Genomic DNA, 72,089 nt, shown 5'->3' on the forward strand with positions numbered 1-72,089 from the left:
TCGATATGGATACAATTAATTAAATATCAAAACAGCCGGACCATTCTCAATAATATTTTCTTCATACACGTGAAATAGAGGTCAAAATATATCACCAATTACAATATTCACATGCTATACTTGCATATATACAGAATACATATGGTCCTAAATTAAATTAAATTAAATTAGATGCGCTAAGCTATAGATTGTTTCAACAAAGTGCTATTATGGTGGTTGATATTCAAATTTCAAGATGTACATGTTTTTTTAGGGTCAAGATTCAAAATGTATATGTACTGCCACAGAATATTAATAGACCAAGCTCATCGTGATCTCTTACGGTCCAAATCATGTTGACCTGTCTTGGTGGCTTTATAACTTCATTTTGAGAGTCAGCGGAGACTTTTGATGCATGTTCAACTTCACCTGATGAAGATACTAATTTTTCTGTTTTTAGTAAAACATATTGTTCATCCATGTGAAATTTGATATATATACTTTCATGTTTGACTAGTTTCTATAAAAAAATGTTTCATGTCCTACAAAAAAAGCAAAATCCACATGTTCTTAGTCACTCGTATATAACTTAATAGCTGGTAATTTCCTATTTTCATATGTTTTTTGTTCTTGACTTGGTCTATATATAGGATTTAGTACCATTTCTTGTATTTTATTTTTGGAGAACCATTTCTTATATTTTAAGTTTGGTTTGTTTTTGTACCACTTAGATTTAGGTTTGGGCTTTAATATTGGGCCTACAGAGAATTAGAACTGGGCTTGGTGAATGTTGCCAACCAATCGGTTTGTTTGGACTTGTATAGAGTACAAATGAATTTCACACAAAAAAAAAAAGAGTACAAATGAAAGCTTTTGACCAAAAGTAAATGAAAGCTCAAAAACCTCTAATACCATATAAAAGAAACTATTGACCAATTTTTTTTTAAAGAAACTAAGACCGAAGAAGCAATTAAGAGAAGAAAAGAAAACTGAATTTCATTCATTGAAGAGAAGTGAATACAACAGAGTACATCAATGCTTATATATATGATCATAAGGCTATTAGTCCGGGTCTCTTAACGAGTGATAACCAATTCCTAACAACTCATTCACGAGTGATTATAAGGGTTGAGAAGGGGAAGGTCCAGAGTTCGAATCCTGAAAGGGAAATTTAAAGGGAGTTTCTAACTTACTAACAACTAACCATTAACATTTGCCTATAAAAAAACGATTTTGTTATTATTGCAAAGAAATTGCCACTTCTGTGTATGGGAAAGTTGGTTTATCAGTTCTCAACAAATTCAACTGATAAACTAACTAGCTAGCTACTTATTGAAATCTGATAAATGACTATGCACCCTTCACATCATTCGATATACAAGTTAAATCCAAATATCTTTAAAAAAAGTATTCTATGAATTACACTAGCTATTTATTGAAATCTGATAAATGACTCTGTACCCTTCACATCATTCGATATATAAGTTAAATCCAAATATCTTTAAAAAAAGTATTCTATGAATTACACAACATTTTAGCTTAATATTTGTAGTTCCAGATTAAAATGATTCATACACTGCTCAAGTTTTCTCTTGACTTTCAAGTCTAATTTCATGATCGTGTTGATGCAGCCTGGTGATAAATTAGTAATGAAAAAAGAAGAGTAGCAGTACTATAAGAATGTTATGGACATAATTGTGAGAAATACTATGAACAATGGGAACATACAAATATCAGAAGCACAGTTATTATGAAGCCTAATGGAAGCCTCATTAGGTTTTGGACTAACATTGGAATTTGCAATTGGAATTGAAGGTGTAGCTGGTACGAACTGAAGGAATGCATTAGCCATCATATGTCCAAGATTAACTTGGGCCGGGCTCGAAAGGTGGAGCCCATCAGGCTGAAGGCCCAATCCCAGAGCGTCCACAGTTCTCAGGTTCAAGAGGTCAATGTCCAGCTGAGCTTGTCTTACTATATCTACGTATGGGCCTACTCCTGATGCCAAAGCCACCTGCAATTAGTAACAATAATATAAAAAGTAATTAGACATGCACCATCTTAAATCATCAATTGAATGTGCCTTAATGATGAAGACCTTTATAGCTTAACTGTGAGTTTCAATTGTCAATGTAAAGTGACCAATAAATCATTTGTGAAGCTATGAGAAGTGTAGTGTATTGCACATATAACACTATAAGAAGATTATTACCTATTTTTATAGATTAGTAGTAGTTGATTGCATTAATTGATAAGGAACCCCTGGCCCCTGGCAGGTAACCTGAACAATAGTGCCTAACACTTGTTCCAGTATCAAAATAACAATATTTCTAGTGAATTGGCATTACCCTTTTGGGGAACAATATATCGATCTCATATTTCACCATCTTACATTTTTTATATTTTCAAATTTTAATTTAATTATAATGCGCCAATGCAGTGAAATCTAATTAGATATCTATGTAAAAAAGTACAGTGAGTACACTATATCTATATTGTTTTTCTTTTCCCTCTTCTTTCATCTTGTGTTCTTTAGTGACATAGATAAGCTAGTTTTGATCAGTCAATGCAAAGTGCTTAATAATTAGCTGCCAACTTGTTTGGAGTACGTCAATATCATAGATGTTGAATCAATTAATGACTATGTACTTAGTTTACTTTAATGTGCAAATTGAAAACTCTTCCATTCCAATCACTTCCTGATAAATCAATTGGTCCTGACCTATGTAAACGAACATAGATATTGCTTTGCTCTGAAATAATCAAATAAGTAAGCTAATAGATACTAGTACTCCTACCCCAAGTTCTCAACCCAACTACTTTTTTTCTTGAAAATATACTTGAACCACTAGCTAACAGAAGGTGAAAACCACACCGAACCTAACAGTTTATTGAGTAACTTATAATTGAAAAAAAATATTGAATTTTTTTTTACCTGGATTATGGGAAGCAATGGAGATTGAAGATCATCACGAACATCAGAGAAAAATTTAGTAACTCTTCTCTGATACGATTGGGCATCGTTTAAATTCTCTGTATCAGATTCCCCTTGAAACCAGAGCAGTGCTCGAATGGAACCACCATCACGCAAGGAAGCCTGGACCCTCTTCATCATGTGGCTGTAAAGCACTTTCCCCCGCTCCCACTCACTAATATTGGTGCCACCAATCGCACAAGGGACCAAACCCACAACACCGAAACCCGGGTTTTTTTCCACCACCGAGTTAGCGAAAGCCAAACCCGGTCCAACCCCATTTGTCTTCTCCCGGTCGATGTCTGCGTGGAGCGGTTCGCGTGCCTCCACCCACCTCAGCTGCGCGTCGAGTTTCAGAATTGAGGGGTTGGGGCGGCTCTGGAGAGGAACGATGCCGTCCCAGGTGGTGGCTCCCGTGGCGGTGTCGTTCGTCACGCCGCCCCTTCCTGCCATGTTGCTCTGTCCGGCCAATATGAATATGTTTGTGTCATCAGCTTGTAGCCTCATTGGCCATGCTTGAATCAGGAATATCAACAGTAACAAGGAAGGCATGTTCTTGGATTCTCAGGATAGATGGGAACGCTTTGTTCCACACACACTAGAATATTTATATATGCGCCTTGTCACATAGTACAAAGAATAATAAATTATGAGATGCTTCCATGTTATTCTATGTCATAAAATATTTGCCCATTGCTTTTCATACACTTACAGTCTGTCTTTAGTTTATCAAAGTTTCAGTCATAGAATACAAATAATTCAATTATTTAATCAAGTCAACAAAAGTCTTTTATAGATGACGCTCTACTTTTTGTACAAAAAAAGTAACATTTTTTTAAAAATTATTGAGAAGACGGAGTCGGAGGGGGACTGGTCTTTTTGGGGACTGGTCTTTTTTTATGTTGAAAAAAACTGGACTGGTCAAAAGAAGAAGATGCTTGAGTTAAACGTGGACAAAACGTCTGTATAGTATGTACATATTTTCCGTGTGGAAGTCCGGCCCAAACTCATCCTAAGGCCTACTCTATCCTTTTTTGCTTTTAGATTTAGGGTTTTTGAATAAGTGAATAAGTCAAATCCTTATAGCTTGGTGGAAAAAGAGCTGGGAAGCCACTGGCAAGTCCCGGATTCGAAACCGTCGGTGGAAAAACCACCAATCTCCCTCCCCCTGACCAAAAAAAAAAGAATAAGTGAAAAACTTAACCAAATGTGAGTCACTTGTTTAACACAGTCCTTTCAATGTGACTTATTGTTGCCCTCTTTTCAGCAACCTCTCATCGCCTCTACGGTGTCTTTTAAAACTAATCGTTGAACAAGCTGAAATTGTAAAATGACATAAAAAGACATACTTGTATAATTTTTTTTATATTTAACATTACTTTATTTTCACATTAATACCTATATGATATTAATATTAAAATTATTATAAATATTTTAATTTCACTCAAATTATTTATCATCTTAAAAATATAATATTAATTTTTACTTATTTAATTTTCTATATTTTTATTAAATTAAATAGAATAAAATAAATAATTTGTAATATAAAATTATTTATTTTATTCTAAAGTAGTAATTATTTCTGTGCGGGAACGATGTACATATGAGACAAGTGTGATAACTGATAAATAAATAAGTTTTTTTCTTGGTACATCGGAAAATGAGTAGGTAAATAGGTTTAGTAAAAAACATAAAAGGCTAAAGGTGAAATTTTGATAAAATAATAAGGATAAAAATGAGAATATACTTAATAAGCTATAAGCTTTAAGCTACCTGAGATAGCTTATAGCTTAAAGCTTTAAGCTACTGAAATAGCTTATAGCTTAAACTCATTCACCAAACATTTTTATAGAGCTTTTAAGCTAGTCAAATAAGCTTTAAGCTAGTCAAATAAGCTATAAGCTAGCTGAAATGACATGCCAAACATAGCCATAGTCTATTCCACTCAATTCCAACGTATGACAACATGGCTCTCTTCACCCCCGTCCTCATGATTTTGTCATCCTCCTCGAAGGGCTCTACATGAGGGGAAGTTTGGGAATTGGATTATCAACAAGCGACGTAGACTATGGCGATGGGGTGGCGACAATAAAGGTGGAAATAGTACCTGTGTAAATGCAGTAAGCATGGGTTATAGATGGCTTTCCCACTGTCAGGTTTAGCTCCTCCGCCTGTCCCCAACCACCATCTTCTGCCATGAAATTGCCATCTATGAGGAGACACTAACATCGCATCCCTCAACACCATGGAGCTCGCACCATAAGGCATACACACTTTCTATTGTGAAAATCTATTCAATTTAGGGTGGGGGTTGAATATATTGAATTTAGAGTTTTAAAATTTTGGCTTATCAAAACACTTAGTATGTGCTATTGGATATGATATGATGGACTGATGAAGCATGTCCCATGATGTAGCACGTACTAAGAAGATCCAACAATTGAAGGCAACTTTAGAAGTTCTAAAGCGGAAACGACTTATTTAAAATCAATGTGCTATTTTATACACTTACCTCAATTCTCCTTAGGTTAGTTTAAATTGGATGGAAAAAAATAAGAGATATAAGATTACAAACAATGTTTACCCTGGTTCACCTTAACTACACACGCTACGTCTAATCCCCTTACTCACTTTTTTTCACTAACTCATCACAAATTAAAATTACAAGTATATGACTGCCTCTTCAGGCTTGCAGAATAGTCTTTCAATAACCTCTTCAAGCTATATTTTGATCAGCGGAGAGTATAGATACAAACTTCTAGCAAGTTTAGCAACTAATATTTATAACTATGTGATCTTACCAATTTTTTACAGAAATTTAATTTTCCGCGACTAACATTTCCTCAAGAGAATATGAAACTTGTAGATGAAAGCAAAGTTCAACTCTTATAAAAAATAACGGCAAAGTCTTACAGGAGTACCAGATTCTTTAGCATAACAATCCGAGGGGCATAAAAATTATCTGACCAAACAGACAATATCTGCAAATCTATAGTTTCAATAGAACTTAGCAGTTTTCCTCATTTAAAGAAGGCTTAATAGCTCTTTTGGTCTCTCACTTATTATGATTTGACACTTTTGGTCCCAATAAAAAAATTAGCACTTTTGGTCCTCCACAGACCACATTGCTTATGTTATTGCAAATATGATCCCTATTAAGTTCTACATTACTAGCTAGATTAATTAATTTTTATTTTCATTTTCATTTCAATTAATTATCAACCTAAGGTTGAAAAAAATTAAAAGACACAAAGATAGCATAAACTAATATCTTTTAAATAAAATAAACATGTTAGATGTTGAAATTAGTTAATGGTTGAATATGCTTTTTGTAAATATATATTTTAAATTTACTTTTAAAATATGAAATTATTTTGTATGTTGTTTAAATTAACTATAATGTAGTTACGTGTTATTTTAAAAAATAATTTTAAATTTACTTGTGATTTATCTTAAAATGACAATAATAAATTATTTATGAATATTTTATGTTATTAACTTTATTAACTATTAATTGTCAACTTTTCAGTTTCTTATACAAAAGAATAATTTATTAAGTAGTTTTTAACAATAGTTAGAATATTAACTATCAATCATAAATTGAGCGGAAAATAAAAAAATATATTGATATGTAGAAAATATTAGCTATTTAAATTCAATAATATTATAGATAAATGTTTTTAATGAACACTATAGAAAAATAGTTTAAAAATTAAATAAATGCCTCTATAAGATATTTACTATTAAATATATCGCATGCGTGTATTATTTGAAAAATACTTTCAAATGTGTTTTTTGACCTATTATATAGTAGTAAAAATATTTTCTCAAGTTTTCTTATGTTATTAAAAATATTTTCCTTTTCAAAAAAATTTAGGGTTAATGGTCAAATTAGTCTCTGTGTTTGTAAGCGTGTTTGATTTTAGTCCCTCTAAGGATAAATGACGCTCAGTGGCAGTCAAAAACTGTCAGTGATTGTAAAAATGACTACCACCAACCGTAATTTTTCCTCAAAGGGACTAAAATCAAACTCGCTTAAAAACTCATGGACTAATTTGATCATTAACCAAAAAATTTATTAAATTTGAGTAATATCATTTATTTACATAAAGATAACTCTAATACAAGTAATTTAATGCATAAAAAAACCCTAATACTCTCTATTTAGATGTCTAAACACGAAATTTTTTCTATTATTATTATATTGAAAAAATATTTTAATATTTATTATTTATATAATTACTCTATAGTAATTTTTATATAATATTAAAAAATATTGTAAATAAACCCGTTATTACTATGGGACATAATAAATCCAATTCTGAAACAGCTAAGCAAATTACGGAGAAGAGAAGCATAGATAAATTTCCAATAGCTGTCAGCTGCAAAATGAAATAACAAGAATCAAACACCTAACCAGTAACAAATCACAGAGTATCAAAATTCAAAACAATGAAGAATTAAACCAGGACCGCAATAGTAGTACCTAATATACTCATCTCTGCAATTGCCCTGCTTACAACTATGTCAAATTGCTCTCTGAAGCAATGATTCTTCCATAAACGTTGTCCTATGCACAAAACAAGACACATTTTCAATGAGGAGAAGGTACACAGGGGTTGGCAAAAGTTAATGGTGCCAAAAAAAATTAAAATATAACAGCAATTCAAGGGTCCTTGGCTTGAAATGAAATTGATGTGTTTTACTTCTTCTCTTCCTCTTACAATGTGAATGTTGGAGGAACCTAAAATGCTGACAATGTACTCCAAGAAAATGGATCCCTTGTTTATAGACTCAAGCAGCTTGACATCCCATACTGTTCCATTGAATCAAATGTCACAAGGGGAACTCCGCCGCAATTAATGGTTTACATCATTTTGGCATTCCCAAAAAACACTTAATTGCTTATCTAGTTCTGATTAAAATCCAATCCAAAAATCTTTTCCATTCTAATTCAAAATTTAATTGGTCTTGCCTAACTTAATTTCCAATCCAAACAATTCATAACACGACAATTATTTGTAGTTCTAGTTTTTGCAGCATACTCATATTTAAACTATGAAATTATATTCAATGAACAACCACTAACAGTGTTGCATTACGCTCCATATGGCTAATAGTCATGCAATCAACAGAAAAATTAGAAAATTGGTTACTTGATTATTAGAAATTAGGAGGTTTATATGCAATCACAAAAAGCTAGCTCAAGAGTTGAGGTTTACACTACCCTTATAAAGTTTATCTACGCTCTATCTCTAGCCAATGTGAGACTTCTAACACACCCCCTCACGTCCAAGATTGAACAGACTGGAATGTGGAATCAACAACAACGGGTGTCCCAAATATGAGAGGTCTCCACAACAAACAAATGGATATAGGATAGACTCCGATACCATATTAGAAATTAGGACGCCTATACTCAACCACAAAAACTAGCTCAAGAGTTGAAGTTTGCACTACACCACTACCCTTATAAAGCTGATCTATGCTCTATCTCTAGCCAATGTGAGACTTCTAACATTGATATAGATTTTGTTGGCTACTGCGACGGTCAAGGAGGAAGAAATTGAAGAAGTGTTCGAAGAACTCATCAGAAGTAGAAGCATGGCGAGGGTTTCAAACACGATGAAGGAAGAGATGAAGCAGATGATGCAATTGGTGGACGAGAGGCACCTGCAGAAGTCTAAGAGGGGAATTAGGATTCGAACACAAAGAGGAACTACAGTTAGAGAGCGAGAGGGGAAAACGAGAGCAGTGATAGAGATGAAAAATAAGTGCGCGAATGAGGACAGAAAAATAAAACACTCGTGCGGCAATGGAAATAATGGAGAAAAAAAAATTGATTGCCTGCGGTTCAAACCACACCTAACAATTTTTATTTTCTTAATTTTAAACGATTTATTGATTACAATGTACTAATGTCCTTCTAAATGATAACTCACATGATAAGAGTTATATAATATATGACCATGTGGATTGGGTGGAGGTTAAGGAGGTCCCACAGATTAATTTCTGAAGTATGCAATTTATGTTTTCGATTACCAATAAATTAAAAGGTACTAATAACATTTGGCAGTTAGAACTGCTACAATATGAGAAGAAAAGATCTACTTAGCATCAGCTAGAGATGTTAATATTAGCTATCAATTCAAAACTTATCATAGGGTATATTATTTACTCACACTTTATCAGTCTTTAAATTGGAGTTGTTATGCACAATGTCTCAAAATTAGGGTACAACATGACCTGCACGATATCGTCAATTTAGGAACCTTCGAGCTATTAGTAATTTATGCAAGTCATAATCAAAAAAAAATTTACATCGGAAAGAAAAATTTCACCCGCTATGAGTCGATCTTTAAATCTTCCCCAACCCAACTTATATGTCTCCAACTCATACCACTTGATCTATCATACGGTGACAATTATAACCAAATTTGCGATGATATGTTAAATTTATGGCGCCCAAGGTAGTCATAAAAACTTTTAATATAATATTATACAATTAATTTGTCTTATTACAAAAATTACATTGGCCCTTTGAAAGATTTTTCTAAAAGTTTGCCACTAAATCGAACACTTTTAACCTTTTATCCACTTAAAGCTTATCAACTACTGTTTTCAAGCTTCGAAAGCCGTTTTGCAGGACCATATCCAATGCCTATTGTTTGTCTCTTTCCATCATTGTTGTCTCTGATTACTCCCCCAACAGTTTAGTTTTCAACATCTTTCATAACTCTACAATTAAAGAATATACTTGATGCACAAGCACAATACAAAGACAAAGCTCTATCAAAGATCGCCACATTGTAGCTGGTATACAAGGGAAATATCTTTTTTCATTCCCTAAAATACAGGGTGCGTTTAATGTGCACCATGCAATTAGGTGGTGTATTCATACACCACAAAAATTAACCACAGGATATAATATTACAAAAATTAACGGCAGAGATTGAAGATAGATAGGTGGTTTAAATTACATTCATAACCCTATTATAATAAAATGAAAAAAATAGTCATGAAGAAGTTCATCAGCGCTCCTGCGGAGGAGGTGAGCGGAGAATCAGAGTGGCTGGCGGTGGCTGTGTCGCGACATTGGGAGAATAAGAGTGGTCCGTTTCAGGGCAGATCCTGCAAGAACCGTGCTTCATTCAAGGGATTTGCGGTCCAAACAGTATTTGGCTATTTGCAGTTACGATACCAGATCTGAGAGAAAATGCTCTTGCATTCCAGGATATAGCTGGATCAACAATCAAGATTGGACACAAGGTTGCAAACCGAATTTCCAACGCTCTTGTAACAAATCTGATCCAGTTCATACCTCATGTTTATTTCTACGGTTACGATTTCGGATCGTATCCCAATCACACGTATCAACAATTTGTGGATCTGTGTTTGGGATTGTGCGAGTGCATTGGGTTTTCAGGTTTTGTATGCGTCACTTGGGCACATGTACTATGAGGGGCATCAACCGATTGTTTATGAGGTGAAACTTGACGAGGACTGCCAACTTGAGCTAGACATTTAGTCCATGAACTCTACATAAAATAGGAGCCTTACTGTGATTTTTGGGCATTTACATAAATAAATAAATATGGGCAGTAACAATTTCAGAATTCCTACAAACAATATTATAGTTCATTTTTTCGGAGTAATAACAGAGACCAGTGTTAATCACTTGATTTTTTATTGTTGTCAACTGCAGTCCAAATAGTTTACTTTTTTTGGTAACATTATTCATTGGTCTGTTCCAGTACCTAGAACACGCTTTCAAAATCCATATGACTCTTCCAGAAATTTAGATCTTGCACTGAAATTCAATCTAAACAACCATATCAAATTGCTTCGGAGAATTGGGTTTCAGCACAGGTTTGCGATTGAAAATGGTTTGTTTTGGTGTTTCCCCAAGACGCAGTTGCTGAACGGTCATCGATCGGAGAGTTTCATTGGTTCGTTCTATGTGTCGTTGCCGAGAGGTTCTGGTAACAACCTCAACGAATGTAACAGCTTGGTTTGTTCGAGAAATGTGGCGGCGGAGCAGCTTGAGAGAGCGTATGTGAAAGGGAAGGACAGGATCAGTGAAATTTGTGCTTTGGTTTGCGAGAAATTCAGCTTGTGTGCTTCCTTCTGGTGTGGTGTTTCTTGTTTAGAGATAGCAGTGAAGATGAGATTTGGGATGACAGGGACAATCTGGTATTTTCCCCGCAGAAATTCGGTGGTGTATGAGTACACCACCTAATTGACTGGTGCACATTAAACGCACCCTAAAATACATATCATATAATGGTTTAAATCAAAGCATCTTGCACGAAGACGGGTCAAGTTTGGTTCAAATAGGCAAGCAAAAGTTTCTGTTTGCTATCTCATGGGTGGCTCTGATCGTGGTCAATTCTATTGGTCACAAAGAACTTTAGTACACAGTGAAGGGTTAAGAGTTCAAGATTCAAATCTTGATGAAGAAACTTTTTTTTTTTAAACTAATTTATTAACATTATTAACAACTAATATTTATCTATAAAAAAATGTACTCAGGGCTGTGCAAACAGTAAAGCAAATAAGGCACATGCTTAAGGCCCCCAAATTCTTTAGGCCCCATTTTTTTTTTTTAAAAACCGTTATATAATTTGAAGGGTATGCCCAATTTGTATTTACATACATACTTGATAAATGATCAGCTTAGCACTGTGTAAACTCAAACCTCAACAAGAGTTTTCAAAACATATGCCCCAAAATTAGCTAACCGATGAAAATATGAATTTCAATCTACACAATGTACATGGGTGAATATCAATTTAAAATGAGGCTATTCTTGGTTTTTATTTGAGTAAAAAAAAGTAAAGCTTTAAATGAGGATGAACTGAAAAAAAAATATTGTATTAATCTTGAAATTTTGTAAGGTTTAATTTATTTTCAGAATTGGAAGTACTAGGAGAAGTTTTAACAAAAGAAATTAACACTTATTGAGTTATATTAAAACTTTAGTCTCTTTTCCAAATGTATGTATTATCTATAGAATTGTATTGACAATCTATTAACGGTCACTACTGTTGAAAGATATTTTTCAAAATTAAAATTGCTTGAATCATATCTAAGGTCAACAATGTTATAAGATAGATTGAATGAGTTAGTTATTTTCTTTATTGAAAGCGAAATGTTAGAATTGTTTGATTATATAACTCTGATAAATGATTTTTCCGCTAAAAAACTATAAGATTAACATAAAAAATTGAGAATTTATATGATATATTACGTATCTTTAAGCCTCGAATAATTTTTGCTTTAGGACCCATAATGCTTATACACAGCCCTAATGTACTGAGATTAATTAATGTAGTTGTTTTAAAAAAAATTGTACCATCTTTCATATTCACACTTAATTTATGTACTGGGTAATGTTAGAGAGAGTTAGTTACTAGTGGTAACCAAAATTTTGAAATTACAGAAGTATAATCAATGCAAGGGTACATATGAAAATGGGTACTAAATTTAATAAATTTAGTAAGGGCTCTTATATAAGGGATACCAAAATATAGCTAAAAGATATTATAATTAGGAATAAATGAACTATAATAGAGAAAAGAAACCAACATTTTGAGAAGTTGTTAAGAAAAATGAAAATCAGATGACAACTCGTATTGTACATGTGCTAAGTCGCCTATGTAAGGCAATGCCAAGAGGTTCCTCCCTTCTCCCCTTTCTTTCCTTGTATATATCTTGGGTTGAGGTACCCCTAGTATCTCTATAATACAATTTTGCTTATAAAAAAAAATGTAAGGCAATGCCAAAAGGTGGGTGTGACGACTGGGGCATGACGGAAGTGGGGCAATGATTTTTTTTAGATAAGCCAAAATTGATATAAATGAGGAGTACTATGAGTATTCCAACCATGTACAAGATAAACAAATAGAAAAAGAAAACCTCCAGCATATTAACTAGAGAAAGGAGGTAAAACAGAATAGAAAAACAGAACTCTCTAAGGAGCTACCACGGCTAGAAAAAACTAAGGTGTGCCATGGGAAACAATAGTCTTAGGGAGTGACGACTGCTAGCCGCAGCGGAAGGTAGGGTGTGGCGGTGCAGGGTGTGACAGAAGGTGGTGGTTGGCTTGCTCTTGAAGCTCTGACCTTGACGAAGAATGAAAAAGATGAGAGTTTTGGGGTTTGAGGGTGGAGAGGTGGGAGTGAGGGTTTCAGATTGCGAGGGTTAAGGAACTATGGCGGATGAGGCTTATAAGAGCATCTCCAATGCTAGTTCTTATTTCTTAGTTCTTAACACTATTCATGTGGGTCCGTATTGCCACATGTGTTTAACCAACTCTCACGCAATTTTGCTCCAACCATGAGCTCTTAGTTCTTACCACTATTCATTTGGTCTCACCAACCACATTATTTAAACTTTTTATTTTCATAAAGTAATAAAACAAAACTCATAAAGTAATAAAGTAATTTGGATGAGAGAGAAATAATTAATATTTTAAGCTTAGAACTCAAAAAGCAAAACTTCTTATATAAGAACTGAGTTCTTCTTTTTAAGAACTAAGAAGTCCGTGTCAGCACCTCCAATGGTAAAATTCTTAGTTCTTAGTTCTTAACTCTAAAATAAGAACTAAGAACCTTGCATTGAAGATGCTCTAAGGATAATGGGGTGGAGAAACCATCATTAGAATAGGATCAACACTAATTCGTGGGCTTAAGAGATAGGCCGAACCTAGTTCACGTTATTAATGGTCATTAATTGTTGCTAAGTTGGCTGGTGAAATTAATGTCGACCATGAACCGCTGCTAATTGACATTGGGATGGCGTTATGTTTTTCGGAGGTTCTTTTAGCCTTAATTGTGGTCAATATTAATTAATAACAGGTAAGTCGATGTTAAGTAGTATCAGCTTGAGGGTAGTTAAGTCCTTAATGGAATTATTTTTTATTTTACACTTTGCGTCGACTTAACCAACACTAAAGAATGGAAAATATCGTCTGACACCGAAATCAATATAATTTTTTATTCTAAAAGAATCTTTCTTATACATAGCAGACATGAGGATATCTCTTGATTTATATGGTTATAGAGAAATTTGATCTTATCATTTAATAGGTTAAGATAGACCCATATTATTATTTTTTAAATCGGAAAGATAAAAAACATATAGACCCATATTGTTAGAACAACAACAGTATAAAAAGAATTAAAATCAGTGGTAGATGAATGTACTTTTCCATGTTCTATTTCGCTCCGTTTTCGTCCCGAATTTATCTCATTCAACGGACAAATGGATGGCATAAAATGAGTAATTGTTTTGAATCGTGTACGAATGTAGTTTAATGAAGCATTCCAATAATTTTGCAATAGCCATTTCTATTCAACAAATTGCAGGCATAAATATCGTGATTTCCTAGTTGGGGGAAAAAAGCTAAACACATATGCAAATGAATCATCTATCCAATAGTTGATGCTCATGCTAGCTGTATGATGAAATAAAGAAACCTATTTTTAGTCTCACCCAATCTAGGTTAATGCGACGGCAAGACCAGGAAGTGTCGTCTCTCTTTCCACATCATCCTGTGATCGACACAAAAGCTCATTTTACAATAATGAAATATTAATCACAAGATTAGGCAATCCGTAACAGCCATGAACTTGGAAGTTGGAAATGGAACTTATAGGCTATGTTTGGCATGTCATTTCAGCTAGCTTAAAACTTATTTGACTAGCTTAAAGCTTATTTGACTAGCTTAAAAGCTCTATAAAAATGTTTGGTGAAGGAGCTTATTTCAGTAGCTTAAAGCTTTAAGCTATAAGCTATCTCAGGTAGCTTAAAGCTTAAAGCTTATAGCTTATTAAATATATTCTCATTTTTATCCTTACTATTTTATCAAAATTTCACCTTTAGCCTTATATGTTTTCTACTAAACCTATTTACCTACTCATTTTCTAATGTACAAAAAAAAAAACTTATTTATTTATCAGTTATCACACTTGTTTCATATGTACATCGTTCCCGCACAGAGATAATTACTACTTCAGAATAAAATAAATAATTTTATATTACAAATTACAAATTATTTGTTTTATTCTATTTAATTTAATAAAAATATAGAAAAGTAAATAAGTAAAAATTAATATTATATTTTTAAGATGATAAATAATTTGAGTGAAATTAAAAAATTTATAATAATTTTAATATTAATATCATATAGGTATTAATGTGTAAATAAAGTAATGTTAAATATAAAAAAAATTATACAAGTATGTCCTTTTATGTCATTTTACAATTTCAGCTTGTTCAACAACTAGTTTTATCAAACACTTTTGTTCAAATTACGTAGCTTTTCAGCTATCAGCTATCAGCTTTCAGCTAGCTTATCAGCTTTCAGCTTTCAGCTAGCTTTTCAGCTATCAGCTAGCTTTTCAGCTTTCAGCTAACTTATCAGCTAAACGTGTCAAACATAGCCATAGAAAAAAAATTGAGAGTCTCACTGACACATGAGGCCACCACCGTATCCAAAATTTTAATACTCCATTTGCAGGATGCATAATTGTTGGAATCCAATGCCCAAATCATAATGCTTTGCGAAGCAATGTAGTATTAGAGTGCTCCTAAAGTTGGGACTTGGAGCCTTAATATTTTATCTGAGCTAGTTGATGCGCTTTGTGCAATAAAATATCAATAATTATTTCTTCACACCTCATTTTTAAGAACTCATTTTTTAGGTGTGAAAAGATAAAGGAAGAGAGATAGGAATAAATGAGAGAGAAAATAAAGATGTGATATGTGATTTAATTGATAGAGAAGAGAGAAATCGATAAAAAATGAAGATGGAAAAATAGTGAAGGTGTGTAAGTATCACAATGAGTAGTGATAGTATAGGCAAAGGCTACCGTGCACAACCGATCAAATGGTGTACACATACACGAGCGAAAATAACCGTTGGATATAATAATTAAATAAATGAACGGCTGTGATGCATTACCGGGTACTAGCCATGTATGTTTCACTTTTAATTGTTGTTTCCTCCTTCGGAATTAAATAAATTGCAAAAGAAGGCTCCTACATAATTGCTATAGTAGGCTCATGTGAAATTGCAAATTTACCCTGTATCGTAACGGAACGGCCCCATCAAACAACCACAATTCTTTCCCTTCTTCATTATTCGTTATCCCACCTGCAACTTAAGTTGGGGGAGGTCGACATCAAGCGATTTTGTGCCAGATATTAAAATCAATCAACCCAGATCATGATGAACGCTTGAACTCATGATGCATGAAGGAACCCAGATCACCATTTGTGAACCAGCCCGGAATCAAAGACCCCGAGCTTGTTTCCTCTGGTTGGACCTCTCTGAAATGGGGTGAGGGTGAGGGTGAGGGTTAGGGTGAGCTCGAAATCAACCCAGATGGTTTTCCAGACATTCGTTTGAAGTGACGACACCCGATGCATGAATCAATTTCGTTGGCTAGATCCTCTGGCTGAACCTCGATGAAAATTCGTGAAAAAGGATGCAAGACATGGAAAGAGATGTTTGAAAACTTGACAAGAGGTTCGTATCCCATCTATGGTTGAAAACATTGCGATTTATGGTTTTTTGTCCTTGCCTAAATTTTCCCTTAACTAAATTTATTTTCCCTTAATTTGTGCATGATGAATGCAATGGAATGTGCCTAAATTTTGCCTTGGTTTGAGCATGATGAATGTAATTGAATGACTAATTGGTAGTATGAATCGCAAGATAAAGTCTTGTATGGGGTTGGTGATGCAAGATTAAATTTCCCTTGTTTTCAATGCCTTTTATTGCAGTGTAGTTAAGTCAGTTTGTGAGAATCATGTGGTGCTTGATAGTGCTTGATGTAATGGTAAATTTTGATCCATAAATCAGTTTTCTCGACCAAATCTGGTATTGAATTTATAATGTTTAGTTCTGATGGTCATATGTTGATGTTGTTGTCAAAATGTGAGAGTTCATGAGCTTAAATGTGAGAGATTGGCTTGCCAAAATTAGACTTCCTACTAATTCAATATTTTGCAAGTGATAGGAGCATGTGATTTGAAACCAAGAACCTCCTTTAATTAAAAGCATTGCAATAGCTAAGTACAGCCCCAGTACAACAGCAAAAAGACCCTTTCCTACAAAATAAATGCCCAGATTACATGGATCCAAAAGACTGGGCATTATCTAATCTCATCAGCTCTTAATTGGACTAAATAAGAAAAGGGCCAAGAACACATTGGGCCACTTAGGACATAAAAGACAACACAAAGGCCAAGTACACATTGGGCCAACTAAATAAAAGACATAGACATAAACAAAACCTAGGACCAACTACATAAAAGACAATCACATTTTTGTGTTGCAATAGGATTCAGCCTTCATATGCAATTCTGCTCTGCACTGGTTGTGTAATCCTTGCAACAAGCCAATGCAAATCTTCATGCGAACTGAATCTTCATCAATGTACATCACATAGGCAAAACCAAATATAGTATAGTTTAGGGCAGGGCCATAGTTTAGTGACTATGGAGTATTTATGAATGGATATTTTGGACTTAGAGAAGAAAGTTTTAATTACCTCTCCACATATGTGTGGATTGAAAAAATCTTCCATATCCATCCAATGAAGGACCCAAACTGCCGAGTTATAACTACAATGTAATTAAAATGGTCCTGTTAATTCCCTCATGAAGAAAACTAATTGCAGGAAGGAAATATTGAAAGTGATATTTACTATCTTCCAGGTCCAGTATTGTTGATCCCATCAACAACTGAAATCTCTCATCCTTCCACTCCAAGAAGTTGAGTTAGGCTGTTTGATGTCATGTATTGAGTGAAAACAATCTGAGATATTTCTCCACACTAGGAAAACCAACAAAAATGTGGTTATGAATATGTAGTGTAAAGTGAAGTTAGATCTACTCTAGTAGGGCCAACTTGAATAAAGCTTCTTACCAATCCCCTGATAGTATTTTTTCTTGTCAAATCATTCATACTCATACAACCTGATTCCAAGAAGTAAACCATTTGGTCTGTGATAGAAATTACTGCCATGTACCAAAGACCACAACAATCCTCAATGGGAATGTAAACCTAATCACATTTATCATGGTTAGTGTTCCCATGTGTAATAAATTTTTGATTATGCAAAAAAGTACTTTGATTGAGTGACATACATAGTGTAGTTTATCAAATGCTGGCATCCAGTCTTTGAAGTATTTCTCAGTGAGTGTGATATGGCTTGTCCCTTTCATAACATCCACCTGGAAGATTACAAAGAAAAAAAGAATATTTAGGCTACTAATGAGTCTTTGAGGTATTTCTCAATGAGTGTGCTAGGGTTTGCCCCTTTCAATGTTGTTACATTACTTACCACAAATGAGGGTGGAAAAGCCCACACTGTTGGTGTAGGTGTCAAGCTTTGGATCCAATTGATTTTCAAGGCCATGAACAGCACAATCTAAAAAACAATAGTGTTAGGCATCTAGCTCATGCATGCCATTATCTATTTAAGATTTATTCAATATTTATGAAAATATCTTTCTTGCCAATATCATAAGCTCATGGCATGCCTATTGTAGTTAACCCTTAAGTTACCTCTTTCTCCACTACGACACCTGGACACAATCGTTGAAAATCCTTACGTGTACCATAAGTCTCACCCATGAGGAATAGAACTTCGCTGTAAGTGTGAGTATTGTTCAAAAGTTAGAATCATTTCAATGTCCAATGTGAATTGTAATTTGGAAGCTTTTTTACTTTGGATCCAATGTATTGTTGAACATATAATCAGCAAGGTTTTCTTGGTCAGTGTTCAAACCCATTTGTGTAGTTGGCATGAACAAATTTGTCAAGTTCTGTGAACAAAACACCATAAACATGGAATGTTAAATAATATCATAAAAATTAGGTGTTAAGTTAAGGTTTAGGTAATTCCAACACTTGTTTAACCTTAGGAGAACATGGTGACACACTTCTTAGTACATCACATGCAGGTTTCTTTCCCCTAGCAACATCCTTGTTTCTGCTACTTCCAGGTAGTTGTTGATCAGGTTTTATGTCAGCATCCACAGATGAAGCTGACTCGATCTTAACCTTTTTGTTTCTATTATCAGTTAGTGAATGAGTGAATGACAACCTCCTTGCTTGAAGTGCAGCAGAGTTGACAACATTAACCTGTAGATATTCATTTCATGTCTATTATTTTACCTTCCAACACTGAAATAAAAAATGTACTAAGTCAAAATGAAAGTAATACATACAAGGGTTTGATGGGGCTTTGCACTTTGAACTCTGCGGAAAGCACTACCAACAACCTTCTTGGTTGTGAACTTTTCATGTAGGAAGGTCTTTTTAACATTTGGTAGTGAAATATGCATTCTGGACACATGGTTGTCAGCCAAGTTCACTCCTTCATCATAATGAGTAGCATCATCATCATCAGATGATATGTCCATTATAACCTTCGAGAGCACAGGCGATGGTGGAATTTCCCTGCTTTGTTTTGAGTGTTTAGGTGTTTTTTGGTTTTTTGTTTGATCCTTGAAGGAGGTGTAACATGCACCTCCTTTTTTTGTTTCCAACCATATCAACTTTTGGGGTCATTCGGAATCTTGAGAATGTGTTGGATGTGTTGGATTCATGTAGAGTCAGAACCTGTTTCAAGTCCTTAGAAATAGTTAGGCATTGATCTTCCATAGCTTCCATACGACGCTCAATTCCCTACACAAAAATGATATCGTATGGTTTAATAAACACATGGTGATAATTTTGATTGCAAAATAATGATGTGGTTGCTATTGTAGACACACCCGGATGCATGTATTTTGATCACATATTGCATTTAAAATCCCTTGGATGCCAAGACTTATTTCATTCCATCTCTTTTCCATTACCTAAAATAGGGTTAAAAAGGCAAGGATGTTATGGTTGGTGAGATAGAGAAGAAGTGAGGAATGGAAAATAAACATAAGGGAATAGAAACATACCACCATCAAGTGGTCCCTTCGAGCATCGAATTGAATGCTGTCCCCCATTCCTTCTTGAAGATCTTGTCCCCTCTCACCATCTTGATTTGAACTGCTCATGTTAAACCAAACCAGCCAAGTAGAGGTTCAGAGATTGAGTTAGTAAGTGAGAATGAGAATGAAGAGGTTAATGGTTAGTTGTGCCATCTACTTATACAAGAACATGTGGCATCCAATGCTGGTGTACTAAACCGTAGACAAGCAAGGATTTTGGAAATGTTAACTAAGGCCAATGGTGAGTGAATGACAAAAGAAGTAGTATAGGTTAGAAGGCACAATACCATTTGTTTCTACTTTCATGCATGCATTTATTGCATGTAACCATGTATTTGACGTTGGGTTGATGTGTGGCCGCCCTATCCCATTTGTACTAGGTAGATTCCAACCTTGTATGTTGTGTGGTTTCATGAATTAAAAAAAGGACCGGTCAATGTGAATTTGTTTAGTTCGACATAAGACAAATATATAGGCAACAATACACCCTTGACCAAAAACTCAATTGAGTTACATTTAATCTTGTACTTATTTGAGTGACATATTATAATCAAATCACCATTCACATTTGATTGAACCTTATTTATTTGTTAAAGTAATTATGTTGTAGCTTTTTTTTTTCTAATGAGATTGTCTTTTCCACTAATTGTCTTTATCATGTCAACATGTGCTTAAACTCATTATTTGATTTTGTGTTAATGTTTTTTATAATAGGAGTAAGGGAGTAATGGAAAAATGTTGATTCATGATTACATCATGATGAGAAGGGTGTTCCATGAAGAACATAAGGATCATGCAAGGATCTTGACACCCAAAAATGGAACTAGGTTGACTTCAAGTATGAGTAAGAACAAGCAAAGATCATTCATTACTACTCATTGACAAAGTAGTTTGAGTTGAAGTTGTTAACTTCTTCAATCTTCCATCATTCCTCCGGCAATAAACACCAATGTTGCATTAATCATGAAATTAACTTACGGCCAGTTCAATTTATAACTTCCCATTACTTTGACTTTCCATTTTGTCGTTTTTTATGGAGGCAAGTTGTGGTTTCGAACGTTGTTGTACCTTGGCATTTTTTATTACGAAAAAACCTTTGGCAAACCTTTTCAATAGTACAGTAGCAGACCTGAGTTGGTTCAGATTGGGCTTGAGCAGGTTGTTGATTGTGACAATACAAATTGTGGAAGCATGATGACAATTTTAGGTTCATAGGCATCGTTCCATCGTTCCTCACAAAGTTTCACTATAACAGGTTATTTTGACAACCAAGGCAAAAAGCAAGGTTCAGATTATCTTCAAGTATTTTTCCCATTTGGTGATTCTTCTTATTCTCTCCAACACGTGAAGACCTGTATAAGCAAAGTATCTGCTGTAACCAATCGTGGGGTGAACGAAGTAGTTAGTTCCTCAAGTAATTATGGTGAGGAATGAAGTTAGGGAAGTTAGTTCCTCTAGTTAGTTTGTCCAATTAGACCTTCAGACAAGTACTCCCTTATTAGTTACATGATTAATGTAGATTAGTAATTAAGCCCCTCAATTAATTAAATAACCCTTTAAATTTGGGTGAGCTCTCACCTCCTCTATTGTCACCTCATCAGACCCAATTGTTCTTCATCTCCTTCTATTTTTTCCCCTCTTTCACTCAATCTCTTCCTCAACCATGAAAAGGCCATGTTCCTCTGGTTCATGTGCTTCTACGGGTACATACTCCATGCCTCCTGGAGTAATATGTGCGTGTGGTGAACTCATTGTGTACCTCACATCCCACACTAATGATAATCCAGGAAGACATTTCTGGAGATGCAAGAATTTCAAGGTAAAAAATTGTACATAATTTCAATTTCAGTCAATTTTAATTTGATTCCATTCATTGAAATCCTTCACTTTTCACAACAAAATACCTTGCACTTTTTTTTCAGACACCAAGGGACTGTGGATTCTTCTTGTGGGATGATGAAGTTGGACTAGGTTCAGCAAGACAAGGAGGTATTGATGCGTTGAAGACAGAATTGGAGGATCCGAAGAAGAAACTGGAAGAATTGAAGACAAAATTTGAGGATACAAATAGGAAACTTGAGGAAAGCAAGAACAAGATTAGCAAGCTTCAAATGAAGCTTGATTGTGAGATGATGAATAAGAATCTGGCCTTTTCCACCATTGTGGTTGTTGTGTTAGCTTGGGTAGTTAGTTTTTTCTTTATTTATGGTAAAATGTAACCAGAGAAGGGAACTTTGTTTGGGTAGGGTTTGGGAATCATGCAATGGCATCAAGCAATGACAATTAATTAGAAATTTATAGTCACATGTGTTTGACACAATCTCAATTATTACTTCTTAATATCAAGTGTCTTTAACTTAATCTCAATTATTAATTCTGTCATGTACTTAATCCAATTGACTAACCGTGATGATCAAGTACCTTTGACTTAATCTCCAACACTAATTAGGCTTCCTTCATTACTCATCTTGAGGATCAAGTGTCTTTGACTTAAACTCCAACACTAATTAGGCTTCCGTCATTATTAATCTTGAGATCAAGTGCCTTTCACTTAAACTCAATGGCTAACCGTGAGGATCAAGGACCTTTGACTTAATCTCCAAGACTAATTAGGCTTCCTTCATTACTCATCTTTAGATCAAGTGCCTTTCACTTAATCTAATTGACTTACCGTGAGGATCAAGTACCTTTGACTTAATCTCCAAGACTAATTAGGCTTCCTTCATTACTCATCTTGAGGATCAAGTGTCTTTGACTTAATCTAATTGACTAACCGTGAGGATCAAGTACCTTTGACTTAATCTCCAAGACTAATTAGGCTTCCTTCATTACTCATCTTGAGGATCAAGTGTCTTTGACTTAATCTAATTGACTAACCGTGAGGATCAAGTACCTTTGACTTAATCTCCAACACTACTTAGACTTCCTTCATTACTCATCTTGAGGATCAAGTGTCTTTGACTTAAACTCCAACACTAATTAGGCTTCCGTCATTATTAATCTTGAGATCAAGTGCCTTTCACTTAAACTCAATGGCTAACCGTGAGGATCAAGTACCTTTGACTTAATCTCCAAGACTAATTAGGCTTCCTTCATTACTCATCTTGAGGATCAAGTGTCTTTGACTTAATCTAATTGACTAACCGTGAGGATCAGGTACCTTTGACTTAATCTCCATCACTAATTAGGCTTCCTTCATTACTCATCTTGAGGATCAAGTGTCTTTGACTTAAAATCCAACACTAATTAGGATTCCGTCATTATTAATCTTGAGATCAAGTGCCTTTCACTTAAACTCAATGGCTAACCGTGAGGATCAAGTACCTTTGAATTAATCTCCAAGACTAATTAGGCTTCCTTCATTACTCATCTTGAGGATCAAGTGTCTTTGACTTAATCTAATTGACTAACCGTGAGGATCAAGTACCTTTGACTTAATCTCCAACACTAATTAGGCTTCCTTTATTACTCATCTTGAGGATCAAGTGTCTTTGATTTAAACTCCAACACTAATTAGGCTTCCGTCATTATTAATCTTGAGATCAAGTGCCTTTCATTTAAACTCAATGGCTAACCGTGAGGATCAAGTACCTTTGACTTAATCTCCAAGACTAATTAGGCTTCCTTCATTACTCATCTTGAGATCAAGTGCCTTTCACTTAATCTAATTGACTAACCGTGAGGATCAAGTACCTTTGACTTAATCTCCAAGACTAATTAGGCTTCCTTCATTACTCATCTTGAGGATCAAGTGTCTTTGACTTAATATAATTGACTAACCGTGAGGATCAAGTACCTTTGACTTAATCTTCAACACTAATTAGGCTTCCTTCATTACTCATCTTGAGGATCAAGTGTCTTTGACTTAAACTCCAACACTAATTAGGCTTCCGTCATTATTAATCTTGAGATCAAGTGCCTTTCACTTAAACTCATTGGCTAACCATGAGGATCAAGTACCTTTGACTTAATCTCCAAGACTAATTAGGCTTCCTTCATTTCTCATCTTGAAGATCAAGTGTCTTTGACTTAATCTAATTGACTAACCGTGAGGATCAAGTACCTTTGACTTAATCTCCATCACTAATTAGACTTCCTTCATTACTCATCTTGAGGATCAAGTGTCTTTGACTTAAAATCCAACACTAATTAGGCTTCCGTCATTATTAATCTTGAGATCAAGTGCCTTTCACTTAAATTCAATGGCTAACCGTGAGGATCAAGTACCTTTGACTTAATCTCAAAGACTAATTAGGCTTCCTTCATTACTCATCTTGAGGATCAAGTGTCTTTGACTTAATCTAATTGACTAACCGTGAGGATCAAGTACCTTTGACTTAATCTCCAACACTAATTAGGCTTCCTTCATTACTCATCTTGAGGATCAAGTGTCTTTGACTTAAACTCCAACACTAATTAGTCTTCCATCATTATTAATCTTGAGATCAAGTGCCTTTCACTTAAAGTCAATGGCTAACCGTGAGGATCAAGTACCTTTGACTTAATCTCCAAGACTAATTAGGCTTCCTTCATTACTTATCTTGAGATCAAGTGCCTTTCACTTAATCTAACTGACTAACCGTGAGGATCAAGTACCTTTGACTTAATCTTCAAGACTAATTAGGCTTCCTTCATTACTCATCTTGAGGATCAAGTGTCTTTGACTTGATCTAATTGACTAACCGTGAGGATCAAGTACCTTTGACTTAATCTCCAACACTAATTAGGCTTCCTTCATTACTCATCTTGAGGATCAAGTGTCTTTGACTTAAACTCCAACACTAATTAGGCTTCCGTCATTATTAATCTTGAGATCAAGTGCCTTTCACTTAAACTCAATGGCTAACCGTGAGGATCAAGTACCTTTGACTTAATCTCCAAGACTAATTAGGCTTCCTTCATTACTCATCTTGAGGATCAATTGTCTTTGACTTAATCTCCAACACTAACCGTGAGTTTCAAGTACCTTTGACTTAAACACCAACACTAATTAGGCTTCTGTCATTACTCATCTTGAGGATCAAGTGTCTTTGACTTAATCTCCAACACTAACCCTGAGGTTCAAGTACCTTTGACTTAATCTCAAACACTAATTAGGTTTCCGTCATTACCCATCTTGAGGATCAGGTGTCGTTGACTTAATCTAATTGACTAACCGTGAGGATCAAGTACCTTTGACTTAATCTCCAACACTAATTAGGTTTCCGTCATTACCCATCTTGAGGATCAAGTGTCGTTGACTTAATCTAATTGACTAACCGTGAGGATCAAGTACCTTTGATTTAATCTCCATCACTAATATACCTTGACGATCAAGTGCCTTTGACTTAAACTCAATGGCTAAATAAGTTTCCGACATTACTAATCTTGAGGTTAAGTCGAAGGTATTAGCCACAAAAACCTAATTATTCTTTCAAACTAAGGCATTATATCCTTAAGGTTAGTCAACTAGATTATGTCAAATTCATTGAGATTACTTTGAATTTTCCTCTCCCTCCTTGTAATTTTCTTTCAACTTCCCTCCATATGATTTGTGAGAGTACTTTGAATTTCTTTACTTTCAAGTTCCCTCCTTCTGGATTTTCTATTTCCCTCTTTCCTGGATTTTGTATTTCCCTCCATTTAATTTGTTTGACTTCAAACGCCCCACTAAGTTGCCCTCCAAAACCATAACAAGACAAACACGGTTTCTCTCTTACCTACCCATCAGTCAACAAATTTATGAGGGGTCCATGCTTTTCAGTATTCAATTCCTTTTGAATAGACAAGCCAATCCCATAAAGGGACTTCCACCATATATCCCCTTAAATCTGGACAAACCTTCTTCACCATGTCCTTCATTTTCTTTGTGTTTTGCAACCATGAAAAAGGCAGTCATCCCCTCTTAGGACTCCCACCACATATCCCCTCAATTTTGAACGATTTTGGAGATGTAGACTCTAGGATGTAAGTTACATTTCAGCAGAAAATTTTTTTCTTGAAAAAAATAAAGTGCAAAGTCATGCCTAACTCGTTGTTGTTTTGCAGTGTGAAAAATTATGTAATTATTTTCGTTGGGCTGCAAGTGATGAGTTAGAGCGTGCACAATTACAAGCAGAGATGGAGTTGATGAAAGTCCCCATTCAATTGGAAGAAAGCAATTCAAGGGTTGCTAACTTAAAAAATATACTTGAGGCTGAAAGATTCAATAGGAATGTAGCCTTAGTGTTCTTACTTGTCCTGAAAGACATTTGATGTGTGGTAACGTCTGGCAGCAACAGGTATGTCAAAGTCCAAATTATGGCACTCATATCAGTTTTTTTTCTTGACATAATTACTCTGAAAAGTCTCAAGGCTTGGTATAAATCACCGCCCCTCACAGCCAATGTCCACTCAATAAACTGTCAATCTTGTAATTATTCCACCCCTAACCTATAGCCATGGTCACTCAAAGCGGTTCAACTTCCCATTTTCACCACATTTACTCCTTCTCCCAAGCAAAACCAGTTTTATATAAACCGCACCTTAGCCTTCATTCTCCTTCATCATCTCTTCACTCCTCCTTTCACAACCATAAACACCATGGTCGAGGTCAAGCAAGAGATCTTAGATCTCAGTTCTGATTCCGATGATGACATGAACATACCACCTGGTCCTGGCTTCAATAGAAAGATTACCTCAAGCCAAGCCTCTGGAAGACAAACCTTGGTTTGGTTCCTGCCTTTTGTACTATGATTCTGATGTGAATCTGTTTCTTTGTTTTCGATTCTGATGTGAATCTGTTTCTTTGTTTTCGATTTTTGCATTTTCTTTACAATTTTTTCATGTTTCTTTAAGTTATCTCACATGATTTCTCTATGTATGGTCAGCCTCTCAGGGCCTGGTTTGTGAAGAGGTACATGAAGAGGAGCATAGACAAGTGCACGTTGATAGCACCAAACGGGAAACGCTATGGTTGCACACTGTGTTGGCACGTTGTTAATAAGAATCAATGTGCTGTTGGAAAGGGATGGTATGAATTCGCCAAAACAACTGGATTACGAAAAGGTCAGCGCATCCATTTCATGCCAACCCATGAATTGCATGTTTTCAGCTTCGTGATCGCTCCTGTGTGAACTTGTGTTGGTGCCTATGTGTCTCGTCTATGTTGTTGATTTCGTTCCTTGTGTAGTTGTGTTGTTTTTTTTTCTTCTGTTGCTTCATCAATGTGTCTGTTGGTTGGAATCTGTTAATGAAATGGGCACCATGAATGGAAATGGAATGGAAGTAATCCTGCTTTTTGTTAATTATTATTGTCTCCAAGACTTGTTTTTTTACTGTTGGTTCAACAATGTCTCTGTTGTGGCCTCTGTTGTTTCAATTTTCCAATGCTATGTTAATGAAATGGGCACCCATGAATGAAATGGAATGGAAGTAATCATGTGAAATGGGCACCCAAGGCTATTATGTTCTTCAATTCAAATTTCTGAATTGGAATTGGGGTTGATATTTGAGTGAACCTTGTACTTTGATAAATTAATTGCATCTGCTTCATATGTTAGGCACCCATATGTTATTGATTTGAAGCAGATGGAATGGAAGTAATCATGAACTGAACATCACAAAGAGAAACCTATATAAGTGTGGCCTACCTTCTTTCAAAACTTCATCTCAACCAATGTTAAAAACTACTGCCTTTGATCTAAACCCTAAACTAGTATCTTAAGCTACTAAAAGAAATTGTGGTCAAAAATCTTGATCCAAAAGGAACTATGCAATTCATGCATTTTGTGGATCCACAGGAACTAATCATTTCATGCACTTTGTGGTGAGGATTAAGCTACTAAAAGACATTTATCATAGGCATAGGCACCTTAAATAAACTACAACACAACATTCATAAATAAAGAAGTATCTCAGTGATAATTAAGAGTTACAACCCAAATAAAAAACAAAAGTCTTCCATTGATTATGAACTCTGAAGTCTCCCATTCCATTCCTTTCATTCCAAGTCTTTTCATACACATTCCAACTCAAGTGGACTGCCACTGGAATCAACAAAAGAATTGAAAATAGGTTAGTCAACAAAGAAAGAAAAGCAAAATCCAGTATGTGAGCAAATTATGTAAATGCCAAAGGGCTTACCAACATTTCAATTACTCATCTTGATCCACAACACTACCCAACATTTGCATATGATTCTTCTTGGGTAGGCACAGTCTCCGCATCAGTATTTTTTGTCATCTGGCGTGCTTTAGTTGCAGTCTTGCAAGTAGTTTTATTATGACCATATCGGTGACATTGTGAGCACTTCCTACTCCCCTTCCTCTTGTTGCCTTTGTTTTTGCCAGCTGCACTTGACGAACCTGGACAACCAGTACCTTTAGTCCTAACAACATTAGGATCTTTAAGGTGAATAAAGGAATTACCCAAATCATCAACTTCTTCATCGCAGTCCTTGATTTCCCTTGACTTCAATTCTTGCACAACTTTTGTCGCTCAATCTTTTTCATTATGAAAATCTTCAAGCCTACGACAGGAAAATGAGGCTAATTCCCTGTATTGACTCATCAAGGAACCATACCTACTAATCAAGAAGGAATCCAAGTGTTTTGATCCTAACATTGCATTCTTGTCCACATCATCCTTTGCAAACCTTGTCCATCTCTGCAGGACTAGACATTTTGGCAATTCACAGACATCAAGATAAACAAGGACTGCAAGTACATGGTGACAAGGAAAACCCATGGATTCCATCCTTTTGCAAGCACATTGGAAAAAAAATGTAGACGGCTGAAATGAGACATGCCACTCACGTCCAGAACCACGATATTTTGAAACCAAAAATATATACTGGCTGGATGTTTCTTTGTAGCCTACAACAATGGAATATCCTGACCTATGTAGTGCAGCACGATACATGGAGAATATCTCCCTTGTAAATACATTGGCACCAGACCTCTCAAGATTTTGGAATTTAGTCTCCAACACAGCCTCACCATAAGAGGAATTAAAGTCAGCCTCAATTTCTTTATACCTAATATGATTCATCAACCTGCATAAGTGTTGGATCAGCTCTGTTATATTACACCTTGAATTAACAAACTTCCCAATTTTGGAATGAAGACCCTCACAACGGGATGTTGTGCGAAATCCATCAAAAAAGTTGCCACGCATATGCGATGCAGCCCACGTCCTCCTTTTTTCATACATTTCCTGAACCCATCCATTATCATGCAACTCAAACTTATCCACCATCTCTGTCCATTTTTTTTTCCATGTCCCTATGTCATAATACCCAGCAAGCATGCAATGGTTGAATGCAGCTGTAAATTCAGGATTATGCAAGTTTGAGGTTGCATTCCGACTCAAATGCCAAGAACAAAGCATGTGATGGGATTGAGGTAGCACAAGCTTTATTGCTTTCTTCATTGGAATATCCCCATCTGTGATGACTGACGTAGGTGCCTTGTCTTTCATAACTTCCATTAGTCTTTGGAGTAACCAAACATAAGCAGGTTCCTTTTCATCCCCAACAATTGCAGAAGAAAACACAATGGTTTGTTGATGATGATTAACGCCGCAAAAAAACACCAGAGGACTGAAGGTATGAAAAACGGTAGAAAGGGGGGGGGTTTGAATAACGTTTTCAGTACAAAACTACCACCTTAAAGATTTTGACAAATCTTTCGAGAACTTAAGTGCTAAAGATAAGAGATAGAAAAGCACACAAGTATTTTATCCTGGTTCACTTGATAAATCCCTCAAGCTAATCCAGTCCACCCGTTAAGGTGATTTCTTCCTTCTTAGAATGAAGGCAATCCACTAATCAGATAATTGTTACAACTGCACTTGAAACCTACAAGTGACTAACAATACACTGACTTAGCTCTCACTAAGATTCACTCTCTTAGTCTTCTCTAGGATCCGATCAACCTTGATCTCCTAAAGGCAAACTATACAACTGTATATGAAGTTCTTGTTTACAAAGAAATTGCTTCTAAAAAGCTAATAGTAAACACAATGAATTTCAGATGAAAGAAGGCTTAGAATATTTTGAATATGTCTTGCGCGTGTATTGCTTCAACTTAGTTTCTTAGCCGCTTCTTTCAATCTTCAGCCTCTATATATACTCCAAGGATTAGGGTTGAGCGTTGCATGGGAAATGCTACCGTTGGAGGGCAGTTCTGGAAAATCCAGCTTCTGCTGTGGCTGAGAACGTTAGGTAGGTCGTCAGGAAGGTACACTTGCTTTTGTACTTGGATAGCGACTTGACCTTTTAACCTAGGAGACTTCTGATCAGAGGAATACTTCATATTGGAACTTGTGAAGCCGGTTGATCAGAGTCAGAGGGAAAGCACAGAACCTCTGACCATTGTATCTTCTGATTCTGAACTCAGAGGGAAGAACTGGCCTTCAGAGTTTCTTGCTTCTGGACTTCAGAGTTTCCACTATTCAGCTTCTGGATCTTCAGAGTCTTCTACACCATCAGAACATCTGAACCTTCAGTGTTTCTTGGTTGTCAGAACTTCTGGATCTTCAGAGCTTCTAGCGACTGAGTCCACATCAGAGTTTGTATAGCTTCAGAACTTCTGAAGCTTTTCCACTGTTCATACTGAACATGGTGAATGCGAAAGCGTTGCTTGGGTTACTCTTTATACACAGTGCTTCTGATTTGTGTGAAATTAAGTTAAGGTCAGAGCCTGTAAATAGCACACTCAGAAAAACACGTTAGAGTACCACAATTGTTCATATCAAAAGGTTAACTTGTAATCGTCAAAACATGAGTTGTACTACTAGATCAAAACTTGATCTTACAATCTCCCCCTTTTTGATGATGACAAAACTAAGATTTTTGATGAACAATTCTTAAACAATAAACTGAATTCACTCAGAGTTTAGAGATATAGAATAAGACTTATCCTGATGTGAATAGTTTATCTTGCTCATTCTGAATTCAAGTCACTGCTTGATTCTGAGCTTAGCTCCCCCTGAATCTAATACTTGATGAAAACGTTAGTAAAGTCTAGATTCTGAGCTAAATAATATAAGAGTTCAGAGTGAAAAACTTATGACATAGATGAAAAACGAATAATCAGAGCGCATAAGTGATCAGAGTCATGGACAGGGTATCAGAGTCTTGGGTATCAGAGCCAACTTATAATCACTTCAGAAGAAGTGAAATGTATTCCTTGTATTTGCCCAGTGACACATCTATGGTCATGAAGGTGGAACTCTTAAAATCTCCAAAAGAAAAATAAATCACACTAACACATCTTACACATCAAAAACTGGGTTTACTCCCCCTTTTTGTCATAAGCAAAAAGCGTGGGGTGTGAAAAACTTAGCTTGAAGTACAAGGTACTCCCCTTTAGAGAAGGTCTAAGTTTAAAGAAAATGAAAATGATGTAAGAATCAGAGTTAGGCGATCATAAGTAGAAGAGTTAATGCAAGGGATGAACGTTTACCACCGGTCAAGGAGTAAATAGAAGGGTCAGTTACCAAGAACTTAACCTCGAGAAACTGTAAGAGCATTAACTTTCAGAGAGAAAGTGAAGCCTATAAAAAGCGTTGGAGAGAAAGGTAAGCTTCACACCTCGAATAATTTTCAGTAAGAAAAAAATGGCATCATACAGAATAGCATTAGAAGAGCTCAGAAGGAAGGCTTTTGAGGAAGATATGTTCCTCAATATTAGGCATCCCGATGGTACAAAGACCATACAAGAGCTGACGAAGACACTGCTGGAAGAAGATCTTGGTCCAGAGATGGAGAAAGATCTGAAGGAGTTCTTCTGCTTCGTGGAGGAGATTCAGGGGCTTTGCCAGCGGGAGCTGAATCTGCTGGAAGAGAAGGAGACTGTGGAAAAGAGACTTAAGACAACAGAAGATAGTCTAGAGAGAGATGAGCTGAGCATCAAACTCGGCAACATAGAGTATACACTGGATCGTCTGGAGAAGGAAAGAGTGGAGCAGCGCCAAGAATGCAGAAGAATGAGGAAGGATCCTCCATTCTAGATATGGGGAATAATGTATGATGGAAAGAATTATGATGTAAACATAGAACAATTATGAATAAAACAGGTTTTGCAAACATATGGAACACAAATATATATAGATATATGCATATAGAATCACAAACGAACAAATAAGTAAAAAATAAAGTTTAACAAAAAGGAAAACAAAGTAAACGAAAGAGGAAAAAGAAGAAATCCTAAGACTAAGGTTTGTCAGTCCGGCGCAGAAGTTCCAGCATCATTTGCTTCATCTCAAACAGCATGGATTCATGAGTGTCAAGACGTTGTTCCATGATGTCGAGTCTGGATGAGCTTGGCGGAGTAGAGCCGGAAGGAACGTTCTGAGCAGCTTGAGGTTCTGGAATGGAAGCAGAAACAGCAGGAGTAAACATAACTGGTGCAAGTCGCTCTGCCTCAGCCTCAGCTTCAAGACGCTCTGCCTCAAGTCTGGCTTGTTCAGCCTGAGCTGCGGCTTGACGTGCAGCTTCTTCTTCTTGTTCTTTCTTTCTCTTGGCTTCTTCAATAGCTTCAAGAAGCTTATTTCTCTGTTCTAGTTCATGAAGAGCCACCCTTCTGGCAAACCTTTGCTTTGCAGCCTCAACACTCTGACTTCCCTCTGCATGCAGGAGCTGCATCATAACGGGAAACTGAGCCACTAGCCAAGTGCTCAAATTGTTCCACTCATCAGCCACATGTTCAGCATTCTCACTGAGGTCAGTCTGACCGTGCACATTGCGGAGCCTCAAGGAGGCTTCATGATTGAAGATATTGATGCACTCAGAGAAAGATGTGGGTTGAAGGTGAGTGTAGGGAATTATGGAGAGGTTGGTTTCAGGAGAGGCTGGGTGATTGCTGCTATGAGCTTCAGAGGCCCCTTGTGGAGAACCAATGTTAATTATGGGAGCATTGGGTTCAGAGGTTCCACGGTGAGGGTCTGAAGTTTCAACCAGAGGGTGAGGTGATCTAACCGAGGATTGGTTAGACACTGATTGTTCAGGTTCAGGGTCTGGTTGAATTGGCTCTTGTTGGTCAGGGACAGGGTGAGCTGGGTGAACTAGGGGATCTGCCTCTTGGATAGGATTGGCCAAGATGGGTTCATCTGGGTCAACTAGACGTTCAGGTCTAGGGCCAGGATATTGCCTAGGGCTTGGACAGGTAAGGTAATAGTCTTCCAAGGCAGATACCTTCTCTTTCCTAACCTCCATGAATTTTCTAATTGATTCAGAGGTATTGGAGGGAGGAGAGTCAACGACATTGATGGGGAAGGATACAGGGGTGAAGGTTGAAGAGTCTGTATCCGTGGTTCTGGCAGCAGGACGTGCTGATGCTCTGGGAGCAGAGGGATCAGACGTTCTGGGTTGTGGTTCTGTTGGTTTGGGTTCTGGTTGGTTTTGGATGAGTGGTTCAGAAAGTAATGGGTCATATGGAATGGTAAGGAGAGAGGTTGGATCTTCTGACCTAGAGGGTTGGTTCTGAAGCAAATTCCAGAGAGGTGCTTCAGTAGGAGAAGGTTGAAAGAAGGAAGATCTTGGGGAATGAGGTGGAGTGGTGGTTTGTGCGGCTGGCTGGGATTCAGGAATAGGAGGGAGGGGATTTGAACAGTGTTGGAGTAAGGCAGAAATTGGAAGTGCATCAAATAAATTCAAATCATCATCAGAAGCAAGTGCAGGCTTACTTGAATGTGCTGATGAACGAGTCACTCTGGCAGGAGCTTCAGTCCTTCTGACCTCTGCAGCAGCTGGTTCCACCCGAGTAGGCTTCACCACAATTCTGACCTTCTTCTGCTTATTCTTTGGAGGACCATCCTCACTATCATCACCATCATCATCAGCAGGCTTGCTCTTGGGTTTCTTGACCAGAGGGACATCAGATTCCTCTGAGGATTCTTCCAGAACCATCTTCCTCTTGGTTTTCTTCTTGGGAGGAGAAGGAAACTCTGGTGCTGGTGGAAGTTTGCTGACAAACTCATCAAGGTCAATCTCGAATCCTTGAGCCCTGAGGTCTTCAACATAGCATCTGATGGCTTCAGGATGGTCTGCTTGAGTCCACAGAGGGTAGTCATTCAGAGGCATTCTTCTTCCTCTGATCTCAGAAGATGTGTCTTCATGAGCAGGAGCAATCTTCTTCTGGATTAAGCCCATTTTCTTCAGAGAGTTGGCAGTGAAGACATCACTGACAATTGTGCTCAAGTCCTCTGTGCAACCTGCATTGATCAAATCTCGCACCAAGTTGCTTTCAATGAGAAAGTCTGAGAGCAGCCTCCCAAAAGGGATATATTTGATGGCAGACTTGATGGAGGCGGTGGTGCGAGACTTCCGGATGCATTCCTTCAAATAGGAGAACAGGAAGTAGGGAAGGCAGATCTTCTCCTTGTCTTGAATGAAGAACAGCATCGCCTTCTGGTTGAAGTTGATGTAGTCTGGAGAACTGCCCTTTGGTCGTTGATTGATGCAGTTGAGCAGGATCTTGTGCCAGATTCTCAGTTTGGGGTGAAGATCCATCACCTTATAACTCGTCTTGCCCGGTTTGAAAGTTGTGTACAGGGCCTTGTTGACGATGTCCTTGGTTCTGGATTTCAGCTTCGATTCCGTCAGTGAGAATCGATACCCATGAGCAGTTTCTGCACCTAGCAGATTCACGAATGACTTCTCCGTGATGATGATCTTCCTACCCAGTATGTAAGAGACCACCTGAGTGTCATCACAGTCGGCGTGCTTCCAGAATTCCTTTACCAGCTTCTCGTACACCGGTCCTCGAAGGCGATTGAAGTAGTTTCCCCAACCTTGAGCTTGGACTTCAGGACGAAGATCAAACCCATTTGCAGCCAAGTTGTCGAGGTTGAATCTCCATTCTGCCAGGACTTGGAGTTCCTCAGGAGGAAATACACAGTGAACGGCACAGCCCCGTTCTGCAAGAGGAACAACCTGCGCTTGAGCTTGAACTTGTTCTTGTGCCGGGTTCTCAGAGCCCCTTTGACCCGTTGCCAAACCGACTTCCATGTGAGGGAACTGAGGTGCATCTGCAGTAGATCTTCTGGTTTGTCTCACCATTTTGAAGAGGTTGAAGGTTTGAGGTAGAAGATGAAGTTGGAAGGATGAGGAGAGATCGAGAGAGAAATTGAGAAGGAGGCGGTTTTGAAAAGCAAGAGTGCAAGAGTGAAAACCGGAAGTGAAGAGAACGTGTGTGGATAGTGGTTTTATCAAATAACCGTTGTTGATTTAAAAAGCACTTTAAAATCAACGGTTGAAAATTAAAGATAGATAGTAACAGTAAAATACACAATCACACACAGGAGATAAGCATATCTACACGCAATCATAACAGACTGTCACACGGGCACAAGGAACTATGCATCAGAAATCTGACGCACGTGTTGTTGTCTCAGCTTCAGAGTCAGTACCAGTGGGCACACACACTCTGATTGAGTTACCTTCTAGACTAGACATCTTCTGATCAAGAAGTATCATAGTCAGAGGTTCTGATCCATCTTCACTCTGGACAAAAGTCCATGTTTAGATTTTTCAGAATAAAATTAAATCTATCTTCAGCTAAGGGCTTTGTAAAGATATCTGCCCATTGATGGTCAGTATCAACAAACTTCAGAAGAAGTACGCCCTTCTGCACATAATCTCTAATGAAGTGATACTTTACCTCAATGTGCTTTGCCCTTGAATGCAAGATAGGATTCTTGCTCAACGAGATTGCAGCAGTGTTATCACAATAAATTGGGATATTGCTCTCAAGGATCTGATAATCCTCCAGCTGATGTTTCATCCAGAGCATCTGTGTGCTGCATATTGCTGCTGAGATATATTCTGCCTCTGCAGTTGATAGTGCAATGGTTGATTGCCTCTTGCTTGCCCATGAGACTAGATTGCTTCCCAGAAATTGACAATTTCCAGAAGTACTTTTTCTCTCTGTTCTATCTCCAGCATAATCAGCATCACAATAACCTGAAAGCTTATACTCTGATGTTTTCTTATACATCAAGCCAAGGTTAGTGGAGCCTTTCAGATACCTTAGGATCCTCTTAACAGCAGTTAAGTGGGTTTCCCTTGGATCTGATTGGAAACGAGCACATAAATGAACACTAAATAATATGTCTGGCCTAGATGCAGTTAAGTATAGAAGTGAACCTATCATGCCACGATAGAGCTTCTGACATACTTTACCACTTATATCTCCTTTTTCCAGAATGCATGTTGGATGCATTGGAGTCTTGGCCACTGTAGATTCCAGCATATTGAACTTCTTCAGAAGTTCTTTAGTGTACTTGCTTTGATGGATATAAGTTCCTTCTGGTGTTTGATCAACTTGTATTCCCAGAAAGTACTTTAATTCTCCCATCATACTCATCTCAAATTCAGTCTGCATCATCTCAGAAAATTCTTTGCATAGAGATTGATTAGCAGAACCAAATATAATATCATCAACATAAATTTGCACAATTAAGATATCATCTTTATAAGTCTTGCAAAAGAGAGTTGTATCTACTTTACCCCTTACAAACTCATTCTCCAGAAGGAATGAGCTAAGTCTCTCATACCATGCTCTGGGAGCTTGCTTCAGACCGTAGAGTGATTTCTTCAATTTGAACACATGGTCTGGTTTCTTTTCATCTTCAAAACCTGGGGGTTGATGAACATAGACTTCCTCTGAGATATAACCATTTAGGAAGGCACTCTTTACGTCCATCTGATGTAGAACTATGTTGTGATTTACTGAGAAAGAAATCAATAGTCAGATTGCCTCCAGTCTTGCTACTGGAGCAAATGTTTCAGTGTAGTCTATTCCTTCCTGCTGGCTGTAGCCTTGAGCAACTAGCCTTGCCTTGTTTCTGACTACATCTCCTTTCTCATTTAGCTTGTTTCTGAATACCCATTTCGTTCCAATAACATGGACATTCTCAGGCTTCTTCACTAAGCTCCAAACATCGTTCTTGGAGAATTGATTCAATTCTTCTTCCATGGCCAGAATCCAATCCTTGTCCTGAAGAGCTTCATCTATGGACTTGGGTTCAATTAAGGACACCAATCCTTTCAGACTCAGCAAGGTCTCTTCAGAGGGTCTGAAGGCAGATCTGGTTCTGACTGGTTCATCTTTGTTGCCCAGAATCAATTCCTTAGGATGAGCTGCAGTGATTCTGCTCTTCTTCAGAGTTTGTGAGTTAGAGGGACCAGCTTCTTCCTCTGGTTCATCTTCCTCTGGCTCAACTTCCTCTGGAGCTTTGCCTTTGTCAGAAACATTAATGCTTAAATCTGCAAACTTTTCAACTAGCTTTGACTGGTCAGAGTCAAGCTTATCATCAAATCTAACATGAATAGATTCTTCAATAGTCTTAGCATCAGTATTATAAAATCTAAAACCTTTAGATCTATCAGAGTAACCAAGTAATAGACACTTAGAAGACTTAGCATCAAATTTATGCAATCTATCCTTAGTATTGAGAACATAACAAACACAGCCAAAAGGATGAAAATAAGAAATGTTGGGTTTTATGTTCTTCCACAATTCATAAGGAGTCTTATTCAGAATTGGTCTCACAGAGATTCTATTCTGAATGTAACATGTTGTATTTACTGCCTCTGCCCAAAAGTGCTTAGCCATGCCAGTTTCTTGGAGCATGGTTCTAGCCATCTCCTGAAGAGTTCTGTTCTTCCTCTCAACAACACCATTTTGTTGAGGAGTTCTGGGACAAGAGAAATCATGTGCAATTCCATAGGAATCAAACAGACTCTCAAACTTGTCATTCTCAAACTCTCCACCATGGTCACTCCTGACACGCACAATTCTACATGCCTTCTCGTTTTGCACTTGAGCAATGAAGGTAGAGAACACAGCATGAGACTCATCCTTGCGGGTTAGAAACTTTACCCATATCCAGCGGCTATAGTCATCAACGATAACCATCCCATATCTCTTGCCACCTATAGACTCAGTTTTCACTGGTCCAAACAGGTCGATATGCAGAAGTTCTAACGGCCTTGAGGTAGAGACAACATTCTTTGCCTTGAAAGGGACTTTTGTGAATTTGCCTTTCTGACATGCTTCACAAAGAGCGTCTGAAGCGAACTTCAGATTGGGTAAGCCCCTGACAAGGTTTAGCTTGCTCAGCTGAGAAATCTTTCTCATACTGGCATGCCCTAACCGTCTATGCCATACCCACTGCTCTTCATTAACAGACAGAAGGCACTTCACATTCTGAGCCTCCAACTCAGATAATCTGATCTTATAAATGTTGTTCTTCCTCTTGCTGTTAAACAGAACAGAGCCATCGATCTGACTTACAGCCCGGCAGGACTTTTGATTGAATATAACATCATAACCCTTGTCAGCTAATTGACTTATAGACAATAAGTTATGTGTTAAGCCGTCTACCAATAAAACATTATCAATGCATGGACTACTATCTACACAAATAGTACCAGTACCAATAATTTTACCCTTTTCATTTCCTCCGAAGCCAACTTCGCCTCCAGGCTTAAGTTTCAGCTCTCGGAACATACGCTTTTCTCCCGTCATGTGACGCGAGCATCCACTGTCCAGATACCATGATTGGTGTTTCAGTGGAGCTATCAAGGATATCTGCAACATAGATAATCTTGTCCTTAGGTACCCACTTTCTGGGTCCTCTTTTGTTAGTTACCCCAGAGGTTCTGATCACCTTGGGTGTCTCAACATAATATTTTAAAGGAATACTTGCATGATATTTGGTCATAGAGAAAGATCCCTTTTTAAGAGGATGTTTAGCAACTTTAGCAGGTACAGGATCAGGCAATATGGTACCAGAGGGAACAAAGCATTCATATAAAGATTTAGCTTTAGACACAGAAGGCTCATTTCTAATTGGTTTAGAATAGCCAATGCCATGCATTCCATTTCTGCTTACACCATAGATCATTGAAGCCATTAAGCTTCTATCTACGCTTTTAGCCAGGAATCTTTGAAAAGATTTTTCATACTTAGATTCATGCTTACTATCAGAGGCATCGCAGGCAATAACTTCTTCTAACTTAGCAATTTGATTCTTAAGCACAGAGTTAGAATTAATTAAAGCATGGTTATCATTTTTCAAATCAGATATGATTTTCTCATGTTCAGAAGGAGTTTTAGAAACAGCAGATAAGTTCTTTTTCAGCTTCTTATGTTTAGACAACAAGGAGTTATACTTATCCATGATATCAGACAAAGCATGTTTCAGTTCAGAGGTAGAGAAGGAAGCAAATACCTCATTTTCATCGTCAGAGTCTGGATCTCCTTCTGATTCTGAGTCAGAGTCAACAGCTTCCTTTGACTCTTCTCCTTTGTCTTTGACAATGGCCATGAGTCCTTGGACTTCACCATCAGAGTCAACATCCTCTGACTCTGATTCATCGAATGTCACCATCAGACTCTTCTTGGTCTTGAAGTGCTTCTTTGGCTTCTTGTCCTTCTTCAATTTTGGACAGTCACTTTTGTAGTGCCCTGATTCTTTGCACTCAAAGCAAGTGACTTCCTTGATTGATGACTTCTTCTGACCTGAGGATTCAGACTTTCCTCTTGCCTTTCCAGAGCCTTTGAACTTGCTCTGCCTGTGCTTCCAGATGCGGTTGAGTCTCTTGGAGATCAGAGTCAGCTCATCTTCATCAGAATCTTCTGATGCTTCTTCAGATTCTTCTTCTTCAGCTTGAAGAGCCTTTGACTTCTCAACCTTAGCCTTTTCAGATTTGGATTTCAAGGCTATGGACTTTTTCCTCAGATCTTGCATCTCTGAGCGCTTCAGCTCATGGCATTTCAAAATGCTAATGAGTTCTTCTAAACTCATATTCTCAACGTCTCTTGTGAGCTCTATTGAGGTCACCAAAGGCATCCAACTTTCAGGAAGACACCTGATGACCCTTATGACATGATCTTTTGTTGTGTAGCTCTTGTTGAGAGGACGTATGCCAGCTACAAGCAGTTGAAATCTGGAGAACATTTCTTCAATGGACTCATTTGGCTCCATGATGAAGGATTCATACTTTTGGATCAAAGACAATGCCTTTGATTCTTTGACTTTCTTGTTTCCTTCATGAGACATCTTCAGAGAATCAAAAATGCCTTTAGCAAACTCACGATCTGTAATCTTCTGGTACTCCTCATAGGAAATAGCACATAGAAGAATTGCTCTTGCTTTGTGATGTTGTGAGTACAGCTTCTTTTGATCTGCAGTCATCTCTGACCTTGGGATCTTCTTGCCATCTGCATCAACTGGACGCTCGTAGCCATCCACAATAATATCCCAGAGATCTGCATCGAAACCCAGAAAGAAACTTTCCAGTCTATCTTTCCAATATTCGAACCTTTGACCATCGAACATAGGAGGCTTTGCGTTGTAACCATCTCTTTGAGTTTCACTGGTGGTGGCAGCCATTGTTTTTCACACCGGCCCGGATCACTGAACACTGTTAGGTGTGGTAATCAGAACTTGCGCTCTGATACCAATTGAAGGTATGAAAAACGGTAGAAAGGGGGGGGTTTGAATAACGTTTTCAGTACAAAACTACCACCTTAAAGATTTTGACAAATCTTTCGAGAACTTAAGTGCTAAAGATAAGAGATAGAAAAGCACACAAGTATTTTATCCTGGTTCACTTGATAAATCCCTCAAGCTAATCCAGTCCACCCGTTAAGGTGATTTCTTCCTTCTTAGAATGAAGGCAATCCACTAATCAGATAATTGTTACAACTGCACTTGAAACCTACAAGTGACTAACAATACACTGACTTAGCTCTCACTAAGATTCACTCTCTTAGTCTTCTCTAGGATCCGATCAACCTTGATCTCCTAAAGGCAAACTATACAACTGTATATGAAGTTCTTGTTTACAAAGAAATTGCTTCTAAAAAGCTAATAGTAAACACAATGAATTTCAGATGAAAGAAGGCTTAGAATATTTTGAATATGTCTTGCGCGTGTATTGCTTCAACTTAGTTTCTTAGCCGCTTCTTTCAATCTTCAGCCTCTATATATACTCCAAGGATTAGGGTTGAGCGTTGCATGGGAAATGCTACCGTTGGAGGGCAGTTCTGGAAAATCCAGCTTCTGCTGTGGCTGAGAACGTTAGGTAGGTCGTCAGGAAGGTACACTTGCTTTTGTACTTGGATAGCGACTTGACCTTTTAACCTAGGAGACTTCTGATCAGAGGAATACTTCATATTGGAACTTGTGAAGCCGGTTGATCAGAGTCAGAGGGAAAGCACAGAACCTCTGACCATTGTATCTTCTGATTCTGAACTCAGAGGGAAGAACTGGCCTTCAGAGTTTCTTGCTTCTGGACTTCAGAGTTTCCACTATTCAGCTTCTGGATCTTCAGAGTCTTCTACACCATCAGAACATCTGAACCTTCAGTGTTTCTTGGTTGTCAGAACTTCTGGATCTTCAGAGCTTCTAGCGACTGAGTCCACATCAGAGTTTGTATAGCTTCAGAACTTCTGAAGCTTTTCCACTGTTCATACTGAACATGGTGAATGCGAAAGCGTTGCTTGGGTTACTCTTTATACACAGTGCTTCTGATTTGTGTGAAATTAAGTTAAGGTCAGAGCCTGTAAATAGCACACTCAGAAAAACACGTTAGAGTACCACAATTGTTCATATCAAAAGGTTAACTTGTAATCGTCAAAACATGAGTTGTACTACTAGATCAAAACTTGATCTTACAAGGACACCTATACTTGTTTTTACCGTACGTGGCATCAAAAGCAACCACATCACCAAATGCCTTGTAATCAATTTGGCTCATTCCATCACTCCAAAACAGGTGCTCCAATTTACCTTCACTATTCTCTTTGTACCGAAAAAAAAGCTCGGGGTCAGATATTTGTAATTGTTTCAAGTACTTCAATGCGGCCACACCATCAGATTCATGTTCTGCCCTCTGTTTTCCTACTTGATTATAAATGGCTTTCTGTCTAAAACCAACATTCTCATAACCACCTGACTGCATTGCAAAGGAACTAAAAATATCATGTGCACCTATACCAGCCATCCTCATGTTATTCATTTGCACAACATCAGACTCATTCATTTTCCTATAAGCAGGCAACATTCCACAAGATAGTCCATCCAAAAGTTCATGATTATGTGCAAATGCAAAAATAGTCACATACCAACGTCGAGTAACAATATGGATGTGGACTCTGAACTTGGCTTCACATCCTAGCCTTGTCTCATTTTTTGCCCGTCGCTTTCGGTCTTCCATGTTTAAGCAGCTGAGTCGACGTTTACCTTCCCTAGAGCACACAAAGGTCTGCTACAATACTTCATGACTTGTTTTGCTCCGCAGAATACTGCTTCTACGAACTGAGAACCCATTCACCCTTCCATACATCCAAGCTAATAAAGCTCAGCATTGAGACTTTTTCAGGACATAAATTCTTAAGATCAATCATTAGGATGTCATCTTCATTGTTGATATCTATTGTTGCATCAGTACCATCAACATGGGTTTCCTCTTCATACTCAAAGTCCACACTACACTCTTCTCCATTTTTATCTTCCACATTCAACTCATCCAAATCCTAAGACAAACAAAATTATAAAAGATAAGACAAACATACATGCATATCTATGGCACCCATTTCTATCTATAGCCATATGACACCTGCAATTTTTTCATGGATCAATATGTTAATTACCTCTGACATTTTATCAGCATCTTTCAACGACCCACTCTGTTCACTGTTTCCATTCAAGCATCCCGTGCCACCATAGCTGATCTCGGTTGAGTTTGCCATTCCAAATCAATAAACCTGGAAGCTCGAACGAGATGAGGATCAAAATCAACAATCGATTCAAGTAAATCAAACAAATAAATGGAGAAACCGATAAATGTAGGCAAAATTGAAAATGAAATACGATGAGGATGTACCCTGGAGATAGTGGACGAAGCTCAAATGCCTAGAGATAGAAGATGAAGCTCAGATCGAATGATGGAGCTCAGATCGGATGAAATGTGCGTGCCACAGGAAAGAGAAACTACAAGGCACAAGCTGAGGGAAAGCAACTTATGCAATTTTTTAAGTCAACCCTAACGGACCCGGTTTCTTTTAAAAACCCCGTTTTGCCGTTTTGCAAATATTACATATGTATTTTTTTATTAATAAAACTTTTTTTTACCGGTGGTAACCGGTCAACTCGCTCATGCACCCATACACCACATGTGCCGGTGATGCACCGTAGCCTTTGCCGATAGTATATGGATATTCTATTTTTTATAGCATTCAATAGTAATACATTTTTGTGAACCGCGGTAAACAATGGATAAAAACTAGGCTTAATTGCAACTTTGGTCCCTGACGTTTATCAATTCCACAATTTTAGTCCCCCACCAAATTTAATTACACAGATGGTCCCTGACTTTGCTGGCAGTCTGCAATGTTGGTCCTACCGTTTGTTTGTTAATGGAGGAGATTTACGTGGATGATCACTTAGCTGATGTGGAAGTTGAATTGGAGAGAGAAAGAGACCAGCAACTGATTCAACCTTCTTCCTCGTCTTTAGGGACTCGTTCGTTCTTTATCTCTTCCCTTTTCGCTCAATCTCAAGCTTCAAAACATCTTTCTCGCGGTGCTCTGTTTTTTAAGGAGGAAGAGGGTAGAAGATGTCTCATGTGCAACTCACGTGTTTCTCTCTCACTTCAGTCCTTCTTTCTCTCTCCAGATGGACATCCACGTAAGCCTCCTCCGTTAACCAATAAACGACAGGACCAAAATTGCAGACGAGCAGCAAAGTCAGGGACCATTTGTGTAATTAAATTAAGTGGGGGACTAAAATTATGGAATTAGTAAACGTTAGGGATAAAAACTATTACAAAATCATGTATCAACTTATGCTAAACTAAAATTATATGTCTAATGATCATTTTTGATAAAATATGTTTGGTAGATATACACTTGTGATAGTGTTTAACCAGCGGCAAACATTAGCGATAGTTGAAAACTATCACTAAAATGTGTGTTGATTGGCGTTCAGCCAAAACCATATATCTAATGATATTTTTGAATATGGTATATAATTTAAAATTAAATTTAGATTTAATTTGAAAATTAAAATGATATCATACAAAAAATTATAATAGTATTTTTTTTAAATTATCTCAAACAAATCAAAATTAGAATGCTATTTCATAAAGTTGATTCAAAATTTAAATATTAACATTTATTGCATACAGTTCAAAATACCGTTTGAATTAAGAAAATTGGGACTTTCTGCAATAAAGTATATTTGAATCTGTTATGATTTAAAATAAAATAGGAATTAGTTTGAAATTCGAAATGATACCAGAAATTTAAAGTAACATTTGAAGTTTTGAACTTGTCTCAAAATAAAATATGGTGAATGTTAAAATTCTCTAGTAATAATTCAATTTTTGGACCAAATGTTGAAGTTTTTTATTGACTATATAAAACGAGGAAACTATATTTTAAATTAAAAAGACAGCTTTAGTTATGAGATTTTTTTCGCAATTAGGTTATGAGATTTTCCTTTGTCAAGTATAAATTATTAAAAATTCAAAATTCAAAATTTCACTAATATCATCTCATAACAAACAATTCAAAATTAGAATGCTATTTAAAAAATTATTATTTTTTGATTCAAAATTTTAATATTTAATTTATAACAAAAATTCAAAATAGAAATACAAAATAAACCACATTCAAAAAACTATATACTTATAAGTAGGGGTGGGAATAGGCTGGGCCTAGGTAGGCTTTGCTTAAATAGGCCTAGCCTATTTAAAAATCTTAAGGCCTGAGCCTGGCCTATGGCCTATCAAAGGCTTTTTTTCGAGCCTGGCCTGAGCCTTCCGAAAGCCTGGCTTGGCCTGGTAGCCTGTTTAAAGGCCCGTTTCACAACAACAGTTTTACGTTTGTTAACAAATTTATCTGTAAAGAAGCTATCAAACTTATAAGCTAACGGGTTAAATTATACTAAAATAATCTTTCAACGATCAGACTTATAATATTATTAGCTAATAAGTAGTGAAGAAACTAAACGAGATTATGTTGGTTTCTTAGAGTTGGAGAGCCAATTTAAAATCACACTTCATTTTTAAAAAGACTTATAACTTTGACTCGTTATATAAGTCAATTTGCTTAAATATATAAAAATCTCAATAAGTATATAATATCAAGATATTATAATAAATTTCTAATATATAGACATCATCAAGGGTAAAATATATTTATACTTATCATATTTACAATTTACCAAAAAAATACTAATCATATTTACTTAAATAGGCTAGCCTGTAAGGCTTACAAGGCTTGTTGAATGGCCTGAGCCTGACCTTTTTAACTAAATAGGCTTTTCAAAAAGCCTAAGCCTTGCCTATTTACCATTTTGGTCTGGCCTGGCCTGGGCCTGTGGTAGGCTAGGCCATAGGCCTCTACGAACGGCCTGGCCTATTCCCACCCCTACTTATAAGTTACTCCCTCCGGTCCTATTTATAAGCAACAAAAAAAAATTCACATAGTTTAAGAAATGTAGTTAAACTAGATAAAATGCATTAAATTTGTCTTAAATTAAAATGAACTTCCAAAATTACCCTTTGTTATTAGTGTTGGAAAGTGGAAAAGAGAGAGAGAATAATTAATGAGACACATTTTACAAGTTAGAATTAATAAGGGCATCATTAGAAAAAATTAATTAATATAGCTCAAACTTTCATTTGGTTCTTACAAAAAGGACCAAGATTTTTCTTCTCTTTCATGCTTATAAATAGGATCGGAGGGAGTACTTATAAGTTAATTAATACCTTTTGTATTTCAAATTTTAAACTTTTGTTTGACTCTAGATTAAGTTTCCACGTTATGTGCATGTTTTATTTAGCAATATATCTTCATTTTTTGAAAGTTTCATAAAATCATTTGATAATTAATACTACTACAAAACATGTCTTAAAATTAATGTACATTTGTAACCAAAAAAATTAATGTACATTAATTATTTTTGACTTTTTGTGGTATGATTGACAACATTAAATTCCCCTATGCTTTCTGTTTAAAGTTTAAACTTTAAATATACGGGTAACAACAGAAATTTGAATGATGAATGTCATAGTCAAATAGTCAAATCAAGATATTTATTAGCCCATTGGTTATCAAGTAGTAGCACATTTCCAAAGAGGATTTTGTCCCAAACAAAATTAGGGTTGGCAGAAGAGTGGTTCGTACGTTACTTTGTGTATTTCAGTGGGATGACCAAAACCGAACAATAAAAAAACAACCGCATTTTCAATAATGGGAATGAAAAATTTACGTGGAAGACTGAGAGACTCTCATTTGACATGTGTCAGTTTGACAGCTGTATACTACTAGTAACTGCAAATATCCCAAACAAACCACAACCGTTGTCACCGGTTCAACAAGTCATCCTTATCACTTTCGCAGTTACGTTTCGCACAGTATAAATATCTCGCTCTCTCTGTTCTTCTTCTAAGTTCTATCTCACTCAGTTTCTCACAACAAGCTCTAGTTCATCACCCTTTTTTGTTCTGAATGAGATTAAGGCATGGATAGAGTAAGAGGTCCATGGAATCCTGAAGAGGATGAAACGTTGAAGAGGTTGATTCAGACCCACGGCGCCAGAGACTGGTCCATTATCAGCAAATCGATTCCGGGTCGATCTGGAAAGTCTTGCCGGCTGCGGTGGTGCAACCAGCTGTCACCGGAGGTGGAGCGGAGGCCTTTCACGCCGGAGGAGGATGAAGCGATTATTAAAGCTCATGCGGAATTCGGGAATAAGTGGGCAGCCATCTCGCGGCTACTAAACGGCCGCACCGACAACGCTATCAAGAATCACTGGAATTCCCCTCTTAAGAGGAAATGTTCCACCACCGAGCACTATCACTACCCGCCTCTCAAGCGATCCACCAGCGACACCCTTTCCTGGAATAAGGGTAGCCCATCCAGATCCGATTTGAGCGATTCTAGGATGCCCATGCCCATTTTGGCTCCGCCTCCGACTCGAGCACCTACAACTGATCCGATAACATCACTCAGTTTATCCCTGCCTGGATACGACTTATGCAACGGATCCGGTCCAAATCATGGGTTCAATTGCGGCCCAACCCGGGATATTCAACCTTCCCTAGGCAACTGTAAAGGTTGTGAGCGGCTCAGTGCGGAGTTATTGGTCTTTATGCAAGAGATGATTCGAATAGAAGTGAAGAATTATATGCGTGAGGTAGAGCAAAATGGTTTACTATATTGAAGAATATGTGCTTAGGTAGGTAGAGCAAAATTGGTTTACTATATTGAAGAATATGTGCTTAGGTTGGATAGGGAGATTTAGGGAGAGATAGATGAGGAGTTGAGTATGAATTGTAGAGGTGAAGCCGTTTTTGTTTTTCTTTTGTTGCTTCAATATCTCATTGAGAAAAATATTAATTTTTATCTGATACAAATGGACTTCAAAATTTCAGAAAGGGGTTGAATTTTCCCTAAAGATTAAAGGTCTTTCATGTCGGTCCCTCACACGATCATTTTATAAACAGCGGTATGCTATCAAATGTGATCATATAACCAACATTGATTCAGGCATTTGGTTTAACATTTTTTTTACATCGGAAAGATAAATTGCATCTGTCAGGAATCGATCCTTAGACCTCTCTTACTCAACTCATATGTCCCCAGCTCCTTCCCCTTCAGTTATTCTACCGGACTGACTTAACACTTTGTTCATTAGTAAGTAGTTTGAGGTTCGAACTTCGAATCTTAATTTTTGCGAATAATTTTTTTTTAGTCAATCTCTATTAAAAATGCAATATATGCATCAAATGGATTAACAAACAAAGTAAATGATTTTGAAAGCTTTCATTGGTTTAGCCCATCTTCGTTTTCCCTCTCATGCCTTCCTCTCATCACTCCTCTTACATAAATTGAGATGCTCTAGGGCCCTATAGGAATGCCCCTCTTCACAAAATACAAATTCCATTTTATAATGGGCCAATTGCTTTTCTATGATAATGCGTAGCTCTCGAGTTTAGAATCCTCAAACTGGATTAGGACTTTGAGTGTTGTGTACTTCTTTTGAGTTAGGAATTTACAAACCCGAACTGAAGGAAGGGTTCGACTTCAAGTCAGTTAAGTTAAACGCTTAAGACTTGCAGGGTCGTGTACTTCCTGAATTTAGAATCCCTAAACCCGCACTAAATGAGGCGTTAGACTTCCCTCATCGTCCTTAGCAAAAGGCCATGACCAAGAAAGGCATGCAAAATGTTATAGGCCAGATTGTAACTCCCCAATTAATAAGGCCTACTATAACCCCCTTACCAAATCATCTTAATGCTATGCCAAATTAATTAATTATTCCTGTGATACAACACCTAAAACCCTTATCAACTCAAGGGACAAAGCGAGCCTTTGTGAGGGAGTTTTACCCAACATGATAGGACATCTTCACTCGTAGGAATTTTGGGACTCAAAGCTGTGCATTTTTCCAAAACTTAACCTAATTCATAGAATTAAAATAGAACATAACCAATTTTAGGCTTTAAATATACAATTAATGGCTAGATTTTGCTGGAATAATGGAGAGATATTGGTGAAAAGGGAAGACAAAGATAACGGAGGTGGGACAAGTTGACTACAAGGATTTCTAGATAGATGAAAAGAGGTCTACAAGGATTTCTACAAAGATGAAAAGATGTGGGATGGGGGAGAGAGAAGAAGATAGGGGAATAAGATGAGGCAGGTAGATGAGAGAATAAAGGGAAAGAGGATAACAATCAAATAAGCATGTTAATGATCACATAAGCACATTTGATAATGGAAGAGGTCAAAGACTAATGTGACGTATACTTGAGTGAATGAGCAATCATTTTACCTAAATTCTTAGTTTATGAACTAACTTGACCGACCTACAATTTTATGATATGATAAATACCATATCACAAAATAGGAATAAAGATCCTTAAAACTAAGGAATCAGAAGAAGTCTGAGTTGTTCATTTGACGCATATATAAGGGAAATATGTCAGATGATAGTGTTCCTTCATGGAAATCAACTGAATTAAGTGTGCGGATAAACAAGGGAAATGAGATAAAGGATTGGCCTCATTATTGTGATATTTTCATGAATCAGAGATCGTGATGACTTCCTCATTAAGATGGACTGGCCTATCTATGAGACGAAAGATGTAACGATGACATAATTGTGCGAGATCATAAGTGAATGATTTGGTATGAGTTTAAAGACATACTTAACATTGATATTAGGTTTTGAACAAGAAGAACCACACTAGGAAAGTGGTGGAAATTTCAAATCCCCCTATCCCACAAGCGAACCAAACAAAGAAACTCAAGGTGGAATTTCGTTTTGTCTTTTGATAAACCTTGTTTAGAGGCTGAGATGAACACTTCATCGGTGAATGCTTCAGGGGCTGGCTTGTTTCAACACGAGCTAGAGTCGATTTTGGTAATTTCATATAGAACTCTCCATCCATATTCGGAGTATCTCTTCCGTTCACGAGCTACGTTTGCACGTAACAATTACAAGTAGAAACTTCATTGAATTTTAATTGGACACATTTACACGCACCACAAAGTCCCAAGTAAAGATCTAGACATTGCTTCAAGCTTGTGACTCATTTCACATTCAAGTCATATCCGTAAAGTTCCATGTTTGGAAGATGAAGGAAACCGAAAGACTCAACCCCTCCATTATTGCAAGAGAGATTAGCAGGAATGAAATCTGGTTCACACCCTTGCGTCCAATCGTTTTGGTTCCTAACCTTGAAACCTTGCCAACAATAGCAAATTCTGCCATAAACAGGGTCATGAATGCACATGTTGTTATCTCCACAGAGGCCATGAACACTGCAAGGTTCAGGAATGGCTTGGAATGACACCTCCCAAATCTTCTGCTCCTTGCTGAAATTGTAGACACGTAAGTTTCCATTAGGGTCAATCTTGAGCATTATGTATACTTTGTTTTTGTAATATGTGGAAACTGTTAGAAAATAATACAGCTGAAGAATTAAAATAAACTAAGAGCGCAATCAACAACACAAGAATATAACGTGGAAAATTCAAAATCGGAGAAAACCCATAGCCATTGTCAAAACCGACAACCAGAGAATAAACACTATGTGAAAATTATTATAACATATAGACTTCATTATCAACCACCCAATTTCAGTACACTCACACTCTCCAAAGTGAATATTTGAACTACATCTCACAATACTCTAAAACAAGAGCATAAGAGAAAAAGAAAACACAAATATTAACTTAAAGGGTTTTTAGGTGCTACTGCTTTGGTACTTTTTTGTGTGTTGAAACAAGAAGTCTGAGATCCATATATATAGCATTGGACTCTCCTAACCCTCACTAATATAAGCAATGTGAGACTTCACCAATAGCTTTCCTTGACCTATTAGCAATGTGAGACTTACATTGCAATCAACCCTAACAATTTCCACCTTAATTGTAATGGTCTTTAGTCTTCATTGTCTACACCGACAAACATAATTCTCATTGTCTATATACCGAAAAACTAAATTATCTTACTCCACCATAAAGAGTACACTACACTTGGAACTTAACCATCCCAAGAATTTTCTTCACTTGGAACTAAACCATTCCAAGAATTTTCACATGCCCCCCTCACTAATCTAAGCAATGTGGGACTTCTCCAATAGCTTTCCTTGACCTTTTTTTCTCCTTCCTTAGAAATGTGAGACTTACATTTCAATCAACCCCAACAATCTCCACCTTGATTGTAATGGTCTTTAATCTTCATTTTCTACACCGACAAATATAATTCTCATTGTCTATATACCGTAAAATTAAATTGTCATACTCCACCATAAAGAGTACACTACACTTGGAACTTAACCATCCCAAGAATTTTCTTCACTTGGAACTAAATCATTTGAAGAATTTTCACATGTCGAAACCTTGCTGAAAATTACTTCCATGTTGGTTTTCTCCGAAAATTCATCGGTCATCGACATAACCATGTACCTTGCATCAACGCCAACCAATGCCCGCACGCTATCACCACACACCTTGCATCTATATCAACCAATGCATATGTGTCACTTGGACAATTTCATGCCCAGAACGCCTTGTGTAATCATGATTGCATCAACTCCTCCATCACACCATCATCGCAGCTGCAAACCACACTTCTTCAACACCTTCGCAATACCACACAAAATGATATCCATTGAACCGGAAGCTCTGATACCACTGTTAGAAAATAACACAGCTGAAGAAGTAAAATAAACCAGGACAGCAATCAACAACACAAGAATATAACGTGGAAACTCCAAAATCAGAGAAAAAACCATGGCCGTTGTCAAAACCGACAACCAGAGAGTAAACACTATGTGAAAATTATTACAACACATAGACTTCACTCTCAACCACCCTATGACCCCAGTACACTCACACTCTCCAAAGTGAATATTTGAACTACATCTCACAATACTCTAAAACAAAAGCATAAGAGAAAAAGAAAACACAAATATTAACAAACGATTTTTAGGTGCTACTGCTTTGGTACTTTTTGGTGTGTTGAAATAAGGAGCCTGAGATCCATATATATAGCATTGGACTCTCCCACCCCTCACTAATCTAAGCAATGTAGGACTTCTCCAATTGCTTTCCTTGACCTATTATTTCTCCTTCATTAGTAATGTGGGACTTACATTGAAATCAACCCCAACAGAAACGAATTGGAGCCCATAAGAAGAAACGAAGCGGGCAAAAGAATCAAGGACAACGATTTTGGTGACGTTGTAGGTGGATCTTCTGGCGTTGATAAGTGTCATATTTTCCTAATTTTCATATACACTTTAGGCACTTATCTTAAGTGATTTATGAGAAATTCTTATTAGTCCCCCTCATCTTGATTGGAATTTGTTAATTGATTGAGAATTAAGCTCAAATGTGTTTTATGATTGATTATATTCTCAAATTATGATGTAGGGTTTAAGTTCTCAAGGAAAAAAGACATATTTTTTAGACTTGGATAATTTTTGGATCATCAGGGTGCCCAACGCTTGTCAGTGGCCGCCCAGCACTTATGGCGGTTAAAGAAACCCAACCTTGAAGTAACTGGGCGCCCAGCGCCCATAATGGGCCGCCCAGCACTATGCACAGATGAAAATATCATTATAAAAGGATTTTCTTCATCTTAAGAACAGATAAATGGTTTTTTAGAGAGAGAATTCGACAGAGAACATAAAAGGAAGGAACTTAGAGCTTGGGTAAGCTTCCATTGAGCTGGAGCTACGCCGAAGTCGGCACAGATCGTCACTTCCATCCTATTTCTCTTGTAAGCTTATCTAGCTTCCATGTCTATGGATAGCTAAGCTTTTCTTTGTTGGGATTTGGTGTAGTACCTTGACTCTATGTATCTAACTTAGTTCTTATGTATATGAAGCTATTTATCTCTTGATTTCAATGGTATAATCTTGTTCTTAAAGCTTGTTTTAACTTGATCAATTAGAACTTGATTAGAGATTTGATGTGTGAGTGAAAACTACATATTTGAATTGAATTTAGGTTATATCATCTAATAATCCTAATTGCTAGACATAGAGTTAGGTTTGTTAGTCGTTAAACACCCAAATCAATCATGCTTCGCTTTGTTAGTTATGCGAGACATTGGTAATTAGGAGAGCGGACCGTTAATCTTCTCATGTAAGGAATTAATGAGTTAGATAAGAACTGGTGTTATGGAATCAAGAATAGAATGATTCATATGTGTTGAATTAAAGGATTCATAACGGTTAAGGTGTGAAACCCAATCCCAACAGTTTTCTCAATCTGTTTAAACCCGTTGTTATCATCGTTTTCCTTTATATTTACGACGTATTTCGAAACAATCAATCAAAAACTTTGTTGAATTCATTGCTTTAGTAGTTTTACTAAAGAACGTCGTTGTATTTCCAATTCCCTGAGGACGATAAAAACTCTTTGCTATACTACAATTAAATCTTGAAGGATTCAAAAGTGGTTAAATAAAAATCTTTCAACAGGCGTCGACCGTCAATTTCTACGACTCCGGCCAGGAAACACTGGAGAGGGTTCGGCCTCTGAAGAGCAATCGTAGAGCGTTGTCGTTGTCAAAGTAGAGTTTGTATAAACCAGAGGAGGAATTTGTGCTGCTTCTTGAAGAAACAACGCTTGCTTTCTTTGTTACTGGTTGACCGGGAAGAAGGGTGTCGGTATGAGAATCAAAGCTCTACCAAACGACGGTGGTGTTTCCTTGTACGGTGGTGACGGCGAGGTTTCCATTGTTCATGAGCTTGAGTTGCAATTGGAAGGAGGAGAAGGTGGTGGTGGACCATATTGTGGTTTTTTCGGCGTCGGTGAAAACCATGTTGTCGTTGTTTATGAGGGAGAGTTTTGAGCCTTTGCCGTTGACGGGTTGGTCCCGGTTGGCGGTCTAAACGATGGTTGGTTGATTGGAGCGGGTGAACCAAACAGAGAAGGAGAAAGCATTGCCTCCGACTTGGAAGAAGTTAGCAGAGAAGTCACCACTGAATGATAAGAGGAAGTCATTTGGTTTCTCGACTGAAAGATATGTGGTTTGGTGGAGTGTGTCTGTTGCAGTCACAAACAGGGGAGAAGGAAGAACATAGTGATTTTCATTTTCATTGAAAGTGCAAAAGGGCAGGAGCAGAGAGATATTGGAAGATGAATGATTGGTTAATTTCCATAAACGGTAAAATATATAAACGTGTGTTGATTGTATGTGAAGATGTAGAATTAGAATAACTCTGTCTAAGTCATTGGGATTTATAGTGGTCGCCATTATTGACGGGAAAAAGCTCATTTGGTTGACTGTGGAGTAAGTAGATCCTACTTTTTTTTTTGTCGAAGGTTCAAATTCATTCAATAACAAAGGTCATCCAAGGACATTTACAACTGATCATCATACATCATACCTATTGAATGAAGAGAATTGGGTCATAATCCCAAATTAACTTACAAAATCAGTTCATTAACACTTAAGCATTTGACTCCTAAAAACATCTAAACTGAATTAGATCTAAGGGAGATTTAAGAGAACTCTTGCAAGTACCAGACCTATAACACTGAGCACATGAACACTGGGCCAAACAAACCCTAGCCTTCAGCCAACAGAGGTGGCAGAAGAGTGGCAAAATGGATCTGCAAGACCATCAAGAACCACAGAAAAACTAAAAACAAATTAGAACCCCCACTTCAAAACCCAAGATCTACCATCAGGAAGAACCAAAGTTGTCTCCTTTCTTTAGATCTCCATTTGATGTTGTTGTTTTCAACTCTTTAGAAGCTTGGATCCGCAGTTATGCCTCTGGCATGGAGAGAGGTCAGCTCAGTCGTACCTCACCGGAAACTGGGTCTGTTGGTGTATGCGATAGTCAGGGGAGAGAATAAGGGAAGAGAATGGTGGTGAAGATAAAATGAAACAGAGAAAAGCGGTTGGAAGCAGGAAGAGGAGAAAGAATGGAGGTTATATGAAGAAGAAAGAGAGATCCAGAAGAGGAAGACAAGAAAAAAAACTGATTAAAGGAAACTCTCACCTAGGAGAGAACCAAACTCAACCAAGGTGAGTAAAAAACCTCTCACTAAGGAGAGAAACAAACACACAAATGGGGTACAAAGATGCAGTAGAAGGGAAAAAAGGGAGCCCCCACCCCATGAAGGGGAAGGGGCTGTGGTGGTTGCACTCGGTTAAAACCCTAGCAGAGAAATTTTTTCTTCCTATGATTGAGTATTGTTAAGTGGGTCCTACTTGTAATATATAGAAGTGTATATATTATATAGGCTTAATCCTCAAATTGATCATTGTGTTTGGCTCTCATTCTGAACTAGGTTCCTCTCCAAAAAATGAGTTTTTTTTATCATAGTATTTTTTAAAATTATCGGAGTATTGTAGTAATTAAATAATTGACCAAAATAGACTAAACCACAGGGTTGGAGTGCTACTTGTTATGGAAAGTTGCCGATGATAAGAATGACTTCTTGAAAGCTATTAGTTTATATAAGTCATTGGTGTTTGATCCTACTTGTGATGAACTTAAGTAAAGTTTCCAACTTGAAAAATGACTTCTATTGTGAATTGAGTGAAGTTGCCATTAATGTATATATAATGATAACTTCGGTTAATTTCGATTTAAAGACTCAAATATCAAAGATGAAAAGAGGTGAGGTGGGCGAGAGGGGATAAGATAGGAGAATAAAATGAGGCAGGTAGATGAGAGAATAAAGGGAAAGAGGATAATAATCACATAAGCATGTTAACAATCACATAAGCACATTTAATTTGATAATGGAACATTTTATCTAATTTCATAGTTCATGAACTAACCTGATCGACCTACAATTTTATGATATGATAATACCATATCACAAAATAGAAATAAAAATCCTTAAAACAAAGGAATTTCCTAAGTTGTTCATTTTGACGCATATATAAGGGAAATGAGTTAAATTGTTGAAGATCAACTCAATTAAGTGTGCGGATGAACAAGGGAAATGAGATAAAGGATTGGCCTCATTATTGTGTTATTCCCATGAATAAGAGATTGTGATGACTTCCTTATTAAGATTGACGGATTTACTAATGAGACAACCGGTAATCAAGGAAGATGCAACAATGACATAATTGTGCAAGATCTAAATGAATGATTTGGTATCAGTTTAATGACATACTTAACATTGATATTATAACTAGTACTTTTTACCCGTGCGATGCATGAGGGATATTAATTTTTTGTTTTTGTGTGTGTTTTTTTTCTTCTTCTTTGTCTTGCACATGCATGTCATAGTTATTTGGTTGTTGTTAGTTTCTAAACTTGCAAAAGTGGAAAACAATGCAATGCAATATACTTTCAAGGTCAATAGTGTAAATAGTGAAATAATGGTTTCTTTAATGGTAAATTACATGTTACAGTAACATAATGAGTTATTTTTATATTATATAAAACTATAATTTTTACCTCAATGTCCATGTTATAAATTACTTATATATAATGAAATTCTTAATGAGGTAAATTTGTATAGCAACATAATGAGTTATTATTATTATTTTTTTTATTTTATTATATTTATAGTTCTACTTTTAATAAACATTGTTCCATTTTTTTAATTAACTTAACTATACATGAACAAATATGTTAGTTTGTGAAAGTAATTTTTTTGTGGTGAAATAAATATTGATATAAATTTTATGGAAAATGCATAAAGTAAATTAACATATGTGCATCACCTGATGACTTATTATAGTCGACATCTTCTTCTTCATCAGATAAAACATGACCGTGGTCGAAATTGTGTGAAGCCGCTTAGCAATTTATAAGGGGAGTTTATTAAAAATATACTATAATTTAAATTTTCATGTTGGTGGAACGTCAAGACACTCGAAGAATCACTATCATTACCGAGATTGAAAAGATGCATTGAAATGCTCCTCCCTTTTTATTTTCTTTAAACAATGCAATGAAGTTTCATCTTCGCCACTTTGGGTTAGACCACTTGTAGAATATTTGGATCAAACAGTGTGGTATGGTTTTAGTCAAAGATTATACTGTCTTTTTTTTTCTTATTAAATATCTAGAAACAATAATAAAAAACCTAAATTAAATTAAATGGTAGATACTTACTTCTTATATTATTGACATGGTTTCTTTGAACATATGAATTTCGGCTTCGTGTCAAGGCCTTTACATGGGAGATACGTACTATTGTGCTCTGATCTGCTGCATTGTTTTGTTCAAATATTTCCAGTTAAAATAATTTTTAGGGAATATATAAAATCAATTTAGATAATCAAACACCGACACAAAATAATTGAAAAAGAATTGTTTTTGTTTTTGAAACATGCCATTAGAAATGTTAGGTTGTTGAGTGCTTCTAGAAGTTCTGTGGTCATTAACATGACATGGTTTCTCTGAACCGGTGAATTTTCGCTTCGTGCCAAGCTCTCTTTACATGGAAGATTCGCACTGTTGTGTTTTGTTCTGCTCCAATGTTTTCTACAAATATTTACATTATTTTTTTTTAGAGAATATATAAAAGTAATTTAGTTAACAAACACTGGCACAATATAACTCAAATAAAAGTTGTTTTACCATTAGAAATGTTAGATTGTCGAATCCTAGCAGAAGTTCCTTGGTTCGATTGATTTGATTCTATGTTAGAATTAGGCATTATATGAAAAGGGTGGATTTAAAAATATTAAACTTGTAAAAAAAATTGGATGAGAAAAAATAAAAAATTTAAAAATTGATATGTACGAAACTTACTCGTGTCGTTGGTCGAAGACTCACAGTTTGCTAAATTATGCTTGCGAGTTTTATCTTTCAGCCTCATTTTAAGGGCGATAAGCAATGGTTCTTTTGCAAATAAGTTATCTATTTTTGAGACTGATGCATATGAAACAATACTAAAGGGTGAAAAATTGTTTCAAAGGTAAAGATGTTTGAGTGGAAAATTGTGCGTTGAGATGATGATTTTTTTTGTTATTTATATAGTAAGTAAATGAGAATGAAATTGTAGAAGTGGAATGATTTTAACTATTCATTTTTGTGCCATGATTAGATACTTTGATGTAGGATTTTAAACCAATTTTGAAGGTTACAATTTTTTTAACTTCTTCTAAATTAATCTCTTAATTCTTATGTAACTTCTAAATTGCATTAATTGTTTTGTAACACTTTTTGTGCTTATAAAAGTATGGAGTCAATATGGACATTTAAAAAAATATATTTTATATATAATAATAGAAAGCATATGAGAATATGATTGTAGATTATGAAAGGTTGTTGTAACATCATTAGGTAATTTAAAGTGAGATTTTGAAAATGAAAATTATATTATTAAATAAAACCTGAGCCTTAAAAAACTGAAGGCAGGAAACAGGTACAATCTGAAGTGACAAAGAAAGAAATGACCAGAGCACAACCACAACTGTGCTGAAAACCCACCAACCAACCCGCAGAATGACTTATAACGTGATCCCAAGAAAGAGCCTCATTAAAACCTTGCTAGGAAAAACTCAGAGGGATAAAAACCTAGCACGGAAAAAGAGTACCACAATCTTGGGATAATCAATCTACACCTGAAAATCTAAACAATACAATCCTTGACCCATAATACAGTTCAGAAACTATTATCAAAGAAATCTAATCAGACACCAGCCAACGATCTAAATGACTCCACAAGCCATCATTGCGACCAGAATACCAAGTGAATTCCCCATTGGTAAGAGGTAGATCCATTAAGCATCTATCCTGCACAAAATGTTGAAAAACAAGGTCACCAGCATCCAAGACACCACCAGAGGAGCGTTCAGAGCCCAACAATACCGCATTGAAATCCCCACCAAGGAAAACCAGTCCTTCATGACTAAAAACATGGCCTTTCAATATCTCAAAACAACTTCTACAGTCCTCCGCCGTGTGTGGACCATATATATTCCCCACCAGTACAATATGATCAATGTTAGGAAAACGCACAGTCAACAAGATGAACCATGTGTCTGAGACAACATAAAGTACCTGTAAAGAATTCTCCCGCCACAAACACATCAGACCCATGTCGTCCCTGAAGGTATGAAAAACGGTAGAAAGGGGGGGTTCGAATAACGTTTTCAAGATAAAACTTCCACCTTAAAGATTTTAACAAATCTTTTTGAGAACTAAGTGCTAAGGATAAGAGATAGAGAAAAGCACACAATGATTTTTATCCTGGTTCACTTGATAAATCCCTCAAGCTAGTCCAGTCCACCCGTTAAGGTGATTTCTTCCTTCTTAGAATGAAGGCAATCCACTAATCAGGTAAAGTGTTACAACTGCACTTGAAACCTACAATTGACTAACAATTACACTGACTTAGCTCACACTAAGATTCACTCTCTTAGTCTTCTCTAGGATCCGATCAACCTTGATCTCCTAAAGGTAACTAAACAAACTGTTTAAGAAAGAATGTTTACAAGAGATTTGCTTCTGAAAAGCTAATAGTAAACACAATGATCTTCAGATGAAAGAATGCTTGAAGGTTTTTGAATATAGCTTGTGCTCGTGCAAATTCTTCCAGCCGCATCTTTCAATATTCAGCCTTTATTTATACTCCAAGGATTAGGGTTTGAACGCTGCATGGGAATGCTACCGTTGGAGGGCAGTTCTGAAAATTCCAGCTTCTGCTGTGGCTGAGAACGTTAGGTAGGTCGTCAGAATAGTACATTTGCTTTTGTACTTGGATAGTGACTTGACCTTTAAACCTAGCAGACTTCTGATTAGGGGAATGCTTCATGTTGGAACTTGTGAAGCCAGTTGATCAGAGTCAGAGGGAAAGCACAGATCCTCTGACCGTTGTATCTTCTGATTCTGAACTCAGAGGGAAGTACATGGTCTTCAGAGTTTCTTGCTTCTGGACATCACAGTTTCCACTATTCAGCTTCTGGATCTTCAGAGTCTTCTACACTATCAGAACATCTGAACCTTCAGAGTTTCTTGGTTGTCAGAACTTCTGGATCTTCAGAACTTCAAGTGAGCTGAGTCCTTATCAGAGCTTGATTTACTTCAGATCTTCTGAAGCTTATCTACTGTTCAGAGTGAACATAGATGTTGTGAAAGCGTTGCTTGGGTCACTCTTTATGCACAGTGCTTCTGATTTGTGTGAGATTGAATTGAGGTCAGAGCCTGTAAATAGCACACTCAGAAAAACACGTTAGAGTACCATAATTGTTCATACCAAAAGGTTAACTTGTAATCATCAAAACATAGAGTTGTACTACTAGATCAAAACTTGATCTTACAATCTCCCCCTTTTTGATGATGACAAAACTAAGATTTTTGATGAACAATTCTTAAACAATAAACTGAATTCACTCAGAGTTTAGGGATATAAAATGAGACTTATCCTGATGTGAGTAGTTTATCTTGCTCATTCTGAATTCAAGTCACTGCTTGATTCTGAGCTTAGCTCCCCCTGAATCTAATACTTGATGAAAACGTTAGAAAAGTCTAGATTTTGAGCTAAATAATATAAGAGTTCAGAGTGAAAAACTTATGACATAGATGAATTAGAATAATCAGAGCGCATAAGTATTCAGAGTCAACGGACAAGGTATCAGAGTCTTGGGTATCAGAGTCAAACTAAAAACACTTCAGAGGAAGTGAAATGTATTCCTTGTATTTGCCCAGTGACACATCTATGGTCATAAAGGTGGAACTCTTAAATTCCAAAAGAAAAAAAAATTACACTAAACACAGCTTACACATCAAAAACTGGGTGTACTCCCCCTTTTTGTCATAAGCAAAAAGCATGGGGTGTGAAAAACTTAGCTTGAAGTACAAGGTACTCCCCCTTAGAGAAGGTCTAAGTTTAAGAAAATGGAGAAATAAACAATGCATGAATGAGAGTTACGCGAAGTAAAGAATGGAGTTAATGCGGGAGAAGAACATTTACCACCGGCCACGGGAGTAAATAGAACTTCAGTTACCAAGGACTTAACCTCGAGAAACTGGAGGAGCAATAACTTCCAAAAAGCGAAAGAAGCTTATATAAAGCGGATTAGATGAGGGTAAGCTTCACAACTCGATCAATACCATAAAAAGAAAAATGGCATCATACATGATAGCACATGAAGAGCTCAGAAGGAAGGCCTTCGAGGAGGACATGTTCCTGAACATCCGGCATCCAGAGGATACAACGACCATTCCCGAGCTGACGAGGACACTGCTTGAGGAGGACCTTCGTCCAGAGCTGAAGAACGATTTGAAGGAATTTCTTGCCTTCGTGGAAGAAGTTCAAGAACTCAGCCAGCTTGAGTTGAGGCTACTAGAAGAGAAGGACACGATAGAAAAGAAGCTCAAGACAACAGAAGAGATTCTGGAGAGGAATGAGCTGATCGTCAATCTCAACAACATCCAGTATTCACTGGATCGTCTGGAGAGGGAGAGGTCAGAGCAGCGCCAAGAGTGCAGAAGAATGAGGAGGGATCCTCCATTCTAGAGTTTAGGAAAAGTAAAGAAATGTATGATGTAAAAGCATAATGAATATTATGAATAAAGAAAATTTTGCAAACACATGTGACAAATATATATATATATATGCATAGATAATCACAAACGAACAAAGCAGAATAACTAAAGGAACTTAGGAAAATAAAAACAGAAGTGAACAAAATAAAACAAAGTTAAGAGAGAAAAACGAAGAGATCCTAAGACTAGGGTTTATCAGATCGACGCAGAAGTTCCATCATCATTTGCTTCATGTCCATTAGCAGAGACTCATGAGTATCAAGACGTTGTTCCATGATGTCGAGTCTGGACGTGCTTGGTTGTGTGGAACTGGAAAGTACAGACTGAGCAGCTTGATGAGCCGGAATGGAAGCAGAAGCAGCAGGAGTAAACACTACTGGTGCAAGTGCTTGGCATCTAAGGGCCTCAGCTTCAGCTTCAAGTCTTTCTGCCTCTAATCTTTCTTGTTCAGCTTGAGCTGCTGCTTGACGTGCAGCTTCTTCTGCTTGCTCTTGCTTTCTTTTGGCCTCTTCAACAGCTTCAAGAAGCTTATGTCTTTGTTGTTGTTCATGAAGAGCCACCCTTCTTGCAAACCTCTGTTTTGCAGCCTCGATCCTCTGATCCCTTTCTGCAGTCAGATGCTGCATCATAATTGGAACCTGAGCTACTAGCCAAGTGCTCAGACTGTTCCACTCTTCAGCCACAGAATCAGCATTCTCACTCAGGTCAGTGTGACCTTGCACGTTGCGTAGCATCAAGGAAACTTCATGATTAAAAACATTGATGCACTCAGAGAGAGAGGTGGGTCTGAGGTAAGTGTAGGGAACTATAGAGATGTTGGTTTCTGGAGAGGTTGGGTGATTGCTACTGTTAGCTTCAGAGGCACCTTGAGGAGAGCCAATGTCAAAGGTTTGGACATGAGGTTCAGAGGCTCCAAGGTGTGGTTCAGAAGTGTCAACCAGAGGTTGTGGTGACCTAACCGAGGAGTGGTTAGACACAGATTGTTCTGGTTCTGGTTGAACTGGCTCTTGATGGACAGGGTCAGGTTGAGCTTGTTGAGCCAAAGGATCTGCCTCATGTAAAGGAGCAGCCAGGATAGGTTCATCTGGGTCAACTAGACGTTCAGGTCTAGGTCCAGGGTATCTCCTAGGGCTTGGACATGTGAGGTAATACTCTTCGATGGCAGACACTTTTTCTTTTCTGACCTCCATGATCTTTCGATGTGACTCAGAGTTATTGGAAGGGGGGATTCAGCAACGTTAATGGGGAATGATACAGGAGTATAGGCAGTAGAGGAGTCTGTATCAGTGGTTCTGGCAACCAGACGTTCTGAAGCTCTGGGGACATAGTGATCAGACGTTCTGGGTTCAGGTTCTGTTTGGTTAAGAACTGGTTGTTCAAGAATGATGGGTTCAGAAGTTAATAGGTTGTATTGGATGGTAATGGGAGAGGTTGGTTCATCCTGTCTAGAAGGTTGGTTCTGAAGCATGTTCCAGAGAGGTGCTTCATTTGGAGAAGGTTGGAAAAATGAAGACCTTGGTGAATGGGGTGGAGAAATGGTTTGTGCAGCTGGTTGGGACTCAGGAATAGGAGTGAGTGGGTTTGAAGATCGTTTGAGCATAGCAGAGATGGGGAGTGCATCAAATGAATTCAAATCATCATCAGAATCAACAACAGACTTACTTGATGATTGCGCTGATGACCTAGTCACTCTGGAAGGAGTTTCAATCCTTCTGATCACTTGAGCAGCTGGTTCCACCCGGGTAGGCTTCACCACGATTTTGACTTGCTTCTTCTTCTTTGGTGGAGGGGGACCACCATCATTATCACCATCATCACCATCATTACCAGAATCTGGCTTGGTGGTTTCAGCATGTTTCCTCTTATGCTGGTCAGCCTTCTTCTTCCTCTTCAAAGGGACATCAGATTCCTCAGAGGATTCTTCTAAGACCATCTTCCTCTGAACTTTCCTCTTAGGAGGAGAGTCAAACTCTGGTGCTGGGGGCAATCTTCTGAAAAATTCATCTACATCAATCTCGAAGCCTTGTGCCCTTAGATCTTGTACATAGCACCTGATAGCTTCTGGATTGTCTGCCTGGGTCCACAAAGGATAGTCGTTCAGAGGCACCCTTCTTTGTCTGATTTCAGAAGACGTATCTTCATGAGCAGGAGCTATTTTCTTCTTGATCAGACCCATCTTCTTCAAGGAATTAGCAGTGAAGACGTCACTGACGATGGTGGTCAGATCCTCTGTGCAACCTGCCTTGATCAGATCTTGCACAAGGTTGCTCTCAATGAAGAGATCTGACAGCAATCTCCCAAAGGGGATATACTTGATGGCAGACTTGATGGAGGCAGTTGTTCTTGATTTCCTGATACATTCCTTCAGGTAAGAGAACAGGAAGAAAGGGAGACAGATCTTCATCTTGTCTTGGATGAAGCATAAAATCGCCTTCTGGCAGAAGTTGATGTAGTCAGGGGAACTGCCCTTTGGCCTCTGATTGATACAGTGCAGCAGAATCTTGTGCCAGATTCTGAGCTTGGGATGAAGATCCACCACCTTGTAATCAGTCTTGCCCGGTTTGTATGTGGTGTACAGAGCCTTATTGGTTGTATCCTTGGTTTTGGGTTTCAGCTTCGATTCTGTCAGTTGAAATCGATACCCATTTGAAGTTTCTGCACCCAGCAGATTCACAATCGACTTCTCAGTGATGATTATCCTCCTTCCGGCAATGTGGGAAACCACCTAAGTGTCATCGCAGTCGGCATGCTTCCAGAATTCCTTGACCAATTTGTCATAGATTGGTCCTCTGAGCCTGTTGAAGTACTATTCCCATCCCTGAGCTTGAACTTCAGGACGCAAGTCATACCCATTTGCAGCAAGATTGTCGAGGTCGAATCTCCACTCTGCAAGAACTTGGAGTTCTTCGGGAGCATACACGCAGTGAACTGCACAGTCCCATTCTGCGATTGGGATCATTCTCTTTGATGCCTGACCTTGAATCGGATTCTCAGGACCCATTTGGCCTGTAGCTTGACCCACTACCATGTGAGGGAACCTGGTTGCTTCAGCAGCTTCAGCTCTGGTTTGTCTCACCATTGTTGGAGTCGGTTGAAGGTTTTGGGTTGAAGATGAAGATGAAAGATGAATAGGGAGCGAGAGAGAAATCGTGGGTAAGAGGTTTTGGAAAACTGAAGAGAGAGAGTGTAAAACCTTAAGTGTAGGAGATCGTGTGTGTATAGTGGGTTTTGACAAATAACCGTTGTTGATTCAAAAAGCAATTTAAAATCAACGGTTAAAAATTAAAGACATGATAGTAATAATAAATAAACCTAACACACGCAGGAGAGAAGCAAATCAACACTCATTACAACAGACTTGTCAGCACGGGCACAAGGAACTATGCATCAGAGAAACTGACACACGTTTTACCGTCTCAGCTTCAGAGTCAGCACCAATGGGTACATACACTCTGATAGAGTTACCTTCTGAACTAGACATCTTCTGATAAAGAAGTATCATAGTCAGAGGTTCTGATCCATCTTCATGTTGGACAAAAGTCCATATTCAGATTTTTCAGAATGAAATTAAATCTATCATCTGCCAAGGGCTTTGTAAAGATATCTGCCCATTGATGGTCAGTATCAACAAACTTCAGAAGAAGTACGCCCTTCTGTACATAATCTCTAATAAAGTGATACTTTACCTCAATGTGCTTTGCCCTTGAATGCAAGATAGGATTCTTACTCAGTGAAATTGCAACAGTGTTATCACAATAGATTGGGATATTGCTCTCTAGGATTTGATAATCCTCCAGCTGATGTTTCATCCAGAGCATCTGAGTGCTGCATATTGCTGCTGAGATATATTCTGCCTCTGCAGTTGATAGTGCAATGGTTGATTGCCTCTTGCTTGCCCATGAGACTAAGTTGCTTCCCAGAAATTGACAGTTTCCAGAAGTGCTTTTTCTCTCTGTTCTATCTCCAGCATAATCAGCATCACAATAACCTGAAAGCTTATACTCTGATGTTTTCTTATACATCAAGCCAAGGTTAGTGGTACCTTTCAGATACCTTAGGATCCTCTTAACAACAGTTAAGTGGGTTTCCCTTGGATCTGATTGGAAACGAGCACATAAATGAACACTAAATAATATATCTGACCTAGATGCAGTTAAGTATAGAAGTGATCCTATCATACCACGATAGAGCTTCTGACAAACCTTACCACTTGCATCTTCTTTCTCCAGAATGCATGTAGGATGCATAGGAGTTTTAGCCACTGTTGAATCCAGCATATTGAACTTCTTCAGAAGTTCTTTAGTGTACTTGCTCTGATGGATATATGTTCCTTCTGGTGTTTGATCAACTTGTATTCCCAGAAAGTACTTGAGTTCTCCCATCATACTCATCTCAAATTCAGCCTGCATCATCTCAGAAAATTCTTTGCATAGAGATTGATTAGCAGAACCAAATATAATATCATCAACATAAATTTGCACAATTAAGATATCATCTTTGCAAGTTTTGCAAAAGAGAGTTGTATCTACTTTACCCCTTAGAAACTTATTCTCCAGAAGGAATGAGCTGAGTCTCTCATACCATGCTCTGGGAGCTTGCTTCAGACCATAGAGTGATTTCTTCAATTTGAACACATGGTCTGGGTTCTTCTCATCTTCAAAACCTGGGGGTTGATGAACGTAGACTTCCTCTGATATGTATCAATTTAGGAAGGCACTCTTAACATCCATCTGATGTAGGATTATGTTGTGATTCACAGAGAAAGAGTTCAACAGTCTGATTGCTTCTAGTCTTGCTACTGGAGCAAATGTTTCAGTGTAGTCTATTCCTTCCTGCTGGCTGTAGCCTTGAGCAACTAGCCTTGCCTTGTTTCTGACTACATCTCCTTTCTCATTTAACTTGTTTCTTAACACCCATTTTGTTCCAATTACATGGACACTCTCAGGCTTCTTCACTAAGCTCCAAACATCGTTCTTGGAGAATTGATTCAATTCTTCTTCCATGGCCAGAATCCAGTCCTTGTCCAGAAGAGCTTCATCAATTGACTTGGGTTCAATTAAGGACACCAATCCTTTCAGACTAAGCAAGGTCTCTTCAGAGGGTCTGAAGGCTAATCTGGTTCTGACTGGTTCGTCTTTGTTGCCCAGAATCAATTCCTTAGGATGAGTTGCAGTGATTCTGCTCTTCTTCAGAGTTTGTGAATCAGAGGGACCAGCTTCTTCTTCTAGATCATCTTCCTATGGCTCAGCTTCCTCTGGAGCTTTGCCTTTGTCAGAAACATTAGTGCTTAAATCTGCAAACTTCTCAACTAGCTTTGACTGATCAGAGTCAAGCTTATCGTCAAATCTAACATGAATAGACTCTTCAATAGTCTTAGCATCAGTATTATAAAATCTAAAGCCTTTAGATCTCTCAGAGTAACCAAGTAATAGACATTTAGAAGACTTAGCATCAAATTTATGCAATCTATCCTTAGTATTGAGAACATAACAAACACAACCAAAAGGATGAAAATAAGAAATGTTGGGTTTTATGTTCTTCCACAATTCATATGGAGTCTTATTCAGAATTGGTCTCACAGAGATTCTGTTCTGAATGTAACACACTGTGTTTACTGCCTCTGCCCAAAAGTGCTTAGCCATGCCAGTTTCTTGGAGCATGGTTCTAGCCATCTCCTGAAGAATTCTGTTCTTCCTCTCAACAACACCATTTTGTTGAGGAGTTCTGGGACAAGAAAAATCATGTGTAATTCCATAGGAATCAAACAGACTCTCAAACTTGTCATTCTCAAACTCTCCACCATGGTCACTTCTGACACGCACAGTCCTACAAGCCTTCTCGTTTTGCACTTGGGCTATGAAGGTAGAGAACACAGCATGAGACTCATCCTTGCGGGTTAGAAACTTTACCCATGTCCAGCGGCTATAGTCATCAACAATGACCATCCCATATCTCTTGCCACCTATAGACTCAGTTTTCACTGGTCCAAAAAGGTCGATATGCAGAAGTTCCAACGGCCTTGAGGTTGAGACAACATTCTTTGCCTTGAAAGGGACTTTTATGAATTTGCCTTTCTGACATGCTTCACAAAGAGCGTCTGAAGCGAACTTCAGAGTGGGCAAGCCCCTGACAAGGTTTAGCTTGCTCAGCTGAGAAATCTTTCTCATACTGGCATGCCCTAACCGTCTATGCCATACCCATTGCTCTTCATTAACAGACAGAAGGCACTTCACACTCTGAGCCTCCAACTCAGATAATCTGATCTTATAAATGTTGTTCTTCCTCTTGCTGTTAAACAGAACAGAGCCATCGATCTGACTTACAGCCCGGCAGGACTTTTGATTAAAGATAACATCATAACCCTTGTCAGCTAATTGACTTATAGACAATAAGTTATGAGTTAAGCCATCTACCAATAACACATTATCAATGCATGGACTACTATCTACACAAATAGTACCAGTACCAACAATTTTACCATTTTTGTTGCCACCAAAGCCAACTTCGCCTCCAGGCTTAAGTTTTAGCTCTTGGAACATACGCCTTTCTCCCATCATGTGACGCGAGCATCCACTGTCCAGATACCATGACTAGTGTTTCAGTGGAGCTATCAAGGATATCTGCAACATAGATAATCTTATCCTTAGGTACCCACTTTCTGGGTCCTCTCTTGTTAGTTACCCCAGAGGTTCTGATCACCTTGGGTTTCTCAACATGATAATGTAAAGGTATTTTTGCATGATATTTAGACATAGAGAAAGATCCCTTTTTGAGAGGAGGTTTAGCAACTTCTGCAGGTAAAGGATCAGGCAATATGGTACCAGGGGGAACAAAGCATTCATACAAAGATTTAGCTTTAGGCACAGAGGGCTCATTTCTAATTGGTTTAGAATACCCAATGCCATGCATTCCATTTCTGCTCACGCCATAGATCAATGAAGCCACCAAGCTTCTATCTACGCATTTAGCCAGGAATCTTTGAAAAGATTTTTCATACTTAGATTCATGCTTACTATCAGAGGCATCGCAGGCAATTACTTCTTCTAACTTAGCAATTTTATTCTTAAGCACAGAGTTAGAATTTATTAAAGCATGGTTATCATTTTTCAAATCAGAAATGATTTTCTCATGTTCAGAAGGAGTTTTAGAAACAGCAGATAAGTTCTTTTTCAGCTTCTTATGCTTAGACAACAAAGAGTTGTGCTTATCCATGATATCAGACAAAGCATGTTTCAGTTCAGAGGTAGAGAAAGAAGCGAATACCTCATTTTCATCGTCTGAATTAGGATCTCCTTCTGATTTTGAGTCAGAGTCAACAGCTTCCTTTGACTCTGCTCCTTTGTATTTGACAATAGCCATGAGTCCTTGGACTTCACCATCAGAGTCAACATCCTCTGACTCTGATTCATCAAAAGTCACCATCAGACTTTTCTTGGTCTTGAAGTGCTTCTTTGGCTTCTTATCCTTCTTCAATTTTGGACAGTCACTTTTGTAGTGCCCAGATTCTTTGCACTCAAAGTATGTGACTTCCTTAAGTGAGGACTTCTTCTGACCTGAGGATTCAGACTTTCCTTTGGCCTTTCCAGAGCCTCTGTACTTGCTCTGCCTGTGCTTCTAGATTCGGTTGAGTCTTTTAGAGATCAGAGTCAGCTCATCTTCATCAGAATCTTCTGATGCTTCTTCAGATTCTTCTTCTTTAGCTTGAAGAGCTTTTGACTTCTCTGCTTTAGCCTTCTCAGATTTTGATTTTAAGGCTATTGACTTCTTCCTCAGATCTTGCATCTCTGAGCGCTTCAGCTCATGGCACTTCAGTATGCTGATGAGTTCTTCTAAACTCATACGCTCAACATCTCTTGTGAGCTCTATTGAAGTCACCAAGGGCATCCAGCTTTCAGGAAGACATCTAATGACCCTTATGACATGATCTTTAGTTGTGTAGCTCTTGTTGAGAGGTCGTATTCCAGCTACAAGCAACTGAAATCTGGAAAACATTTCTTCAATGGACTCGTTTGGCTCCATGACGAAGGATTCATACTTTTGGATCAAAGACAATGCCTTTGATTCTTTGACTTTCTTGTTTCCTTCATGAGACATCTTCAGAGATTCGAAAATGCCTTTTGCATACTCACGATCTGTAATCTTCTGGTACTCTTCATAGGAAATAGCACTTAGAAGAATTGCTCTAGCTTTGTGATGTTGTGAGTAAAGCTTCTTTTGATCTGCAGTCATCTCTGACCTTGGGATCTTCTTGCCTTCTGCATCAATTGGACGCTCATAGCCATCCACAATAATATCCCAGAGATCTGCATCAAAACCCAGAAAGAAACTTTCAAGTCTATCTTTCCAATATTCGAATCTTTGACCGTCGAACATGGGAGGCTTTGCATTGTAACCATCTCTTTGAGTTTCACTGGTGGCAGCCATTGTTTTTCACACCGGCCCGGATCACTGAACACTGTTAGGTGTGGTAATCAGAACTTGCGCTCTGATACCAATTGAAGGTATGAAAAACGGTAGAAAGGGGGGGTTTGAATAGCGTTTTCAAGATAAAACTTCCACCTTAAAGATTTTAACAAATCTTTTCGAGAACTAAGTGCTAAGGATAAGAGATAGAGAAAAGCACACAATGATTTTTATCCTGATTCACTTGATAAATCCCTCAAGCTAGTCCAGTCCACTCGTTAAGGTGATTTCTTCCTTCTTAGAATGAAGGCAATCCACTAATCAGGTAAAGTGTTACAACTGCACTTGAAACCTACAAGTGACTAACAATTACACTGACTTAACTCACACAAAGATTCACTCTCTTAGTCTTCTCTAGGATTCGATCAACCTTGATCTCCTAAAGGTAACTAAACAAACTGTTTAAGAAAGAATGTTTACAAGAGATTTGCTTCTGAAAAGCTAATAGTAAACACAATGAATTTCAGATGAAAGAATGCTTGAAGGTTTTTGAATATAGCTTGTGCTCGTGCAAATTCTTCCAACCGCATCTTTCAATATTCAGCCTCTATTTATACTCCAAGGATTAGGGTTTGAACGCTGCATGGGAATGCTACCGTTGGAGGGCAGTTCTGGAAAATCCAGCTTCTGCTGTGGCTGAGAAAGTTAGGTAGGTCATCAGAACAGTACATTTGCTTTTGTACTTGGATAGTGACTTGACCTTTAAACCTAGCAGACTTTTGATCAGGGGAATGCTTCATGTTGGAACTTGTGAAGCCAGTTGATCAGAGTCAGAGGGAAAGCACAGATCCTCTGACCGTTGTATCTTATGATTCTGAACTCAGAGGGAAGTACATGGTCTTCAGAGTTTCTTGCTTCTGGACATCAGAGTTTCCACTATTCAGCTTCTGGATCTTCAGAGTCTTCTACACCATCAGAACATCTGAACCTTCAGAGTTTCTTGGTTGTCAGAACTTCTGGATCTTCAGAACTTCAAGTGAGCTGAGTCCTTATCAGAGCTTGATTTACTTCAGATCTTCTGAAGCTTATCTACTGTTCAGAGTGAACATAGATGTTGCGAAAGCGTTGCTTGGGTCACTCTTTATGCACATTGCTTCTGATTTGTGTGAGATTGAATTGAGGTCAGAGCCTGTAAATAGCACACTCAGAAAAACACGTTAGAGTACCATAATTGTTCATACCAAAAGGTTAACTTGTAATCATCAAAACATAGAGTTGTACTACTAGATCAAAACTTGATCTTACAGTCCCCACTGAATTCACCTCCACATGACTCATGTTTAAGCTCTGAGTCCAAGAAGAAACTATGAGTTGCCGCTGCTCATTTAGTTTTGTTTCCTGAAGCAACAATAAGTCCGGCCTCAACTGCAAGACTGTTTTCTTCACTGTCTCCCGCTTCGTTGTTCCACCTAACCCTCGAACGTTCCATGTACACCAAGGACCTGACATATTAATTAAGGTGAGGATGGTTCTGTCGAATTTGTGTTTCTAAGCCTCGAAGCATCAAAGTTTCCGAACCTCGGGGTTGCAATCCTAACTGCTTGCCTATCAACCACGTTCGCTGTGCTCTAGTTGTCACACCATCTTCACCTTGTACTAGTTCTAGAAAATCAATTGGAAGAGGTTGAGGTTTATTTTTGCTGCCCTTCGGACGCCCCTTCTGAGAACTCTTCTTGGATGAGTCTGTATTTGGCGAAGGCTTCACAATTGGCGAGGCCGTAGCAGAGTCAACAACGCCACAGGGAGAGAGTTGTTGTGGCGTCTCTGAAAATTCTGGGAAACACGCAGAAGGAAGAGGTTTTTCACGTATTGTAGTTTTCCTTACAATTTGGTTTGGACGTGTGCGAACAAATATATCTTGCGTTTCATACTGTTGCTCAGAAGTTGTCGAAGTTGTCAAAGATGTCACGAACACGAATAACTGATTCTGCTTATTGAATAGAGGAGGCAAACACATCCTTATGCCTTGTTGTTGATTAAAACAATGTGGGTCTCAGTTAAAAGAAAAATAAGGCCAAGAATAATTATATTTCAGAAAAAAAATCCTGGGAGTTAAATGGATATCCTGTAACTGCAAAATTCCTCTCAAAATAAACAGGATTTTGAATTTTTTTATCCAAGATTTGTTTTTCACCCCCCAAAATACCATCAGCTTTTATATTTTCTCTCCACACCTGAAACTCGTTAAACGTGTAACCTGCTTCAATGAGATCCTGTAACTGTTCCTTTTCTTCTGCTCCTGAATTCATGGCTGCTTCCTCTCCATTCAAATTCAAATTTGAAATAACGGCTCCCTGAAAATCGTTGACTGGCGTTACCAGAGGCGTAAAATCCGCCGTCGGTAAGCCCTCACGGCCAGCCACCGTTGAATGCTCACCCATCTCTGATGGCTGCACAAAAACACCAGAACGAAGACCATCCAAAGCAGCATTTCTAAAAACCTCACCCTCTTCATCAGACTCAATCTCTACAGCAGATTCATAATCCTTTTCGTTTGATTCTGGCTGTGACGATGGTAAGTCGTTCTGACGATCATCATCTCCCTCATCTTCATCCTCAGAAAAGTCATCAGCTTCTGAGTTATAAATCCTAACCGGAGTTGACGGCATAACCTGAACACAGCCATGATCATACGAAGCTACATCCTTCTCAACCGGAATTATACATGATGTGCCATTAACATCA

At 37.6% G+C, this 72,089-nt stretch overlaps 4 protein-coding genes and 1 pseudogene across 4 annotated transcripts; 1 reads left to right on the plus strand and 4 right to left on the minus strand.

The window, feature by feature from the left end:
- Positions 1-1,629: 1,629 nt before the first annotated feature.
- LOC130722717 (probable carbohydrate esterase At4g34215) lies at positions 1,630-3,656 on the minus strand. The gene is made up of 2 exons (XM_057573544.1): positions 2,915-3,656; positions 1,630-1,993 (listed from the first exon to the last, which is right to left on the minus strand). Exons 1-2 carry the CDS (start codon positions 3,503-3,505, stop codon positions 1,652-1,654), a joined length of 933 nt encoding a protein of 310 aa, XP_057429527.1. The 5' UTR covers positions 3,506-3,656; the 3' UTR covers positions 1,630-1,651.
- Positions 3,657-28,414: 24,758 nt separating this feature from the next.
- On the minus strand, positions 28,415-29,404 carry LOC130748792 (protein FAR1-RELATED SEQUENCE 7-like). The gene has a single exon (XM_057602042.1). The coding sequence runs from the start codon at positions 29,402-29,404 to the stop codon at positions 28,415-28,417; it is 990 nt and encodes a 329-aa protein (XP_057458025.1).
- A 12,187-nt stretch (positions 29,405-41,591) lies between these two features.
- Positions 41,592-42,149, minus strand: LOC130748804 (protein FAR1-RELATED SEQUENCE 5-like). The gene has a single exon (XM_057602050.1). The coding sequence runs from the start codon at positions 42,147-42,149 to the stop codon at positions 41,592-41,594; it is 558 nt and encodes a 185-aa protein (XP_057458033.1).
- A 4,200-nt stretch (positions 42,150-46,349) lies between these two features.
- Positions 46,350-47,489, plus strand: LOC130732131 (transcription factor MYB44-like). The gene has a single exon (XM_057584242.1). The coding sequence runs from the start codon at positions 46,463-46,465 to the stop codon at positions 47,162-47,164; it is 702 nt and encodes a 233-aa protein (XP_057440225.1). The 5' UTR covers positions 46,350-46,462; the 3' UTR covers positions 47,165-47,489.
- A 1,677-nt stretch (positions 47,490-49,166) lies between these two features.
- LOC130748823 (putative receptor protein kinase ZmPK1) lies at positions 49,167-53,722 on the minus strand (annotated as a pseudogene).
- Positions 53,723-72,089: the final 18,367 nt, after the last annotated feature.

This window comes from Lotus japonicus, chromosome 1 (assembly GCF_012489685.1).
Source record: "Lotus japonicus ecotype B-129 chromosome 1, LjGifu_v1.2".
Classification (NCBI taxonomy): domain Eukaryota; kingdom Viridiplantae; phylum Streptophyta; class Magnoliopsida; order Fabales; family Fabaceae; genus Lotus; species Lotus japonicus.

Coding starts and splice junctions, on each gene's coding strand:
- LOC130722717 (XM_057573544.1), bottom strand. CDS start 3,505: ATGCCTTCCTTGTTACTGTTGATATTCCTGATTCAAGCATGGCCAATG. Junction 1,994..2,914: donor CATTGCTTCCCATAATCCAG/GTAAAAAAAAAT, acceptor TACTAATTGCAG/GTGGCTTTGGCATCAGGAGT.
- LOC130748792 (XM_057602042.1), bottom strand. CDS start 29,404: ATGGAAGTTATGAAAGACAAGGCACCTACGTCAGTCATCACAGATGGG.
- LOC130748804 (XM_057602050.1), bottom strand. CDS start 42,149: ATGGAAGACCGAAAGCGACGGGCAAAAAATGAGACAAGGCTAGGATGT.
- LOC130732131 (XM_057584242.1), top strand. CDS start 46,463: ATGGATAGAGTAAGAGGTCCATGGAATCCTGAAGAGGATGAAACGTTG.